This window comes from Diadema antillarum, unplaced genomic scaffold (assembly GCF_040938485.1).
Source record: "Diadema antillarum isolate AM-2024a unplaced genomic scaffold, OU_Dant_1.0 scf00000113, whole genome shotgun sequence".
In the NCBI taxonomy this organism is placed as follows: domain Eukaryota; kingdom Metazoa; phylum Echinodermata; class Echinoidea; order Diadematoida; family Diadematidae; genus Diadema; species Diadema antillarum.
In genome coordinates, this window is record NW_027271002.1 from 337,378 (window position 1) to 409,466 (window position 72,089).

General features: G+C 37.1%; 1 protein-coding gene across 1 annotated transcript; it reads right to left on the reverse strand.

Moving 5' to 3' along the window:
• Positions 1 to 10,361: 10,361 nt before the first annotated feature.
• LOC139719671 (SID1 transmembrane family member 1-like) lies at positions 10,362 to 49,334 on the reverse strand. Its single transcript, XM_071631071.1, has 17 exons — positions 49,088 to 49,334; positions 37,535 to 37,656; positions 36,587 to 36,748; positions 35,463 to 35,508; positions 34,556 to 34,654; positions 33,735 to 33,821; positions 32,678 to 32,780; positions 31,749 to 31,817; positions 30,269 to 30,362; positions 28,755 to 28,848; positions 21,650 to 21,727; positions 15,600 to 15,740; positions 14,561 to 14,634; positions 13,966 to 14,089; positions 13,318 to 13,435; positions 12,303 to 12,439; positions 10,362 to 10,466 (listed from the first exon to the last, which is right to left on the reverse strand). Exons 1-17 carry the CDS (start codon positions 49,241 to 49,243, stop codon positions 10,362 to 10,364), a joined length of 1,809 nt encoding a protein of 602 aa, XP_071487172.1. The 5' UTR covers positions 49,244 to 49,334.
• Positions 49,335 to 72,089: the final 22,755 nt, after the last annotated feature.

A 72,089-nucleotide genomic window follows, 5' to 3' on the forward strand; every position in this document is an offset into this window, starting at 1 on the left:
CTATCTCTTGTCCGGGGCTAAGGAGAAAACTGACCTTTTTACACTTGTATTTCTCAGCCCCGGACTTTCCAAACCACATGAATATTCATGATTACGCTGTGTACTGTACACGTACACGCACGCACCGGCAGCACTTGATTACCTCGTTTCTGATTGGTCAGTGAGGGTCGGACTTCGTCTCCGTCGCTTAGCCCAGGATTATTTTTTCGTTCTGTTTACACTCACTTGCTTGGCACCGCTATTGCGGTGCTAACCCTGCTATTTTGCAGGGCCAGATAGTACCGGACTATCGGTGGGGCTAGCCCACTTTGGCAAAAACGAGTGTAAACAGAAAGTGGGCTAAGGATAGTCCTGTACCAACGGTGGGGCTAAGGGGGGGGGGGGGGGCCTTAGCCCCACCGTTGGTACAGGACTATCCTTAGCCCACTTAGCCCCACCGTTGGTACGGGACTAAGTAAAAATTTCCAAGTGTAAAAAGCCCTTCTGTCTCAGACACTTAGTCTCCCTCAAGACACAAGTTTGTTTTATTTACAACAGTCAATATAATTACACAAACAACTGCATTGTATATGCAACAATGAATATGATACATATGATAAAATGTGGATGGGAAGAAAAAGAGACGAAACACATTGGGCAACTGGAAGCATAAATTTAAAAATAACCTAGCTGTCAACCAATCATTTTTCCACAACTTTTTCAGACTATTCACTGTATGGGTATGTGTCTGTGTTTATGCATGTGTGACTGATTACTGTATAAGTAAGACAAGTATCACATTACTTCCCTTTCTGCTTCAAAAAAAAAAGAAAAAAAGAATATTGCCATCTTTCTGACACTCACAGAAGTGGAAAAAAAAAAAAAAAAACCTACCCTCAGAGAGATCACTATGGGAAAACTTTTGATAGGGGTGGGAAGGAGTAAGAGGTGTCTGTATGACACAGAGACAACAAACAAGATACATGTATGCCATATTTTGGTATACTAAGAATCATAAAACCCTATTGTCTTCATAACAGAACAGGTACAATTGATCACGGATGACCAGGGCCCCATTTCATAAAAGTTGATATGATAGCAACTCTTGCTGGAATGGCAACTTCCCATAGCAACAGCCAACCAGGAAGCTGCTTTCTTGTCGTTACCATGGCAACTGCCATTCCAGCAAGAGTTGCTATCATATCAACTTTTTATGAAATGGGGCCCAGTTCACACACCTGACTATTGGCTGTGGTTTAATATGTACTGTACAAAATATTAAAGAACACACATGTAACACAAATTGATTCCAGTGTAATAGAAGACTGATTATGTCTAACAAATAAATAAAATGTTGAGTATGGGGTCAAGGCTAACAGGGTCAAACACACCCAGAGTATCTGTACCGGTACCTCACGTAGGGCTAGTCACAGCTGGTCGGTAGCCAGCAGTCCTGAGAATGTCAGGTGAACATTTATAGCTGTAATGAAACATAAACATACCGTTTCTGATGTTATCTTTTAATCAGTTAAATTGCACCCATCCTCAAATGACCTGACACCCCCATAGCTTGAATGGTATCTACCTGTCTCTGCCTGAAAATTCAATTCCATTAAAAATATCAAACTCCTTGCTAAGCTAACCCTTAGCATAAAAAACCAGGCATAGATGAGATGACTCACAAAAAGTCGCCATTATTATATACTTGAACATATTTGAAGTTTGATAAGGAAAATACACAGCCCAGGCTACTAATCACGTGATATGCTGTGAAAGGCTGACAAGAAATATCATCATATAACAGAACATCCTTCATTGGCAACAGGAATATATAAATCAAAAGAACAAGCATGTGTGCAGCTTTGCATACATTAACAGCTGAGGGAGATTGTTTGATCCTAAATCAGCACTATTTTTCTCTCAGTTATTATCTATACTTAAAGGTCCTGTTTACCTCTGGGAACAGTGACTAAAAAATGTTCAAGATATGACATTTCATGCGTATGTGTTGGTCTGTTGTACCACAGAACATCCTATCATATGAAATGTTCGCAATAAAGCCGAAAATATAAGGAGATATCTGTATTTTTCTCAATAAATCATAACTGTAGACGGTTTAGTCTGGAAACATTTTTATTATAACTATTGTTCACATTTTGTATATCTAACAATATCTAACATCGATTTTACGAATTCAAATTTTTACAGTGGTTATTTCTATCCCTAACTCACATTTTAGAACTATTTTAAAGCACTAATGCTAGGTCTTTGTTTCATCTGCAAATGGCAAATTATGCCTTAAAAATATACATTTGACAGCATACAAAATTAAAGATTCACAGCTCCTGTTTCTGAATTTGAAAGATGTAATGATCATTCCATCATTGGTGATAACATAATTGTGACATATTCTATTCTCACAGACCTCTCCTTTCTTACAAGGTGCATTGTATAATTTGTACGAACTTTTTGCTCATGCATTTTATATCAGGCACAAGATCACGTTCAGCCTCTAAGTCTATGATCCTAACTTTACCGTCTCTCGTTTCACACCTTCCATCCTGTGAAAGGAATCGATGGAGAGAACTTTGAGGAAGTTCACTGATCAGTGAGTGATTACAGCCTCAGGATTGCTCTACAAAATGTCTCCTACACCACTTCAGGCCGTCATCTTGCCTGGTTTTAATCGTGACTTTGTTTGAAAGTGGGTTTAAAGGCTTCATTAAGAGTGCAACAGGCAACCCCTTTACTATCAAAGCCATGGCATCATGCATGTCCTAATTCTTGCTTCTTTTGAATTATACCTACTCTCATTTCTCAAGCCAGTTCTTAATCCCCCCAAAACATAACAAATCCCGGGGGAGAAGATTTCAGTAGGGAGGAGGCTGAGGTATTAAAGGTCATATCATTGCTAGTGAATCATTCCAATGTTACCCTCTCAAGACTAAGTGGCCCTAAAGATGTGACTAACATTTCTTGCATAAAGGCTACAGTCTGACCTCAGTTACCCAGCCATAACTTTTCCGGGTTTCTCTATTATCCAGACATGGATTGAGACACGATTGTCTTTGCTTTTTCAGGGAAAAGCATTTTTTCCAGAAGGAACAAAGATCAAGCGGAAGGTGCATTTCCACTCACATTCCATTTCATTTCCAAACAATTTGAATTATGAAGAAGCAAATATCCTGTAATCATCATATTAAACTGCTACAGTAAATTGACCAGTTGAGGAAGGGCTGATTTTGCTACAACACGCATTTCCCATAGACACTTGGCCGAGTATGCTCGGGACTCGTCCTCAGTAAATCAACACTCCTTTATGCACATCCCTTACACAACTTGCTTGAACGTGTTGTGCTCGAGCATACAACATATGTATCTCACTTCTGTGGCCACATCACTTATCAAGATGGGTGCCAGTTCCACACATGGCCAGATAACTGAAGTTGGACTGTTCCCATGTGTACTACTTAAAACCTCACTTCAACATAATCTCCATAATTCTGTTCAAGTTGATTTATTTCACATCCAACGAACAAATAATTAGAAATACAAAGAAACGCTCATATACACAGACGTCATGAAATCAGTACCACAATGTGATGAACAGAATAACATGTATTTTGTAAAAGAGATACAGTTAAATTATCAACAGAGATACAAATAATTGTTACGTCACTGTGGTAAATGCATAAACAATATTGCTGGAAGTGGAGGGGACTGCTAAAAAGCAGAGCTTGTAGAATGCAGTCCCCTCATAGAGAAAAAAATATAATTGAAAAAAAACAACAACAACAACAAATTTCCCTAAGTGGTAGCAAAAAAAAAAAAAAGGACAGACAAAGTAATACACACATACATGCACACATACGGACGCACATTGACAAACACAATCAATGGCAGCTCTCTTGTAAGGAAAGATTTGTGAAAAGATAGAAAGATATAGTAGTGAAGAAGGTAGTAAGTCTGAGGGGGACAAGAGGGGTGGGGGAGAGGAGAGGGAAATGGTGGGTCATAACCAGGGCACTGGAGGCACAGAAGCACGGGCTCGCTGATGAACAAGAGTTGTGAGATTAATGAAGTAACAACAACTTTGAAAATCAAAAGTAAAACAAGAAGAATGAATTATTATGCTGCATACAAAGTTTTTAAATGATTGTTTAATTTTAAAGAAAATGTATAAAAACTTAAAGCTTCTTTTATATCATTATCCAGAGAATTCCAGAATTTTTGTCCAGAAAAGGAGAATAAAGATTTTGCAAGTACCCCAGGTTCTACAAGTACTCCAGGCCCTACAGAGTAACTTTGATCAAATATCATTGTATATCGTTTATCTGTAGTTTTCATGCTTTTGGGCGCTGAATTTATTTCCCAACTTTTACTTTTTTATTTACGTAATCCTTGCCCTCTCTTCTCCATCTTGCCATGCTCGATCTCACACATACAAATCTCATTTCCTGTTGTGCAATACTCTCACCTATCCCATTTTTTGATGCTCAGGTCTGATGTGTATTAATATCACATATTTAATATTCTTATGTAGGCTTATATTATCAGAGTGTAATTTTACTTTTATTTATGAGTCTGATGTAAAGCAACCGTATCAGCCTTTGAGCTGCTGGATTGTTATTTGCACAACAAACCATATTGAATTGAATTGAAAATACCACAAAAATCATAGTCATTCAGACAAATCCAAATGAAATCATATTTTCTGATAATTTTGTGCCAAAGTGAGAGAGAGAGGGGGTCCTAGACCAGACTCTTCACAGTCAGGTGATCGGGTCACTCTGCTATTTTGAGAGGCCCACAGGACGCTGCCTTAATCATTTACTGGCGCTGTAAGAACCATAGCAGTCTTATCATAAATCAGATCAGACTAAAACATCTCACTAATCTATCACTTGCATGTTACTGCTTTCATTCAAAACAATTTGGTCTCACTGTCAAAGTCACATTTAAGTCTAAAGTTCCACTGCTGTGTGAGTTTTCACACTCCTTGCTTTTGTGAAGGTAGTAATAAAGCTTTGACATCGCCAAATTGATCAATGTGCTGTGATTGGAGCAGTGTTCTCTGGTAAATCAAACAGCCTGGGTGAGCAAGAGAAGAGTTGGGGTAGAAGATCTGTGATTTCAATCAAGTTGTCAGTGTTATCTCTTCATGGTGAATCTTATACTAATGACCTAAAATGCCTCTACAGCTCCATGATTACCTGATACCCTTTTCTGTTCTATATCAACATGCTTTGATGGAAACACCTGTATTTCATTAAGTGTTAAATAAATGTTACTCATTATTATCATTATAATTTCCCTCTGAAGAGGCAATATTAGGATTGCATAGAGACAAACACTTGTAACACTGCAGGCATAGGGGTATGTTGAACATGTTGCAGTCACATACTACATCGGACACGGGCATTTCCTATCTCTACACTTCTTCTTCATACACAGAAGAAGGTTGAATCCCATTCTACTGCCCTAGGATCTCTACAGTCTGATAGAGTGAGCTAGAGACAGCTAAAGAGTGAGCGGCTGTCAGATTACTGGCTTGACCTCTCTCGAGCCTGGATTTCCACCGAATCCAGGCTCGTCTCCAGAAAGAAAGAAATTTTAAAGCCATTTTTCTCTCTCCATGAGACAATGTTCTTCACATCTGGCCAAGATTTCATAAAATCAGTGGTCCCTTCACATGGCATCTAACCATTGTTACCCCTTTTCCCTCTTACTTTCAGCATCTGTCTGCATACTTTACAGCCTTACTTCAGTCTCACAGACAAACAGCTGACACGCCTGTTGTTCCTCTTCTGTAACATACATTGTACAAATGTGTACATGGAAAGCGTCACAATTCTAACCAATCCCAAAGTCACCCAGTCAAACAGTCATCCAAACAATTGCCCCTTTGAATTCTCTCACATGATCAAACCAAACTCTCTTTTTTCATTACCTTGCACAGGTTTTCTTTTCCAACTAAGACACAAATCAGCATCGACTTCTACTTCACTATCAGAATCTTGATTACAGACAGTACTCCATCTTTTTCTGAGTAATCTGTTTTGGTTTTTGTATTTTACTCAGCTACTGAGAAGTACACAAGAGTTTGTGTGGTCCATGGGAGACAAAGAGAATAACAACCAGGAAATTTCCAAGGACTTCTACAAACCCAAGAAAAGAGGAAAAAGCAACAATTCAACAAAAGCACTGTGAGTTCAGTGAAAGTGTAATCACAGATTGAAATGTCTGATAATTTCAGGACTCCATAACACACATAATGAGGCATACACAATGGCATGAGTAATCCACTGAGTGCAATGTGTTTGTCTTAAAGCGCATAGAAATGTTCATACTCTCCTAAATCTACCATGACCTGAAAAAGAAAACAAAAAATGATAAAACAGGGCATGGGAGCATGTGAGGTTATGTTGACCTCAATTCTAGCGAGATAAAATCTTTTATTGCCGTCAACAATCCATGCTCTGTCTGGATCCGCCACCAAGTCTCTGGGCTGAAAATATCAAGAAATGACACGCATTTTGTCAGGCGACAGAGAGATTTCCACAGTGGCATTTGGGTGAGTAATGCACTGTGACTTGACATATTTTTTGAATGCACAACGATGAAGTGCAAGTTGATCAGTGGGGACGGATGTGAGTTCCTATGTCTGAAGTCAACTGAGGAAGAGTCTAGATTGATCCTAACTGATTAATTTTTTAGCGTAAACCATTACCAACATGCTCGTAATGTTCATTTAGTCATATGTGGAAAATAGCAACTACAGTTACTCCTTTAAATGAAAGAAAAAACAAACAAACAATCATAAGATGCTGATGCATGATGGGATAGGAAGCAAAGTTAGGTGGAATATACAGGGTCAAAAGACATCATCATAAAATCATCCAGCATTGAATGATAGAATCACCACAGCTAAATATCCTTTTAGCTGCATCTGAAACATATTCCAGGCAGTTGAATGACAAACCAAGCAAGAACTAAGTGTGTTTTCTTCTTGCTAGAACATCTAATGTTTTACTCAATTTGTCCTCTGGGGAGTTTGTTACACTTTACCTGTAATCACATATACAGAAACACACATACAGGCAGACACACACATACAATTGTACATGTAAATACAACATACAACCCAGAGAAATCTAGCAGGCAGGTATTTGTACATTATCACCTGATTACACAATACTGCAGACTAAACAGGATGTTTTTAGTGCAGAAGGAAATTCCTAATGGCTCTTACATGTGGCCTTGATGACTTGTGGAGACTAAGAACCAATCACGGATACACTGTAATCTTACATGTAATTCGGTCACACAGCTCTTTTGTGCATTTGTCTTGTTTGTTGAGTTTTTGTTTTAGATTTGGCAATCCTTCCATAGGTGATGGAATTCTCATTAATTCAACTTTCTCTGTGTATGTGATTTGGTCTGACATTCTGTTACACTTCATAATGAAATACAATTTGTTCAAATGTTCCCTGTCCATAAACAAATAGCAGAATTTTCAGTAGTCCTGGAAGAGAAGTAGCTCCCTATAAGTCAAGGCCTACAAACTGCTACGACATATAGTTCTAAGATAAGACGCTTCTGTATTTTCCTACAGCATTGGAATTAAATAAATACACCAGTTTTATATTCGATTAAGCTCAAGCACACCTGAACTCCCATCACTGCAAGTTGAGGAATGCTGTACATTGAAAGAAATAAACCAGTGAATAAATCACAGACAAGACTTGAAGCCAGTATAGGACTGTTTTCCATACAACATGATTTTCTCGCAGATTTTTCAAAGGGGCCTATCAAGTTGTGATGATATGTGTATTACTAAGTATTGTGATATGTATTGTACAAAGTCACGCCATGTATTGCTCATTTGCAAATGATATCAGATACCACATCCCAACAACAGCAACAACAACAACACACACACACACACACACACACACACACACACACACACAATATATATGTGACCCGCTACAACAAAATGGTCCTAAAGTCGCGCACGGTCGAAGCCGTGAAAATCGAGTTTGAAGTTAGAGCATCAAAATTGGTCAAAACTTACGATTTTCTGAATTTGACATATTATTAGAGTCTGACATGTCTTCTATCATCTGTCGAAATTTTGAAGCAAAATGATGAAAGGAAAGACCAAAAAAATAGCGTTTTTCTGGGCCATGTTTTTTTGGCGTTTCAACGAAGCAGAAACTGGTTCGAACATTTGGATTGAGCGCCACACATAGGCTCCGCCCCTAACAACAAACCAGAGTGATCTCATTGGTCAGTTTGCTGCTTGCCGCTAACCGAAGCGTGAAGCTCGCACACTGCCCAGTCGACTGGTGCGTGCGGGCGGGTTGCACTATGCCTAGCCGCTTCTCCTGACATCCTGGTCACTGATTGGTCGGTGAGCAGACCGCCGACGCTGTGTTTGAATGAGCATTTCGGGGGTTGCTAGGGCTTAACTTCTATTGTCCGGAGGTGAATACTGACTTGCGTGTCTCTTGATTGTGATTGCGTCGCAAGGAGAACTTTTAGGGCTCTTTTCTCGAAACATTGATTTCCCAGACGTCTTGACATGCTCTCTTTTAAACATCGATATCTCCGCAGCCGATTATTTTTATAAGACGTGTTATATATCAATTTAAAGCAGAAAGATTGGGGAATTGTGTCATGCAATTTTCAAATAATCGACCTCGCCCGACTTTAGGATCATTTTGTTGTAGCGGGTCACATATATATACACACATTCAAACTACCCTTAACACTGGCATGACTACATCAGTATCAGTCTTAACACACTTCCACAATATTGCTGTTTTAACTCCTTTCCTTGTGGGAATTCCCTGTGTAATACAATACTACATTGTACATTGTACCTTCACATTTCGAACCCTGGACATGGGAGGACTAAAGGGGAAAATCATTACCTGGTACAATGTATGTGCAATACATTCTTAAATTACACAGTAGCTACTTTACAGGCCCACTTCTAACATCTTGGCAGAAAAACAAACCAAGAAATAAAGCTGGTAACTAGTCATGAGTTGAAGGCCAGGGAGGTGATTCAGTCTTCTGAGACACAACAGATTCATTGTTCAAGGCTCAGTGAAAGCTACGTCATCATGTCATCCGCTCTCTTGATGAGCTAAAGACTCTCTCTCTCTCAAGGAGAACATTTTAAAGAGGTACCTTGTATAGGACAGTTCTAACCAAGGAATGTCAAGACTCCCATTTGAGGTTTCACAAAGTACAGGTACTCATCGAGGGAGTTGGTCTCGACAATAAACTTTGATGATTGACGGTAACCCCCTAAAAGTTCACCTCACCAAGGTGACTACATAGACACAGACTATTATTACCTGTCACTGTGTGTCATTTGGAACACGAGGGAGAAGCCTTAAATATGATGCAATATTCAACATATTTCTATAATTCCTGATAATATTTATATAATTCCTGATACCAATAAGTGAAGGACCCTTTGTTAAAATCCTCTAGCCATTCAGCACCATTCCTCAGAGCCAAATGACTAGATCCATTAAAAATACTCCAGCAATTGTTACATCATTCCTTGCAACTATGTATATGACCTGATCCATCGTTTACTGACAGTAACATACAGCACATTTACATGGCAAAGGGCAAGGTAGATACAAGGCAAGCACTGTCAGATTCACACATTCCATCATTTCTTGACACAAGATGATCATTTTACAGACATTTATTGCCTCTCCTTGAAAATATTGCATCCAATCATTCAAAAGTGCGTGCGATACATATTGAATTTATTTTCTTCTTTAATTCACAAATAAGAAAAAAAGGAAGAGAAAGAAGAGCAGTCTTACAGAAAAGTGACCTTTACAAACAAGTGGTCTCTCTATACAGGTATGTTGATTTCAGACTACTCTTACCCCATTGAGGACGAGTCCCGAGTATAGTCGGGCAGGTGTCTATGAGAAATGCGTGTTATAGCAAAATCAGGCCATCCTCAACAGGTTTAATAAGACAGCGAAATGAAGTGTAGTGATCTCAAACCATGAGACCACCGTAGATGGGTTTTGTATTTCTTATTTCTTGCTAGCAGAGGCACATTATGTATACTGTGTATGGACCAGTCAGTTACTGCATTTAGGTAGATAAGCAGACATGGAATCAGTAAGTGAGTCAATATCCTATGAAGACTACATGAAACTTTCACTTGAAAGTCATCTCAAAGTAACAAGTCTTCTTGACCGATTAAGTGGACGGTCAGCAAAGGGGGAGAGCTGGTGTTTATCATCCGGCCAGAAGTGTAGGAGAAGTACTTTACGACTCGTCAATTAGGCTAATTAGGCTGGCCAGGCAGGCTTTAGGATTACTGACAGATTTCCCTACAGGCTGTGAGGGTCTTTCCTGTTCATAGCACCCCATCCTGTCTTCAGGCCACACTCATCACTACTTACCTGGTACTCAACAGGTCTGCTAGATATGATATCCTAATTCACATTCAGGTTATACTCTGCATAAGGCAGACATTGGCCTAGCCAGAGGAAAGGGAGATGAATGTAACCATACTTCCTGTATCTCCTATCTCTATATATTCATGAATTCATCAGTGGGCCTACACTGGTATTCTATCCCTTTAGTCTCATTTGAAGACGGCTACTGGTGGAGTACATTAAAGACTGAAATAGGAATGAGGCTTAGGACGATCCAAACAAATCATCGTAATACTGCCATATTCAAAGTCCCATACAGCAGTTAGTATCAATGCAGAGTGTTTATACCAATATAACTATTGTATCTCTGATTGATATCCACATGCTAGTAGGGGAAATACAATAATATCATGGCTGTTAAAATGAAGGTCCATAGAGTAAAATTACTGTATGTGTGTAACAACATGTTTTTTCTTTGAAATCAATGAAAGTCAGTATTCAAATAAGAAATTCTAAATTCACAGTTTCCACAATTTGGCTGCGAATGAAAACATATTCCTTGTGATTTGGGAAATTATGAAGATACCGTGTAGGTAGAACAGATGAAAGAATATTGAGTGATATCCTTCATTTCTCAGTGGATTTTAGTAAAAGCATAATGTATCTCAACACAAAGCAGCCCTTACAGTGTTCCATAAGCCATGGCTCTGACAGGCTGATGGCGACACACCTTTTCATCATCCTTCACAAGTCTATTCATTGTATGTAGAATGCATCCTTTTAGAATTTTGTTTTAATTCAATCTTTGTCCAACTAATCATAAAATAGAGTTGTCACAGTTATTTCCTTTGTGTGGAGTGTAGCAACTTTCTTACCAAAGAAATGTTTTTGGTTATTAATTGTTCTACAGAATATATTTTATGAATAATCTGGGATTTTAAAAAAAGGATATAATAAGAATCAAATATGCAAGTAATCATAACTGATATGACAACAAGTATTGGGATGCACAGTGAAAACATTTGTGAAAGGAAATCACATCAGCAAGGTATAAACTACATGTAGTCTGTAGCAAATCCAGACTTATCCCAAGCAGCTGCTGTTAAAATCAAGAGAGGTGTGAAAGTCCCTAAAGGGTCTTGTGAGAACTTCAGCGTTAAACATGTACCACTGAAGAAGGACATGAAGTACTACGGAACAACCCAGACACCTGTGGCTTGATCTAATGAGGAACTTTCTGATTAACCACATTCTCTACGATATGTACCTCCATCTAGGAGAACAACAAGTCACGAGGGACTTTCCCCACTTGATCACCGGCTCTTAGGCCATAGTTTGTGCCATAGAGGGCACTATTCATGTTCTGTCCTTCAACTTATTGAGGCAGTCATGAATGAGGTAATTCTATTTAAAAATGACATTTAATGATAACAATGAAATTTAGAAAAGAACTTAAAGCAAAACCCTAAAGAAAGGAGAAGCTGGATAGAATTCTCTCTAAATGACTGTGTGTCAAAGTGAATGATAGATATTAGTGGCTGTCCAAATGTATGAAATTTTCGTGTGAATTCCATTCATTTGAATAGATAAGAAGTACCCACAGCATGCTATATGGATTAGAACCAGCAGTGGTTGTCCAGTGGAAGCTCAGCGGTATAGTGGAAAAGACACCTGTCCGGTGATCAAGAGGTCGTTGGTTCAAATCCAGTCTGAGTATGTCTGCCCATGATTTTATACCATGGCTACCACTTAAACACACTGATTGATTTGGTGCTTATATACGTCGATGTAGGGCAATTTGTCAATCAGCTGCAATATGAAGCTGTTAGTCTGACAATGTATGGAGTGTTGATAGACAATCATCAATCTTAGAAGAGAGCAGTAGATACTCACCAATCCTAGAAAGCCAATGAAAAGGATGAGAGCAAAGAGGGCGAAGGAGATGTAGGAATTAGCGTTGATGTCTGGATGTCTCTGTTGATACATCTTCAGCATCCCAAGACAAGCTATCATGTACATGTAGGCCGTATCTAGGTTGGAAACAACAAAACATCATCATATTAACATCTTTATGTGAACCTGGGGGATTACATTCTATTTGAAAAAAAGCAGCTGCACTTCACAAATACACATTATCAAATCTGAACAATCAGTCACGAATTATACAGGAACCTTGGTGAATAATCCTATTTTTTATCATTTTGCCACCATCAGAATTCTTGTACTTGTCAAGAGGATATTCATTATTTGTATGTGGAAGTGATCAGTCATGTCATACTTTGGAATACATTTGTAATCGTTTCATGGAAGTGAGTGATCATGTGATAAAACTGAGTGATCATGTGATAAAACTGAGTGATCATGTGATAAAACTGAGTGATCATGTGATAAAACTGAGTGATCATGTGATGGGAGTTTGCCATCATGTGAAAAGATCACTTCCACCTAGGCATCATATTTTCCACGGAAGAGAAGTCATAGACTTCAAACCTTGGAAGAATATCACAAATTATCTTAGTTTCATATCATCATCACTATTAGCTGCATTACCAGCATCACTGATTTTGACTATGATCCCAAGAAATTTTCACTGAGTCAACTTGTCTTTTTATTTTCTGGATAAGCTTTATGATTTAGAATATTTTCATCATACACAAGTTTATGTCTGATTGATGTCTAACCTGGTTATGACCTGTTAACCTGCAGTGTTTCACAATACCAACTCATACAACAGTAGCTGTATCACAATCTTTACTACAAACTACACACATTGTGGACGAGCTTATTGAGCTACATCACATGTTTCATGTAGAAACCTGCCAGAGTACACACAGGACTTGACCTCAAAGGGTTAACACAAAGAATCCAAGGATGAAGACGAGCTGAGCTGGTGACTCCCTGTACTCACCAAACTGGTAGTTAGCTCTGTTAGGACATACATGGTAACATCCACTCATTACACCTTCCATGACAAGGGCATAGCCAAGGGCATAGAGAAGACCATAGTGTTTGGGGATGCCATTCACCTGCAGATTACGATATACATGGTGTATCATTTAATTCTTTCATTTATGATATACATAGTGTACAACTGAATTCGGTCATTTGAGGTGCTATGGGGAAGTATGATGTACATAGTGTATCACTGATTCGATTCACGTCAGGTTTTAAAGGAAAATATAATTATGTGCATTGTATTACTGACTTCATTCAAGTTGTTACGGAATACGCAGAGTATAAATGAATTCATTAATTGTTTAAGGAATAAGATATTATGTCCAGCGAATCATCAAATTCATTTACACCATTTGAGATGTTAAAGCAAACTTGATACATTGACTCCTTTCTCATCACTTCAAGGTCTCAGAATCAAAGTATAAATGCGAAATCACCACAACATAATTCCACAATGCTTTAATCTTTTGCACAATTGTATTTACGACATTTGATATGCTTTAAAAAAAAGAATAGGCACAAATTCTACAAGAACATTGTATTTTCTGACATCCTAATGTAACCTCAATGAACTGTAAGTCTTGTAGGTTGATAAACTGACCGTCTCATTGATGTATCCCATCTCAACCCGCTTCTTATGGATGTAGTCTCGCCTCCAGACCAGTAGTAGAAAGAGAAATCCTAGAAACACATAGCCAGTGTTGCTAAACACATTGTTGAAGGCACTGTCAATGACAGAAATGGGATCAATTAAATATACAATTACGACATCCTCAAATTAGAATAGTGATGGAAAATCAATTCATATGTCAACAGAGATATTGTCCACTATATGACATGAGGCAAGACTCTGAAGAAGCTGTATAACTTGAAAGAAAAGTTGGCAATTATTGCAATATGAAATCTAAACTGCACAAACTTAGAGAGCATTCTACATAAGGGAGAGGCTTTCTGGCACTCCATTAAATGTATCTACTCAAAGATCTGCTTGAAGATACCCACATACAAAATGTATATTGTTCAGTGTGCAGTGTCTGATAATGTTCTTTTAAGAGTCTTGCTATTTTCCAAGTGAGTTTAATGGTTTGCTATGATAAAACTTGCATACAGTACAATAACAGTGGTATAACATCGATACATGTACTTCTATACATAGAATTCTCTCTATACCTACAACCATAGCCCCTTTTCATTACCTGAACCATCCATAAGGCTTTGCACACATGAAGTTATAATAGCAAGAATCTTGGTTCCCTGTAGTTTTGGTGACCTGGAGATGGATACACAATATATTAAACAAAGTGGATGTTATCACAAGCTAACTCTTTGTATTTTAGTCATTATAATGGCACCACTATGGTCATCATTATAGTTTAAGCAAAGATCAACAGCACACATTGTAACAAATAATGTAAAACCAAAAATGTTCATGTGCATTTTAATTTCACAAATTTTGCAAGAGCAATAATTGGCAAAATCAAAATGCATGCAAAAGTTCTTAATGATTATACACTACAGGCATTGAAAGCTAGTGGCAAGTCATGAAAATTTCAAGCTATGAAAAAGGCTGTCTGCTTCGTTGCAAAATTGTCATGCTGCAAAAGTATCTTGGTTTACAGTATGTGTATGGTTTGCGACCATTTTCCAAGCAATGCAAATGCCAGCATTAAATGAACATGTTCAAATCCCTGATAGTTCATCACATGGTACTTTACAAGCTCAGACTATCAAACTGTGACCTACTCACTGTGATCTTCAATCATGCAATTTTGGCTTCTTTTCACATAAATGCCTTTGAGGTGAGGTTATCTAAGAACCAGTAGATAAATTATGATTTCAAATCTATGTGTATGATGAATTTGAGCATAATAGAAAATTTATCTTTATCGTAGCCTCATTAGAATGACCATATGGATGGTGGCTACAGGCTGAGAGCAAAGCTTTGTAGAGAAAAGCTTTCACGTACATGTATCTTGCTAGGTTAGGTGAGGTTGGTGACTCAGTTTGGCTTTTGTCATACTGCAAGCTCTCTTGAAGCACATTCAAACATTAAATAACATGTTCAACTAAGCTCACAGTTTGCTAACAGATGAGTGATTTTTTGTTTCAATTTCCTCTTATAAAAGACAAGTTGAAATCTAAAAATACACTATTGCTCTTTCATCACACACTCATTCAACATGTCAGATTACCATTGACATCATTCTAAGTTAATTTAAGACTCTAAGTTCCTACCACTTGGTATGTGATGACAAGTTGGACAACAGGCAGAGCATAGAAGACTGAAACGGTGAAGAGGTTCCAGGCGTAGCGGTTGTATTTCTTCTCGAGAGAGTTGGGCTTCTTGCGAGAAAGGTCACTCACAAACAGTTCCATCTGACAAAGAGAATGATTCAACATTTACCTCGGTATTTTCTGAGAAACAGTCAAAATTTATTTTCATGATGTGGACATGGCATGATGTAACAGGCTAAGGAGGAAAAAAGATTTGCACTGTAAAAATCTGAAGACTCATGTTCTCCATACAAACCACATTCTGAGTCATGTTCTTTAGGCACCTTGAAAAAAAAAATCGCCAGACAGAAACCTTTCTAAAGAAAGGACTTTTAACATGCTACGACAAAACATTGTCAGGCTCTGAGAAAGAAAAACATTTGACATATATACTGGCTGTACATATGTAGAGTAGAGTGGTTCTTGTCTGTAGTCTATTTTGCTATAATCACTTTTATCTTTTTTTTTACATACATCTTTGATCAGATGTTCAGCCTCATAATTCATAGCAATGATGATGAAAAAAAACCTTCCATCTTTTTTGAGTCATCTACCTCAAATGCAATGTGACAGACACGTCAGAAGGTACGGAATAAGAAAGGCTAAATCTGTCCATGATTGACCTAAATATACCGTGGTGTGGTAGTATGGGATATTATGTTATCATTATTATTATTTATTCGGCTTTCAATCACAAATATCATAATACATTTTTTGAAATCAGAACATACACTGGAGTGGTAAGGGTGCACCAGGTTGGGCAGCCCGGGTCTGGAATGAGCCAACTAAATGACTTGGGCCCTCAAGTTTCTAGGAGTGATGTTATAACTTTGTTTCGGATCTGTGTCATTAAAAGAATCAGCTATTGACTTTATATCTATCCATCCATCCATCCATTCATCCATCCATCCATCCATCCATCCATCCATCCATCCATCCATCCATCCATCCATCCATCCATTCATTCATTCATTCATTCATTCATTCATTCATTCATTCATTCATTCATTCATTCATTCATTCATTCATTCATTCATTCATTCATTCATTCATTCATTCATTCATTCATTCATTCATTCATTCATTTGTTCATTCATCTATCCAAACAACCAACTTTTGTCAAATATTATGTTACTTCATTGGTTGAAAAACTACACAGTCCATAATGGATAAAGTCTTCTTCTACAATTACTCCATAAAATCATTCATGAGATCCTCATCATAAAGAAATAGTTCTCACATCTTTTAAATGTAAGTTATTTGAGTCTGCATGTAGCAAGAAATGCCCTGAGTATTTTTAGAAAACCTAATGAAAACCAATCATTTGCACCATAGTGCCCGATGATCACTTACTGTGACAGAACCATATTTTTCAGAATTACTACAGTCAGAGTAAAGTACATGTAGTATAATGACATAAAAGCATACTTAGTCTGACTGTTCAGACCTTTGTTCTGTAAACCTCCTTGGTAGACTCGATATCATCCAACATGTCAATGTCTTCATCCTCACTGTCCGTACTACCACCATCCTCCCCTCGTCTTCTCACTGAGCCTGGGGTCGTATCTATGGCAACCAATGGTCAGGAATTAGAAATAGCATAGTCTCCAATCAAGGCTTTGGGTAACGAAGCTGAAGTCAATAATAAATGTAGTTACAATGCTCACATTAATGCATGTAGTTTGATTCAAGGTGTGTACATCTGCATTCCCAAACTCTTTCCAACTACAAAAATACATGTACTTCCTACACAGTGAAAAAGTGTGAATCACTTAACATTACATACATACAGTTGTACACTTATCTTGGTCAAATAATAATACTTTGACAGCAAGCTAAGGCTTGTTTGGACAGGATAATGCCATAATTACAAAGAGCAAACTGTCTTTCAAGTATTAACTCTTGCAGTGTTTTTAATAGCAATCTACTGTACATGTGTAAGGTATCATAAAACAGCACAATACCCTCCCACTGGTGGACATTACATTAGAAAAATAAGTAAAGCATGCTAAAAATAGCAGTGTGCATTAAGCTCACTGAGTAACATCTATGTGAAGCTGTTAGACAATGTGTAGGGGCTTGATGAGAGAGAAAAAAATAAAAGATTCTTTAGAGTGACATAGCATCTTTACTTTTCTTTGGATTTTTTTTTTTTTTTTTTTTGGGGGGGGGGGGAGGGGGCAAAAATGGAATATGGTATCAATTCTTAGAGTAGCAGGAGTGAATATGAGATGGAACTAACCATAACATTGGAATGCAAGCAGATGCAAAGCAACAAGTACAGGATGTATTCCTTAACAATGGACTTCAGCATTGTTACATGAAATGGTGCTTGCACAGAATGGTGTTTGTGACATTCAGTTACATCATTCTGAGTTCTATCACTGGCAGAAGAGTAACAATCATTTGTTGATAGGACAATAAGATAGCTTTTTACCGAAATGTACACACAACATGCCATCATGATGAAATAAAAAAAGGAAAGGTGTTCACTCAAATCACTGAAAGATGAGATTGTAGTCACAGTCACACGGTCATCGCAGAATTTAAGTGACAGTTATAGTGTAATAGTCACATAATAGTAATGGTCACATGACAGCAATAGTCACATGACAGTGACAGTCACATGACAGTAATAGACACAAGACAGTGATAGTCACATGACAGTGATAGTCACATGACAGTGATAGCCACATGACAGTAATAGTCACATGGTACATAGCTTGCCTGTAGGGGGGCTGCTCCCATTGCTGACTATACTATCCAGCCGTCTACTGGGACCTGAAACAGTCAACACACAGCCAGGTTCCATCATTAAACCTCCGTATCTACTTTTTTGTATAATTTACAACCATACGATGTTCCATTTCAAGCATTTCTTCTGGCATGTGCAGAATGGTGCATTTAAAGAGAGTTTGATTTAGCCCTTCTTCCCAGTCCTATCAAGATTAAGAAAGGGTACACTGGTCAAAAACATGGGGCATATACAATGTAGTTTGAGAAAAGAGGTTTAGCATTATGTTCACAGCATATTGTCATTGTTCTACTAATTGAATCAAAATTCGCAAATCTAGACAGACTTCCAAGATCATTGATCAATTGAAGATACAGAATCTTCTTGAGGACATTTGTTTGGAAGATTTATCTTACAAAGATCACAATAGAATATCTTACTGAAAGAAGTAAAGCAGTACTCTCAAGGTCAGTCTCTGACTTAACAGAAAGTAAGTAAGTGCTATGTGCTCTGGGCCTGCTGCATGTATTCATTACTAATTAACCCCACTGACAGAAACATGTGCAGACTCAAAATAGATTTTCTGCTCATGTTGCACATAGTCCAAAATTTCTACATAACTTGGAAAGTTTCCTTTGTAAATTTATTCTCATGGAATGACTGGATAGGCTTTTCAAAGAACTACTTTGCCCATGTCCATTAACCCAATGAAGATGGACTGATTTTCCTACAACATGCATATCCCATTCACCCCAGCCTGAGAATACTCAGGACTACTCTTCAATGGGTTAAAAAAAAGACTAAATTTAAAGTAATTACAGCATGCAATGGTCCTACAATCAGTCAAACAAGCTGCTCAATACCACAACATGAATCAACCAATAGTTACGTTCAGACGGTGATCCCTAACCTCGAGGATAAGATCTATGGGGTGCAAAGTGTCACAGAGTCAATTTCGTTACGAAATGACCGATTTCGTCGACGATATGGCCATTTCATCACAAAATCAGCCAAATTCTTGATGAAATGACAGATTTCATAATGTAATTGACCATGCAACACTTGGCACCCCATAGGGCTGATCCTCAAAGTGAAGGATCACAGTCTAAATGTACTGTAAAACATGATATATTCGCGGAATGAAATTTTCGCGAATTACCACTGGCGTTCAATGCATATAGTGTAGACAAGAACTTTCGTGTGCATTTTAATTTCGTACATCTTGGTGCACGCGAAATTCGCAAAATTAAAATGCACATGAACATTCCTCGTTTTACAATAACTAGAATCTGAGTCAGTGTACTGGACACCACCAATTATTTTTCTTCCTGGAGCTTCAACCAATCCATGCATTACACCAACCTCCAGTCTACAGGGTAAACAAAATCTACACACCCCGTTTAACCTCTCAGATGAACTTCTAGAACCTTAACCCATTGAGGATGAGCTGATTCTGGTAAAACACATTGCCTATAGAGACCTGCCTGACTATACTAAGGAGTAGTCTTCAATGGGTTAACAATATTCATGTCATGCATTCCCTGCCATACGGTAATCCACATTTCATGTTCCATCACCATAGCAACACAACAGGTGGATGCAGTCACACATCATACCAGCTTGACAAAATGAAAAGGAGACTTATTGGCATTGCAAGTAGGCTCCTAAGTTATCTCCTTATATCAGAATGTGATATGTATGTATTTTGGGCACTAAACCATGAAGAAATGAAATTGATTGCACTGAATGTGACCTATGGACGATAAAAAATATTGTGGAAAGATTTGAGAACTTGCTGGCATGAAATAAATGATACTAAAGTAATACCGGTAATGAATTGAAGAGAACAGTCTCAATCATTTTCCAAGTGCCAATCTAAAACAAAAAGCACCACTTCACTTCAGTGAAATAAGCTTTGAGTAATTGAGAAAAAAATCCCTATCTCATACAAGATATAAAATGCATATCCCCACTCCACATTCAATCCAGCCTTCAACCCATAAGATGCTAGAGATAGACACCCAACACACCATGCATGATACCTAGCAAAGAAGCATCTACAGTATGTCCCAAAAACGAAAATTACAACCAGATTTGTGCATTGATAAACCCAATATGATTAAACCGTCTAAATGCTACTTCAAGGTCTTAAAATATAACATCTTAGCTCTATTTTGCAGAAAATCCCATTCAATTTGGGTAAGCGGTCACAGAGAAATGTGGATTGTTGCAAAGCATGTCGTGAGTCTGATTCTTCCAAGTTTAGCACTTCAATGCTCTTGAGTATGAAAACAATTTAGACAAAACTTGGACAGAAGAGATTCCTGACGTCCTCTACAAAATTCCTCCTTTCTCTTTGACCACTGAAGCAAATCTAATGGGGTTTTCTGTAAGATGTTTGCAATGAGTTATAGTTTCATACCCTGAATTTGTATTCAGATTGATTCACTATTTTCAAAGATATCATTGCGGAGCTTCCGTTGTAATATTTTTTGGGACAAACGGTAGATGGCTTCTGAAAGGGTTTAGAGTAGAGTGTTTTACCATACATAATTTCTTCAGAAGAGTCAGAATCTGTTAGAGCATGTTTAGTGAGGCAGAATGGATGGATGAGGTGAAGTAATCATTGAATGATGGTAAAGACAAGTCAGACAAGGTATGGTTTAACGACTACATCACTGCATATAAATCAAGCCAATAGATAAGAGTAGTAGTCTTACATCAAGGAGTTTATGATTCTATTTTCACTCCCTTTACTTTAATAGAAACTCAAACCTCTGTCAATTACACCAGCAAATTTCAAAAAGATATCTTTTTGTCCTAAAAGAGTTTGAGAACAAAATATCATGAATTTCTCTTCAATCTGAAGCTTAAAAAAAAGACACTTTGCCTTTAAATAATCAAAGAGATAACAGTCAAAATTTGAAGGTTGCATACATTTATCAGGGAAAGTCATCATCCTGTGTTTAACTACACTATGATGTCATCGATTACAAAATTGTTTTCACATAGAATAAGCTCAGGGTGAAATGGTTAGCATCAAATATGAAAGATTGATGTGCACAGCATATTTCACATCAAATCATTAGAGGAGAATAGATTCATGGTGGAATGGTTAGCGTAAAATGTGAAAGACTGATGTGCACAGCGTATTTCACATCAAATCATTAGAGTGGGGGAGAATAGATTCATGGTGCAATGGTTAGCGTAAAATGTGAAAGATTGATGTTTGACATTAAATTCATAGAGAAGAGAAGAAATGCAAAGTTTGTCTAACCTGCTGTCCCATAGCTGGACGTCCGACTTTCCCTTGAAGCAAAGGGGACTTCCCCTTGCTCATTGCCGCCATCTGCTTCTACAAAGGACATGAAAAAATGAAATGAAATGTAAATATCTTCCGCTGCTGATCAAACACATCCACACTGTGGAAAAAAAAATGCTAGACTTAATATTAGGTGCAGCCACAAGCAAAAACACTCCACGCTTACCCAGTGCATTTTGGGAAAAAAATCATATCCAGCAAATGTGGTGATGCATCCGTGAAATCAGCCATTATATGTTTTATAGAGTTTGAGATCACAAGGAGTATGTGATCTCAGCCAAGAGATTGATGTAGAAGTTTAATAACTACAAGTTGTACCCCTGAAAGCTTTCCCTCATATTCAGATTGGTATTAACCCATTGAGGATGGACTGATTTTGCCATAACATGCATTTCCCATAGACACTTGTCTGAGCATTCTCTTCAATGGGTTAAAGATAGAATTTTAACTTTTTGTCAGTTTCTTCCACCTAGAGGTACAGAGTTCCCAAACACCAACTTGACAGTGACCACAATGTGAGATATGAAATCCTTACCAACAATATCTTTGTCTCCTACCATTACAACACAAAATTTGTGATTTCTATTCAAAATACATTGTATCTAATTAATTTTATCACAAATCACCATAAATCTTACTTTGACATGCCAGATCAATGTTACAAACTGCAGGTCACTTTACAGCCTGGTAAGCAAACTATTATGCAGGAATCAAATCACTAGTTATTCACACATTCTAACTACCATCACATAACAGCAGAAACTACTTGAAATGATGCAAGATGATTTGTGATGATAAAATAAACTGTGACAGGCTTGTACGTCACTGAAGCCTTTCCTTTAGCAGATGGTTCCATCAGCCATCAGTTCTACTGACACACTTAAAGGGATAGTACAGTATTGGTGGAGGTGAGAATTGGGCTTTTAACTTTTTGCGAAATACCAAGAAAACACTTATGATATAGTACAGAGCATACCATTTTAAGAGGAATTCAAAGTTTACTTGATGGAAATCGGGTTTGGAATGACGGAAACATCCAAAAACAAGGTAAAACAAAGCGATCATGTGAAAGTGTAGGTCCCACACTTTATTAGAATTGCTCTTTTTGGATATCTCAGCTTTTTCAAAACCAATTTTCATCAAATAAATGTTGAATTCCTCATAAAATTACATGCTCTTTCATATTTCATAAGAGGTTTTTCATTATCTCACCAAAAAAATGTTAGAAATCTGAAGTTGGGTCTCAACCGAAACTGTACAATCCCTTTAATGTACATGGACCTTCACAAAAGTATAGAACTGATCCAGTAAGCTGAAGTATTGTGTATGCAGAGACTCCAACTCTCCCGTTTTCGACGGGAGATCTCCCGCCGAAAACCCATTTTTGCAAAATCTCCCGTTCTCCCGTTTGAGATTTAATTTCTCCCGCCCTGGCTCTGTGTCTCCCGTTGGAGAGGATTTCTTACCTATTGCTATTGTATGATGAAAAAATAAGCCTTAGATAACAGCAGAGAGCATCTAGAACCCTAGGAACTTCGCGCTTCGCACACATCAACTTGGAGTCTCCCGTTTGCTAGGGGTTTCAGGCGGGAGAATCTCCAGATCAAAAGGTGCTTTGGGTTGGAGTCTCTGTGTATGCTATAATGCAGCCTCTCAATTTCAGACTATGCTAAATCACAGTATGATAAATCAACATGTCCATACTTTATTTATTCAATCAATGACTCCACCTGAGTACAGGGTATGTGTGCCTGTGACTGTTATCATGGCTATTACTGGAACACTGAATAATTGGTGTTTATTTACATAAATGAATGGCAAGTTGTCAAGTAGTTTCAATATTAGTATCTGGTGACCAAACTCTTTAGGATGATAATGTTAGGGTCTGTTCAATTGCCTCTGTCAAGGTGAACACACAGTGTCATTGCCTTTGAATAATAAAAATATATAGATTAGAAATAAGGTAAAAGTTTTGAACCAGCCCTGATACTTCAAAGAAATTAAAGTTAAACGTTAGAACAATCAGTAGTGAGTTACTTATGAGTCCACTCTCTAATAATTTTGGATGCTACAGCCTCCCCCACCCCCTCCCCTTTTCATAGGATAATCACTGCTATCAATTTACTTGCTTGAGTTTTATTTGCACACCACTCGTGTCATAGTGCATATGGGGGTGACTCTGAAAGTTCTTGAAGAAAATGTATCATGACCGTTAACCTTTGGAAGATGAACTACTACTAGCCAATAACGGCACTGTTTAATGGATTTAATTTCTCCATCATTCTTTCAAGATTAGGACTGAGATAGCAGACACAAAGAGGTGATTTCGTGATTATTAATCACTTTTTGGGATCAATAGCTGAAGTCAACTCTAGGCAAATTATCAATACTCTAACTACCATCACAGGTCACTCACAATCAAACTTACTTCTTATGGTAACTGTTTGGGTCTAGATACCATACCAAACTCTTAGTTGTAATTGAGAAGTGGGTAAAAAACTATGGCAAAGTATATCTTTACAGCTTAATATTCAATGAAGCTAATCTGATTTTTTTTCATGAAAAAATTGTGCAAGCTACTGTAAAAAATATATATATATAAATAAACATACTGGATTATATATACATTACACAAGTAAATAATACATTGTGTGTGCTCCCTACATTGAACTTCTTACTAAATGGTGTGCCTTCTTGGTTAGAATGACTTCAAATTGTTTACTACAGCATCAAAACAAAATCATCAAATGAAAACAGAAAGCTAAATCATAACATGATTGGAGAATTGTTGACGCTTGTGAGTGATTTGATGTAACAATACCACACAGGTATACAGCAGGCAATGGCAGAGGAATGGACTGAACTTTGGCAAAAATTATACTGTGTGCGAAGCAATGGGAAGAAAAATTCTAGTTTGCAGACAAACAGAATGGACAGATATTGAAGAAAACAAACAAAAACAATTACAGAAAACGTGACTCTCTAAAGCTGAGGAAGGCTAAAAGAGTGATATATGAGGGAGAAAGAGAACTATGTGACTGATTTCTACCTGACTAGAGAACATGCTAGAAAAGATGTCAAAGATAAAAATTTAGGGTGCATTCTTCTCGTTCCTAACATGAACAGACACTCCAGAGAGTGATAGAATTAGGTACAATGTATAGATGATAGAACAAAGTTTGAAAAACAGGCTACCATGAGCATTAACCCGTTGACGACGGGCTGATTTTGCTACGGGATGCATTTCCCATAGACACCTGCCCGAGTATACTCAGGACTCGTCTTCAATGGGTTAACTGAACTGCAAGGACACTTAAAAGAGAAAAAAATATGATGCACAAAAGCACTGTTCCAGACTTCAGATAAACCTGACAAACTTGACAATTGTTATAACAACATAAAGCATAAAACTGACAAAACAGCAACTTTGTCTTAAAAAAAAAGGTCAGCAAAAGCACACAAAGCATGGCAAATAAAATACCCAAAAATAGATTAAATCACTATTAATATAAATGATTCAATGCAGTATTAGTAGACAGTATATAGATGATGACTGGCAGGGGAGGGAACATACCAAATGTTCCACCTGAAGGGTTTGAAATGCTCTTGAGGGCGGTTATAAGTCCTGAAATAGCTTATAGCCTCCCGAAATAGCATTTAAAAACCCTGAGGGTGGAACGTTTGGTACATGTTCCCAACAACAAAAGTCATAATCTGTTATATTATATGGGTTAGTCAAATACATCAAATATGTCAACGTCAACCATCAGCACAATGCACTCGATCGCTTGCTCGCCAGCTTGCGTGTTGCAGAGCCAAATTCACTTGTGCGCGTTCAGTCCTAGGCCTTCTGTCATTTGTTACGTGAAAATGTTTTCCCATGGGAGAACATTACAAAAATGTTCGCCCATGGGCGAACATAACGAATGTGCCTCCATCACGTGACTGTGTTTAGCCAGTCACTAACCAGTATTTGACTAACCCATTTAATATAATAAAATGTTAGTTTTCAAAATGAAAAGTGTATGGCATACTCATTGAATGGATGCTACACATACAGATAAAGAGCTCTCTAAACTCATCAAATAGTTGCATTTACCTGTGACAGTTCTGACAACAGCCTGTTATCTTTCTCAAATGATGGCTAATCGGCAACTGATGTTTTGGAGCCAATTAGCAATTACCCAGGTGTGACATCTGGATGATAGCAACACTGTACATTGTACATGTCAGACAGTTAAGATCCCCCCCCCCCCCATATCCCGGTCCATGTTGTGGGGGGGGGGGGGGGTCTCTTTATCAAGATGGCCTCTCTGATACATTTATTTAGGTCCTGGCTCTCCCACACTACCAACTGTCTGACATTTATGATGGCACTAACACTCAGATGTCACACCTGGGTAATTGCTAATTGGCTCCAAAACATCTCAGTTGCCGATTAGCCATCGTTTGAGAAAGATGACAGCCCGCTGTCAAAACTGTCACAGGTAAATACAACAATTGGATGTGTTTTAGAGAACTCTTTATCTATATTCATCAACCATCCTCATGAAAGTATTTTACGATGCTATACATTACCAAGAATGAGAACTGAGTGGTAGCAAGAAGCGATGCATTCCCAAACAGAGAGGGAGGAGAGTATCCAAGCAACCAATGATGATTGACAGGAAATGTATAAATTGTGGGAGTGGGGTACGATGAAAAATAACAAAATATTATCAACAAATCAAATCCATTTCAATGTCAACAAAATATAGGTATCAAACACAAGAACAATCCTTTTCATGTCCATGGAAACACTGACAGAAAATGTATAAAACAAATAGTTCATCCAAGAACATGATTACAATTGAGTAGTATGGAACAAATTACAGCATGCAATAGTGGAGATGTGTATTCTGAATGCCACCTTCACCTTCTGCAGAATGACAAATAATGATAAAAAGCATTGATGAAGCTTCAGATTTATTGTTTTTTGAGCAGGTTTTCAATTTCACATGGCTTTTGTTGAGACAAAAATTCTTATACTTCAGACACCTGACATAAAGCACAAAGAGAAGGTGGTTGAGTTGATTCAAAGAACTCTGATGAATAACAATCAAAGTCTGTAACCAAGGCTACTTGCAGCAGAAATGTACACTTCATGAAAGGCACAAATTTCATAAAAGGAAATGTTATGGCATTCATTAAACAAGTTTTTTGCAGGCATCATGATTACACACATTAACTTCAAAGTGTACAAAGGCACAGGAAAACATTTCTAAACATAACAGACAGGTTTGAGAACAATATGCACTTTCAGTTACATTATGAAATATCAATATATAAAATCTCTTCAATCACTGTGGTCAAAGCAGATGATAATGATGAAGATACAAACAAATACAATCCCAATATTTATCTGTTTCTGGAGCATTTGAGTGAAATTTGTGTGAAGCAAAATCAAGTGGCTTTATTACATGATGTATGCGATGAACTTATTGCACATAGGACCATTGTAGAACCCTATGTGCCACTCAATGTCCACATTATATGTTGATCTAGTGGAGATATTTCGATAAAATCATTTGTTACTTTATTAGAATGAATCAGAAAAAAAAAAAAAACATTGAAAACCCATATTGTCACTACTCCATTCAATTGCATTGTAGGATTTTTTGTTCATATGCACAACAGATTTTGCCTATCAGATATTTTCCCATTCAAAACTTGTATCTCTCACTGCCTCAATCCTTATTCTTGAAGTAAAAGTTTGTTGAAATATAGGTAGAAAAAGAAAACTAAGATGCAATGCCACAATGCATGCTGGAATTTGATCAGCCGTGCTGTCACATGTTATTTTGTCTCTGCACAGAAAACAACTCGGTTTAGTTTCATCCACTTCTCACGTTTTATTATCGAGCCTGACAAACAATCTTCATGGCTTCTTGAAATTCATCTCATATCTTTACTGCCGATAACTGAAGACACTTCACAAAATGGAAGGAATACATTTCAGTGCATGCCATTGATCACATCAAACAACGGACTCACAGACATACAAACATACAAACATAGAGCTGATGGAAGAGTGTGTAAACCTGTCTCACACATACCATGACACACTGTTCTGCCATCACTCTCCTGTGAGTTTCCCACACTGTACAGTGACACTGAAATAGTCACAACAATCTCACTTTACTACCAACTTTTGACTTCATTTTAATAGCACAGAAAGAAATATGTCAGAGATAGGGTAGACAAGTCAGGCATACATACATTGTACATTGTGTCATACGTGTGCACACGTGTCTGTGTGTATACATGCATCTTTTTTTGCATGAGTGTGTGTACATTTTTCCTCTGTTAAAGGACAAGTTCACCTTCATAGACATGTGGGTTGAGTGAATTCAGCAATATCAGTAGAACACATCAGTGAGAGTTTGAGCAAAATCGGACAATCCGTTAAAAAGTTATGAATTTTTGAAGTTTCAGCTCAGTCACGGCTGGATGAAAAGACTCCTATAGCTTGTGATGTCACATGAGTACAACGATATAAAGAAAGAATAAAGAAAATCCAACATATTTCCATTTTTCTCGCATAACAAAAGAACACTCGACTTCTCTCTTTCAGAAGGCAGGGGGAATAATATTACCCTTAACATACGTCAGTAGCAAGTCGAAGAACTGTGCACTTTATTAAAATAGTAAAGTTTTGTGAAATTCTCTTTTTATTTTCCATATATAGTTGTACGCATGTGACATCATACACTGTAGTAGTCTTCTCTTCCAGCAGTGACTGCGCAGATACTTAAAATATTCGTAACTTTTGAACGGATTGTCCAATTTTCCTCAAACTTTCACTGATGTGTTCTACGAATATTGCTGCATTCTCTTAATCTTTATGTATATGAAGGTGGACTTGTCCTTTAATATGTATTTGTGCTAGTACAAATGGACATAGGTGTATGTGTATCTAAGTGTGCATTTTACCACATAGTCTTAGTCCCAGACTGTACTTTAAAATCACATGATGCCACAAAAGAAGACCCCATGTCACCGCAGCATGAATATAGACTACTGTAAAAGACAATTTAGAGCTATCATGATTATTTTCAAAACACACCATACCTCGTTCTTCTGCAGTACCAAGTGCCCTGCCAAGTCTCTTTTGCCTGAAAACAAAATGCCAATAAAATCAATCAACTAAACATGTAATGACATCCACTAATTATGAACCAGGTACATGGTAACATCGGACTGAGTATAATTGTTCCTTTTTGTTAGTGAAGATTTCAGTTGAGAAGGGAGCTTGCTCCAAAGTTTTGAAACACTAGAGAAAGCTGCATCACCAGCTAGTTTGTTGTTCTATGGTTGCATGAAAATCACTGACATTAATAGACAAGTGTATCTCGAATGAGAAATGCTGCACAAGACACAAATCATTGTAGTATAATGCTCTGTAGCTGAGCACTTGAAGACCAGTAGGAGTTTGAATGAGATTCTAACACATGTATTACCATCATCGGCATAATGTAATTTGTCACACAGCTCTCTAAACTTTCACACAGGATAGGTTTAGCACTTGAGACGATGAATGAAGTAAACTCTGTCATACATAGATTTGAAGTTGTGAGTAGAAGAAAGCTGGCAAGCTGCCAACAAAACAAGCCATCACATCAGCTGATACACTGTTAAGTCCACCATGATTGCGGCAGTTTGGAACATGTGACAACTTCAATGTACAGTGCACTCCCGTCATAACGAAATGCTCGGTACCGGCAGTTTTCTTTCGTTATAACGAAATTTCGTTATAACCGAACAAATACAATATATAACGAAAACAAGGAAGCCACGCATATATGATATTCTGTTTGTTGAATACTCATCATAAAAGCTAAACAAATAGTTATTCAATTTCAGATAATTGTATTACATAGAGAAACGCAAGTTCCCCTCGGAAACTGTGCATGACACACCAAGCAAACACACAGTTCGCCCGTGCAGAGACGTTATAAATGCTTGTTCCGCTACGTATTTTCATGAAAGATCCTGAATTCGTTATAACGGAGCACATTTCTTTTGTTTTTCTTTGTCAGTGGCGCTCGCAAAAGACTTCTTTATAACGAAATTTCGCTATAACTGTGTTCGTTATAAGCGAATTTTGTACCATAGACTTTAATGGCGATAATTTTGGGACCAGAAGTTTTACTTCGTTATAACGAAATTTCGTTATAACCGTGTTCGTTGTAACGGGAGTGCACTGTATTCGCTTATATTGAAAGCCTCAACACATTACACTCTTGGGTGAAACATATGATCCTTTCAATTACACAAACTGAAAATAAAAGTAACGAGTTGAAGTATTTTACACAAAGTCAAATGAATGTGAAATACACATTGTTTGCTTACAGATGTGTCTGAGATGAGTCTTTCTCTGATGTACATTAAACAGAGCAGAGGAAGGATCTAAAACGGTATAGATCCTGTAAATTCATTTGTAATACTTAAGTGTATATGAAGTAAGCTTTACACCTGTCATCATAGCAATCAAAAACACATCCCTAGATGCTTTGGTGTTGGTAATAAACTTGCCTGATATTGTAGCCAGCCAGAATGAATCCAGTCAAAATGTAGATAGCCAGAATGACAGCAAACGTCACCACAATGGGTTTCCAGTAGTCACCAACTGAACAGAGACACATAAATAAATTAATACAATCCAAATGTTTGATATCTTGAGTCTAATGGTTGACGATATACACAATGCAATCTATTTCTGTCTGACCTAACTCCATGTCATCAAAACTGTATTACTTTGATTCTTTCTTTCCTGCATCCTTGCTTGTCTGTCGATGGAACTGTCTGCCTATATTCTCGGTTTTTCTTGAGGTTTTATTGAACAAAAGTTCACTCCAAAGAGAAATAGCTTTGCATGAAACAAATTACTAAATGAAAATGTGACGATGAGCAGACTAACGTCAGATGAACTCTCTACCTAGACCTCTCCCTCCTAACACTCTTCCCCTTTTGACACCTCCCTCACTAAACTCCTCCCTCACTAAACTCCTCCCTCTCTAGCATCCTCCTTCCCAAGAATCATCCATTCATCCTTCCCTAAACTTGTCAATCCCAATATTCCCCTCCCTAAAAACCTCCCTCTCTAAATATCTCCTCCAGAAAATTCCTCCTTTCCTAAACTTCTTGCTCTTGAAACTCCACCCTCCATACATTCCTCTCTCCCTAAACTCCTCCATCTCTAAATCTCCCTTACTAAACTCTTCTCTTTCAAAATTTCTCCTCCCATAACACCTTGCTCCTGCGACTTCACTCTTCCTGAACTCCATCTCATCTAAATTTCCCCTTCCAAAAGTCCCCATCCCAAAACTCCTCCCTCACTAAACTCCTGCCTCCCTAACATACTCCCTCCTTAAATTCCTCCTCTGTACACTCCTCCCTCCATAAACTCCTCCCTAAACTCCTCCCTCCCTAAATTCCTCCCTCCCAAAATTCCTCCCTCCCAACCTCATTCCTCCTTAAACTCCTCATTCCCTAAACTCATTCCCTAAACTCCTCATTCCCTAAACTCCTCCTTCCCTGAACTCCTCCCTCTCTAAACTCCTCCCTCTCTAAATTTTCCCTCCAGAAAATTCCTTCTCTCCTAAACTCCTCCCTCCCTATAATCCTCCTTCACAAAACTCCTCCCTCCTTTTAGTCTTCCTTCTCTAAACTCCTCCCAACATATGAAGAGTTTGTTCGCAGAAACCGATAAGTCCATTTTTGAAGATTTTGAAGTACGGTTTCTGTCATAAAGTACAAAATAATACCTTTCAAATGATATATTGGTCACTACATATAAAGGTACATTTTTGAAGTTATGGTCAAAAGAAGCAAGAATTTTCTTATTATTCTCTTTATTTTTCTTGACCTTTAATCGCAAATATCTCCATTTGACAATATGGACTTATCGGTTTTTGCAAACAAACTCTTCATATCTTCATATATCCTTAAAAAGTTCCCTTCCCTAAACTCCTCCCTCCCTGCACTCCTCCCTCTCTAAACTCCTCCTACTTACTCTCCAGAGTCCTCTCCACCCTGATAGTCACTGTCTTGGTCCTAGACGACTCAGTCTGATGGTGATTAGCTTCAAGAAAACACAAACAAACAAACAAAACAAAGATTATTCTCACATGACAGGGCCTTCAAATCAGCATACCATTTGGATTGTCTATTTGTGTCTCAAAGTCTTTGTACCCGAGTAATTATCTAATCAGGTTGAATTTCCTAGGAATATCATTTAGTGTTTTATTCTATAATGATGGCAAAAAGAATTGTGAAAAATCGTTATACACTAAAGCTCACTTCCTTGCAAATGTTCTGGTGAGCTGAAATATACCATTCAAAGCCAAAATGTACATTTTGATAAGCCTCACTGTGAAGATGCATAGTGTGTTGTTACATTCATCTATTTAAAAGCAACTTACAACTGCACCTACTGCATTTGTACATGCTTTTCTACAATGACATTTAAGTGAGTTCAGCAAGAGGTATATGAAGAAGAAGGGAAAAGAAGACATTTGAGGGGATTCAGAAAAAGGTAAGGTTTCATACTGACCTTTGAGTGGCTTTACTACAAGGTGAATTGGTATAATACTAACCTTTGTGGGCTTAATGCAGGATAAATTGGTTTCGCACTGATTTTGAGTGGGTGCAATGACAGGTAAACTGGTTTCACATTAACTTTTGAGTATGTTTAATGCAAGGTGGTTTCATACTGACCTTTGAGTATGTATAATGCAAGGTAAACTGGTTTCATACTAACCATTGAGTATGCTTAATGCAAGGCATGTAAACTGGTTTCATATTAACTTTTGAGTATGTTTAATCCACGGTAAACTGGTTTCATACTAACTTTTGAGTACAGGGATGTTTAATGCAAGGTAAACTGGTTTCATACTAACCTTTGAGTATGTTTAATGCAAGGTAAACTGGTTTCATACTAACCTTTGAGTGGGTTCAATGGCTTGTAGTTATTATCACACATCTCATCGTCAGGGTGAACGACAAGGATCACAACAAACTTGGCTGAGTCATGGAATCTGTCTCTCTATCAGACAAACACACAAGAGAGGAAAAACAGTGAAAAAAAATGTTATAAAATTGGTGTCATTATTTGAATCTATGACGAAACCTTGAATACAGTTAGAGATCTGCTCTGAACTAACAATAAATCCACAGTAAGAACATTTAAAAAAAATCACATGCAGTGAAAGATTGATGTGAAGTGGATTGAAGTTGTTTGTTTTTTATTTTGGTTAAACGTAATCTTAAGAAAGATTATTACACTGTATTAATCTAACAAAAATATCAAAGAGGAACTGCTGAACTCTTGTCACAGATATCAACATAGTCTTACTGTAAAAGCTATTATTTTAATAAGGGTTTAATTTTTTCCAATTTTCAAAGTCACTATTAGTTCACAAATTCAACAACACGCCAAAATATTGCCACATGGTAGGGAATCAGTGCATTTACGAAAGCCTCGGCATCAAATCACAAAGCAACATTATGCAAAATTTTCTGTGACCTCCTCATTTGCAAAAAATATCTGTATGCAAAAATACGTCAGCTTTTACAGAATTACATCATGGGATTCAACAATGTACAATACTGAGCAAGAAATATTTATATGAAGAGGTTTTAACAGGTTCCTTTGTTTTTAATCAGGGTTCGAAATTGGCGATGGTCCGCTGGCCATTGGCCACCCAAAAATCATGTCGGACTAGCCAAAAATCATAAAATTCTGAAGTTACTAGTCCGTCTGGCTAGCCAAAATATTGCTTCAGTGTCAAAATTGATTCTAAGTAGTCCGCCTGGCTAGTTCAAAGAAAAGTTAAGTGCGACCCCTGTTAATACATATAAACATAAAGGAGCTTTTGTGTCTGTGTTTGTTACGTCTCCACCACACACACACACACAAAAAGATTTCATCATAAAAACACACAATATGCGACAGTAATCATGGAATGTTTAAAAAAACAAATTGTGTGTGTGAATTTACCGTGACAGTGATAGCTGCCTGTGTGTCCATAGTCTGAAAGATTCCCTCGTTGTAGCGGACTGTGGACACTGAGTCATAAACAGGACACTGGAAGCAAGGAGAAATATACTCTTATCAACAATATTGAATCCCAGACTACAGCCAGTCTTAGCCTGACTGGATATGTCTCACAATACTTGATATACACATGAAGCAATTCAAAGCATCTTATATCACTCCTATAACACTTAATTTCTCCTACCCTCCCCCCCCCCCCCCCCCCCCGAAAAAAAAAAAAAAGTTATACTGGATAAAAAAAACTGATATAAAAGGCAATCACATACAATTGCAATGAATGTTGAAATACAGAATTTGATTCACAATCATCAAAATGCACAAGATATAGACTGCTTCTCTTTCCACAAAAGAATTCATGTCTAATAGCAAAAAAAAAAAAAATCAATGAATTCAGTGAGGCAAATGGAGCAAATCTACTGGAGCAAAGTATAAAAAATAAAGTACAGTAAATGTGTTTAGTGAATTAGAACATATTGAACACTAGACACTGAGATTTCTCATGACATCCGATTAGAATACTAGTTCCATAGTCAACAAAATTTATCACATAAATCAAATGTACAAACCAAAGAAAACCTTCTGAAAATTGCTGAATGTGGCAAATTTCACATTATATGTTCATGAAACAATCTGATAAATTACTAACTAGTTGCTGGAGAAAGGGGACAAAAAACACACAGATCTACATTACTGCACCCTGTCATAATCAAACTTCATCTATGATGATATCATCTTGTGGGAGTTTGGACAATGAACAAACTCACCTTTGAATGCTGCACAGAGAAGTAGGCACAGATATCATCATCTGATTTAGCTGTCACTAGCACCATGTCTACTCCCTCTGGGAATTCATACTCATAATACTGATCAATGGAAAGATAAGGACAAACAAAATGTCACTTACGTGTAGTCAGCTCATAAGTCAAATACTGAAAAAACTTTCCACAAACCAGAAAAGTGATAATTCTTGTCTTGGTAAGATATACACTGTATCAGTCCAGAACATGAAAGCTTCTCTATCGATGTTTAATACAACAAAGGTTGTAACTGTTTGTGAGATACTGTACACCTTGTTACATGAGGGTTTGTATCTAATCTTCATAAAATGGGTAAAAAAGTATATAGTATGCACCCTTGTATAGAAAGTGACACACATCATTTACTGTCAACCAAAACTGTGTTACCTGAACTGCAGGAATATCTACATGTTGTCAGTTAAGAATGGCATGAGAACTACTGTAAAAGTGAATATTTTCACGCAACTAATTATTCACACTCGGCTGGGTAAGATGAGTTTTGTGTGATTTTAATTCCGCAGAATCATGGCATCAACTACTGGAACATAAGGCAAGCAAAAATATAAGCGTGCTTTTATTTTCACGCTAGCTTATAGTCACGTGAAATGCGCAAATATTTCAACACCATTGAAAATTTCCACTTTTACAGTAGGTCCTACACGATACGTTCATGTAAAATCTCGATCTTACAATACACAGGTCTGTAACAGCAGACTATGCAACATACAACACCACTGGTTCCTTCCTAGTTCTCACTAGGAACTCATCAAGAATCCACTTACCGGTATGTTGTTGTATTTCATTGGAAGGAAGAAATAAAAATATGTTATTCTAAAGTTTCCTTTTTTTCTATCTGAAGTTATATGACACAAACCTGAGGAGTGGCTGGGTCACTGTGAAATGTCACACTCTGGTTTAATCTGGAAGATAGGGATACATGATGAAAAAATGGCATGATTTGATTAATATATCATCATCCCTCATACCAAAGGAGAGATTGAAAGAAAATGTGGACAATTATTGATGCTCATCACATCAACAATTGGTATGAAAGCCTTATGTAATGTGTGTGTGTGTATGCATTAAAAACACTGATAAAGGATACATCACAGAATATATTGATTATCACAATTTGTATAACACATTATCACCAAACTTAAATCTAAGTCTGGCATTGGATCCACATAATACTAAATCCACTTGTGAGAAACATTTGGGAAAACTATTTATTGTGACATGATTCAACAAAGTACAGTTTAAGTCATCTCACTCACAAATTTGCAGGATTTTTAGAGTGTACCTTCACAGATTTTGACACTTACAGGCAACATTTGTTTTCACTCTGTTGCAAAAATATAGACCCCGTACATGTACAGATACACAATATACACAAAGTTACTGCTGTGATATTTTGAATAGTGTTTATCTAGCAGAATATTTGAGATTGATAATTGAGTATATGAATATAAGAACGACCCAAGTCCAATTTTTGGCCAAATTCAGTTTTTCATGGGAAATTGTAGCTTATGCATGGACTCATCTTGTGTGTAAATGATAAATCCTAATTACCCCCGGAAGTGCCTGAAATGAATGAGTTAAATCTTATATTAATGTAAGAATGAAGGACTTGGGTCATTCTTATATTCATATAATAGCGCCCTCTCTCATCCTTCTCCCATCTCTATAGCAGAATATCATGTATATGAATCAAAGAACGACCCAAGTCCATATGAATCAAAGAACGACCCAAGTCCATATGAATCAAAGAACGACCCAAGTCCACCACACAAAATGGCCTCTCCACAATTAATGTAAATGTTAATTGTCATAATAACATATGTTCTAATTTGTTTATACAATGTTGCCTTCCCATAACATTTAAATAGAATATTATTGGACAAATAGAAAAGATATGAAGTTTTTTTTTAGTTTACTCGAAATGATCCTCCATGGACTTGGGTCGTTCTTATATTCATATACTCAATTGTATCAGCTTACTTGAGGTCGTATCCACTGACGAAGCTGGCGTTGAGGCTGAAGTTGAGGTTGGCGATAGAAGACGTACTGATGACAACATTAATTTCTTCCACATCAGCCAAAGTTCCGTTGGTTACAAAGTCATCTTGGCATAACGTGTGGCTGACATAGTGATATGTGTCTCTGAGTTCAGGAGAGAATCAAGAATAGAGCCATGATCGAATGAGGGTACCAGCCAATAAAGACACCATTTTCAATTCTCAGATTTCTACATTTTTCAGTACACAAATCCATGACAACTACTCATGACAAGTCACACTACACAAGACAGGGACCTTTTCATGACAAGTGAAGTTTAAAGGTTGTCAATAGTATTATTCATTGAACCTCAAACATTCTGAAGACAGAGGAAATATCACAATAAAGTAAACACAACCAGTACCACACTCTCTCCACAAAATATCATAACTTGATAGCCTCGTCAATACGTTGGCACGAAAGCCACTTTCATATCTTGGCATGGATTGTTGAAGATTACAGTGTAGTCCCGAGTATACTTGGGCAGGTGCACAAGGGAAATGCATGCTATAGCAAAATCAGGGGGGTGTTTCATCAACGTTTGTCAGTGCTGACAACTGTCAGTGCTGACAATTTCAGCAAAATCCTTGGTTTTGATTGGCTGAGATGCTCTGGTCACTGACTGTTACTATGGTGATTCAAGTTGTCAGCGCTGACAAACATTGATGAAACACCCCCCAGCTCATCCTCAACAGGTTAAAACAGACTGAGGAGAGCTGTCTTGAAAAAATTTGGTAAATTTGTGTCCAAAGGCTGTACTATCTTCGTAGCTTGAACATTCTGAAAGAATCTAAGCTTACAGTGTTTGAAATAAGTTTACTTTTAATATCCATGTGATTCAGGACTCACTGATTTATATGTAAGGCACTGTCCATGTGTTTCATGACTTACTGATTTGGTGCTATGTAAGGCACTGTCCATGACAGGACACTCCGAGGGCGCTTCACAACTAGCAGGATTGGAAAATCAGTCTCGGCATTAGGACTGTAGAAGTGTATTCTCACAGCTTCAGCCTGCGGAAGGAATCAGCAACAGTTAAACGAATTGAATACTACATAATAATGTAAAAATTAGAGATGAATTTCACCATCGTATGAACTGGAGATCACAGCAATTAAACTGAGTGTTACACTGATAGATAACAATATCCTACAGGGTTGGAGTACACTCTTCATTGAAAATAAAATTATGTACAAAGTGTAATACTATTCTCTTATCACATTCTTTAAAGTGAACCTTGCATTTTTTTGTGAATATAAATCATGCTATAAGGCAAAGCTCCACAATAATTTCTTTTGGTGGCCTGATCGGGCATTCAACACTCGTATCTTTCCTTAAAAAATGGTGACCCAGGATATATTTTCGCTGGACCTGGACCACCGAGCCACTGGGCCACTGGGCCACCAAGCCACCATGCCACCACGCCACCATGCCACTGAGCCACTGCCAATGTTGAGCCCTGCTACAGTATTAGGCATCAGGTGAAGGCATGACATTTGGCCTATGATAAGATTTTGAGTCAAACAAACTTGACAGATATAATTCTACATCAATATTGTAATTGAGTTTGTCTAGTTTTTATTGGTTATCTGGTTTTGTTGTTTATTTCATACAAACAATTGAACAGTTAATGTCAATGACTGTATGTTCAGCCAAGAAGAAACAGTTACACAAAAAATCACAAATGTACTAGTTTATGTTTCATAGCAAAAGATTCTCTACATGCACAACAATTTTGCTTGTGAAATGAGCATTGTATCTGTGGAGGTACACTGCCAGAAAGGAAACATTCCAGGTATGCTTTTCTTCAGCAATCTGCTATGTAGATATGAAAAGGTCACTGGTTCAATTCAGATCTAGGACTGTCCATGTGAAGACCCTTCTGAAGAAATTTTGATCTGTTATGCAAGGACCTAAATTGTCAATTCCTATGGAGTAATAATTTCCTTGAAACTTCATAGAATGTGTTCAATGAAGCAACTAATTCTTCTCTTTAATACTGGCATCAGAGAATTTTATAAAATCCTTCCAGTCATGACAAATATGTTTTTTCCATAATGTTAAATTCCTGACATTCCGGAAAGACAAGGTATTTACAACAAACACCAACAGACAAACAAAGTTCTTGACACACAACTAATAACTGGATGCCAAGTATGATCCTTGCATATCATTACATTTATGGATCTAAATCTGTCTTTGGATAAATTCTCTTAAATTGTAATAGGCACTGATTCACATGAATGCACAAAGTTGTGACTTGACACAGAATAAGATCAGAATAGGACCATGCTAAAACCATGAGATAACCTTCACCTAAATAAGAACTGTTTGCAACATTCATATCAGGATAATTACCCCTCCTGCCCCTAGCTAAATACCTGTTAGTGACAGAGTAAGATTAAGGCTATGGTTACAGGTTAAGGGTTGGGTTAGGGTTAGGATTAGGATAAAGTTCAGGATTAGGACTACAGTCAGGGAAAGGGTCAGGGGTATTTGTCCTACAACCACATTTAGCATTAACATCAGATCTAAAAATGATTCTCTCTCATATAAAATATGAAACCTGAGTCAATTTCTCACTCATTAGTGCAAGACTTTGTACACTAGTCTGATGTTTAAACCATCTTCCAGTCAACAGCTTTAGGCTTTATTTGAAATGCTCTCATCATGCTACTAACATGACTTGAATCATTAGAAATGATGACATCACAATGCAGGTGATACTATGAAGTTATCAGTCAAGACGTGTGGAACCCTCCTGGAGAGAGCAGGCTGGCTTTGTGTCATGGCTCAGTAGTGCCTACCAAAGTACAGACAACTCAAGATATCTCTGATCTATTCAGGATATTACATCTATTACTAAAATATAATAGTAAAATAAATATTTTGCCCACATGTAGACTACTGGTAGAAAATATCTCAAACACTAGCAGAAATCACACAACAGCAAATATTTTAATCATCTCTCGATTGGCTGAAGTCCAATGTGAGGATTGGGATTAAACAGGGTATGCAAGGAGAGGCCTCATGGTCCAGTGATTTGCACACTTGACTGGTCTACCAAGGCGTGGCTTTAAAGGAAGATATTCTCCTATACAAGGTCCCTGATTATAATGACTCGCTGTTCAGTCTACCTGAAGGAGCTGGTTTATGAAAGTCAAGTTAGGGTTAGTAATAGTATGCCTTAGACTGGTTTCCATGGACCATTATCCCTGAGATGAAAATAGCAAACTTAGAGGTAAACAAAGCTAGATTGCTTTCATGCTGCATAAGAAACACGTTTCCTTTGTGTCTGTATTCATTCAAAAACATAATTTCATAATAAAAGAGACTTTTTATATTGCCAAACTGCAGGGTGTAATCCATTGTTTGGCACTGAAGTAAAGGACCAGGAAGGGTAAAATGCTCCAATGTGAGATGCTAGAATTATTTTCAAAAGCCAATTTGTACCATGTATGGTCAAAGGAGTTTCTCCTCCTTTTTGTATTCTTTATTTTCTACCTTTTCCTCTTTCTTTTTTGGTCAACTGCCAGCCCAAAAAGATTACATTTAAACTGTAATGTCCCTTCTCATTTGCAGCAATACAGTATTAGCATCAACGCTTCTTTTTTAATTTCTTTGTAAAATTAAAGGTATTGTTTACCTTTGGGAGCAGTGATTTAAAAGCTGTTCGAGATATCACATTTTATGCATTATGTGTAGTTCAGTTGTATCACAAAACATCCTACCATGTAAACATTTCGTAATAGAGCTTTAAATATAAGGAGATATCACTATTTTTCTCACTAAACCATAACTGTAGATGGTTTAGTCCAGAAATATTTCTATTATAATTTTTGTTCACATTTTGTATACTTATCAATACTTAACATTAATTACTGATTCAAATTTTAACATTGGTTGTCATTTTTTTAATCCCTAACTCTTTTTTAAAACTTTTTGAAGAACTAAAGCTTACTTTTTGTTTCATCTGCAAATGGTAAATTGTGCCTTTAACCTGTAAGAATCAGACCTTTACATAAACTACAAGTGTAAAATGCAAATAAAAGATTTGTATAGTATGAATGCCATCTTGTATGCCATCCAAATTGGGTAAATGTATCCACTGCCGTTCTTGATAGAGAGAAACTAAAAGTCCGTGAGATAAAGCACAAGCTTCATTAGTGACTTGGCTCCCTTTGTTCAGCACTCATCTAGATCATTTGTGATTTCCTAAATCACTTAGTAGATGTATCCACCTGCAGACTTACTTACACCAGTCTCGGTTAGAACCTGAATACCATCTACATAGCAGTCTGGCCCCACCCTAACACACAAACCACACACACATACTAGACTTGAGCTGTGTGTAGCCTGAAATGCATGGTTGTAATGTGGCTGAGGAGAGAATGGATACCCAGCTAAAAATGATTTCATCATTGATCTTCCACAAAGACCCTATGGGAAGGATCTCACAGAGGATGGTATTAAGAGATCTAATCAGCTAGGCAATGGAGAACCATACAGGCAGAGGGATTATCGTGAAGTTCAAATTCCCCAGGAAGCAATGCACTTATTAAACACTCAAGAAATGTCACAAGCAAGAACAAGTCAACCATAGAAGATTGCAGATTGAAACCCATCAAATTTATTTTGTATGCCTCATAAAAGTGTGATTATCAGGTCAGTGTGGTGCCTTGATGGGAAAAGGCAAAGTACACAAACTGTGATCACATCTAAAGAGGCTATAGAGAATTTGTTACTTTTTTTTCTGGTGGTTTCATGGTTGGCCTGTTTCATCTCATTAGACTCAGAGACTCTTCAAATATTACTGTTACTTTTTTTTACATGTGTGCTTTTTAATATCTTCTTAATAATTCTATGTGTACTTATAGTCTTGGAACACAGCTTTGAAGACACCTAAAAAAATAACAATCTGTTGGAGCAAAAGAGGCTAGACTTTTTTTTACACTGAAACAGATGACTGATGAACCAAAAATATCAGTAACTGCACCATTGTATTAAAACAGTACAGCAATTCATTTATTAATCAATACTTTGAAAGAATAATGAAATAAAGTATAAAGCCAGTCAATACATCAATACAAAATGGGGTATAACCCTAAACTACAGCCTTATTTGAGTCTGGTTTGAAGACTACCATGTAGCACTGTAAATAATATTGGACAGGTGAGCTCTGTAAAGCGGTGCATGGAGGTGGATCCACCTCCCTGGGTGGTGGAAAGCCTCTTTTCTCACTCACTCCCTAGCAGAGAAGACTTCACTGACTGTTATCCCTGTCTGTGCCAGTGACTTTGTACAGTGTGCACAGCATTATGGGGTTTTCTGATACGCCAATGAGCACTCATAGCACGTAAAGGGTTAAAAATTGTAACAATCCAGAACCTGATTATTTTCTAATTAACATGCTGGCCTTCAGTCTCCATTCATTCAAAAACAGGGCATTATGATATGTTTTTGTCTTGTAAGTGTGTCTCAAACATTTTCCGGGAAAATTAGCAGAAAGAGATGACCCCAAGTAACTGATGGGTAGTATGTTGAAACTGAGAGCATATTGAAGCTCATATCAAGTCATCTATCAGTGTGTCCTGCTAGAAGTCTGGAAGACCAGTCTGGGTCAATGAGCCAAGATGTCACACACTGTGTAGCCAGATTGTCTGACTCACTTGGCTTGATGAAGTGTCATCATTCATGCACAGAATCCTCCTGACGGAGCTTTTCTCTCCCCTCAAAACTCCTCATACAAACCCAAAATGCATATTAGTTTGTGTGTGTGTGTGTGTGTGTGTGTGTCTGTGTGTGTGTGTGTCTGTGTGTGTGTGTGTGTGTGTGTGTGTGTGTGTGTGTGTGTGTGTGTGTGTGTGTGGTAACTGAAGGGGTAAAAGGGGATTTGCTCATCCTTTTCCTTCTTTTACTGCCCCTTCTCCTCCTTTTCTCTCTCTCCCTCTCCTCCTCTTACTTCTTCTTCTCCTTCTTCTTCTTCTTCTTCTTCTTCTTCTTCTTCTTCTTCTTCTTCTTCTTCTTCTTCTTCTTCTTCTTCTTCTTCTTCTCCTCCTCCTTCCTGTATTGTGCAGAACCTCCTGAGGATAATCACATCTATCTCAACTGGGAGTAGACCGTTTTGAGTCATGTGATCAACACAGCTACTACAACTTACAAGATGCTCAAAAAAACATCATTTTTATGAGTTTCCAGGTGCATCAAAGAGGTCAAACTTCCATATCACCTGTCTAAATGTCTCACTAATCTGTTCTATTAATACAGCTGTATCTCTGCTGTAATTCCAAACAACTTGTAGGTTTTGCAATAAATTCATCTGAAAATAAAAGAATACTAATAAGTATCCTGGTCAAGCATCAAACAGGAAAGAGGTTTGAACAAGACTCATGGTATAGATTGCCACCATTGTTTCCTGTCACTGCTGCAAACTGTAATATGTACCACATACACATTGCCACACAAGCTAGTGACATTGTAAGCCATTAGGAGGCTGTTTGTGTGATATGACAGAGAGCATTACAGTGTCTGTGGAAATGAGAATTGGGCTTTTAACTTTTTGCGAGATATGAAAAAAAAAAATCTTGTGAAATAGTACATAGCATACCATTCAAAGAGGAATTCAAAGTTTTTTTGCGTAAAATCACTTTTGGATTGGCTGAAATATCCAAAAACAAAGTAAAACAAAGCAACCATAATGAAAGACGGGTTCCACCTTTTATTAGAATCGCTCTGCTTGGGATATCTAAGCCATTTCAAAACCAATTTTCATTGATCAAATAAACATTGAATTCTTCGTGGAATTATGTATGCTCTTTCATATTTCATAAGAGGTTTCTCATTATCTCACCAAAAATGTTAGAAACGTGAAGTTAGGTCTCAACCAAATACATACAATTCCTTTAATGGAGAATACAGACTGTTTAAATGAGACAAGTCACACCAAATCTGATCACTTGTTTTCCTCGACCTGTCAGCTGAGTGGAAGACAGCATTGGGTCTCCTAACTGGAGTCATTAGAGAGAGCTCCCCCAGTATAGTCCTGTTCAGAGGCGGATCTAGGAATTCTGTAAAAAGGAGGTGCCTTTACAAAATTTAAAGGGGGCACAAGAACTCCCCTCCCCCCTCCATTTTTTCTTTTAATTTCTTTTGTTTTCACAAAAGATAAAGAGGGGGAGAGCACCGTGCACCCCCCCCCCCCCGATCCGCCACTGCTGTCTCTACATAAAGTGTCCTTCGTTGATGATCAGTGTACGCCTGACTAGCACTCTCTACACATGGTCACTCTCAGCATAATTAGACTTTGATGAGAATATGTCTGTCTGCTGCATAGAGTCTTATGAGGAAGACTTTAGCTCCTTTCACTTCCAGCCCTGATTAGTCAAGATGCCATGCCTAAATCTCATCCTTACAGGAAAACTCATTCTCCTTTCCTGTACATCAATAGGGACAGTGCCTAATGGAAATGATAAATGTACCTCGGAAGTAGAGAGATACAAAAAACAATAAGTGAAAGCTGGATTGAAAACAGTTTAAGTTTACTTGTTTATCTAATTACAAGAATTCCCACATCCAACAATGCACTTGATTTCATAAATGCTTGAAACTGACACTTCTTTTTTTTTCGCTTAATATGTCATTGAAGTTTAGAGCATGTTGAGAGATGTGTTTACAGTCTGCACTCAAGAGATCTCTAGGTTTATTGGTTTCATATAATCCATTGGATATAAGTACCGTATCAGTCAATTAGTGGATACACTACATGTGTATGTGTAGCAATACATGGTTACTAGAATCCTAGGCTAAGGACAGCTAATATAGTTTCATACATTCCAATAAATCATACTGTTGAGTAACTCAAGTTCACTTTCGCAATTTCAGAATTTCCTTGCAAGTATAAAGTGACCCTGAACGCCTATTGACTATTCCCTTGATAAAAATCATGCTTTGATTTACCGGTACTAGATTTTCTATACAAAGTTGTGTCAAGTCACTAGAACCTATAATTGCATATCATGTCCAGCTACTGCTAAGTGCTAAGAGTAAAAGACCCAAACTTGTATGCAGGCCAAGTACTCGGTACTTGTATTCATTAAGTTAGACAGAAAACACTGACATGCCTTTGTTTTCATTATTCACACACAGCTTGGAGGAGTATATGAGTCATGGAAACCATGGAAAATTCACTTTTAATCAAGAGAAAGTTATCTTCCTATGAGCATTGGTCGCTTTGGTTTGTTTCGTTTTGTATTGTTTTCTAAGATGGGACCATTCTCTAGATAAACCCATCACACACCTAGATCATTCTGTTTGTGATTTAACACACATTTCATCTCTTCCACCCTTACTCTGAGTTAGGCTATAATCAAACTTGTCACATTCAATCCCACCTCTAGTCATGCCTAAGATACACTACAATGTATGTTTGCCTCAATTCAATTAAGTTTCATTGGAATAGGCCCTAAAAACTCTGGCAACATGGTCTTCAGCAAAATATGTACACACTTGTAATGTAAAAATCAACAAATGAATCATAGCACATGATTCTTTTCATCGCTGACCTTTGAACTTTGATTGGTAAAATACCTCAGTTTCTTTTATACTGCAATGTGGTGAGAAATGGATTCTTGATCTGTACACATGGTCTGTACACACAGCCAGTCGAATAGATATTGAGCTGTTGAGTTAACAGCTGCAGTATAGTATGACAGCTGCTCTTGAACTCTGGGAATGAGGATTCTATTCAAATTATTCCACACACCATACAGGTGGTTTGTTTAATCGCCTGAACACTAAATGTACAACATATTTCTAATTAGTAATGATTGCATTATTATAGTGGAATTAATCTAATTATTGTGGTGAATGCAATTAATGTAGCATTCCTCCCATGAATGTTCTCAAATTTCCATCATACTTCATGCTAAAACAATTAATTCAGACTAAATTCAATGATGGTCATTAATTAAATAAGCTGTCTCCTAACACTGCAATTTAAGTTTAATTTTGGGATGCAAGCAGCATTTTTATCTTAATTGCATTTCAGTCCGCCAAGTTTTCTCATTTTTTTTTCAGAAATGATTTTAGTATAAAAAGATTTTCTGTGCAAGAGGTGGCATTGCATTCCGTGTAAAACATTTCATTCACTATCAGTAGATTTAATGTCAGTATGTTTGGAGGCTTGTTAATCCTTTATGTACTCTAAGTGCATTTACATTGACACAGAAAACCCAATACTTAGTGTGGTATACACTGTCCAAAGTCCCTGGCATTGAAAGGGTTCACACATTGTTCACCTGCCCTTCAGAAGTATCAGATCTGTAAATATGTCACTGATCTAAATCTTGTGAGATTCCTTGTTGGTATGCAAGTGAGTTGTGACACACCTCCTTGGTAATACTATACCATACACCAGCCTCCTAAGTTTGTATAACTCCAACTGGTTTCTACATGAAATATGATCACCACAAGGTACGAGTACAAGTACTATCTCATGATCACCACGCACAAGGTACTATCATACATACCACGTGGATGACCAGGTAAGAAAAAGGAAAGAAGTTGTCTGTATATACTCGGTAAGTTCACTGCCTATTGTAGCTAAAACCACTTCCTGTAGTTTCCCATCTCAACCATTTCCTTTTCAAAAATGAAAGTAAGTACCAGTATGCACTAAACTTCATTCATTTGGTTCTCTCTAACAATTTGAAACAGAAACTAAAGAAGAAGTAAAATTGGTGTATTTTCACTTTCCAGTGAGAAGAAAATAGAGCTAACTTTCAAATCATAATAAAAACAGGAGAAAACATACCAACTCGTATACCGACTAATGTTCGATTCAACTGCCTTGAATCACATCACCCTTTAAATGTTTGGGGTTTTTTTAGTTTGTTTTTTTTTTTCAAAAATGGGATGTCTGAATTCGTTCAGTGTGTGTGGTGATCATCCCAATCAATAGAGGTCTAGTGAGTATGTGCCTTAAAGTGTGCCAAGTATATGGTGTGATTGCCCTATTAGTCCCACACATAGCAGTTCTAGTTTGTTTGATGTGATGAAACCAACTTTCGGTTTAGTTCACATGGTCTGAAGTAATTCTAGTGGACTTCAGGAGGCAAACCCAGCAGCAAACACAAACAAACAAACATTTGGGGGGCAAGAAAGCAACAGTGCCATAATGAATTCCTGCCATTTTAGAACACAAGGTTAGAGTCAAACATACACTTAACCTGAACATTGAGGACGAGTCCCGAGTACACTCGGGAAGGTGTCTATGGGAAATGCGTGTTGTAGCAAAATCAAACCGTTCTCAACGGGTTAATACCTTAACAATATTAACATGAACTTAACAGAAATCACATTAAAATTGTTATTTTATGCACAACACAAAGTACAAAGCAGGCAGCTCTATAGGGTAAAGCCTGTAATTACATGTTCGTGGTGACCATTGCACGGTCCCTGGAATTCCCTGGCAAAGAATACTCGTAATCAAGAACCTGTGAACACCGTGACCACTTCAATATGAAATGTGACCGGCCAGAAACAACAGATTTCTAGGTGGCGTGCACAATGACCGCCAGTGACCTAGCAGTGCACCACAGCAAGGCTTGGCTTTAGCTTTAACAGCCTACAAGTTGCACCACACATGCCACTAAAACTTGTAGGTTGTCCATGCATGGCTACAGTGAATTGTGATTGTTTGGCAGGCAGAACTATCATAACAAAAGCCAATTCTATAATCCACCTTGAAAACATCTGTGAAGAGGCCCCCCATCACTGAAATATTTAATTGCTGACAAAATGTACATTTCTCAGTTAATTCTCACTGATGTCACTCTTCTGCTCATGCCATGATGCACAAAAATTGGGACCCTGGTCTCTGAATGCAGTACTTAGTCACAACCAAGATGTGCGCAAAATTCATTTTGCCCAGACTCAATCAGGTAAACATGTTTGTCCAAAGTTTAATATGTTTGCATCAATGTCCCATTCTATATCATTTTTTAATGGTAAATCAAACCATAAATCCTTTTTGTATTGTGGCACCTAGATTCTGTAGACACTTCACCCATTTATAAGAATCTGATAGACAGCGTGTATTGACCTTCTGAGTCGGAAAAAAAAAAGATCTAGACACAATTTCTATGTAGAGATTATTAAATTGTACTGGACAGTTAACATTTCCCATCCATGTACTTTTATAATACTTTCTATGTGGTATTCAGGTGCTTTGTATTCATACAGGACATAAAGTCATATGAAAGTGATCACAATGGTAAATATTTTATAAACCTGTCTATTGAGAACACCTGCCTACCATTGTCAATTCTGTGTTTGGTTATAAACTCATCATTAAATGACCACTTTTCTCCCTTTTTGGTCTGTCTTTGACTTGAAAACAGGTTTGCCTGTATTTGAAATTACTAGCGTAGGTTCTAATTTTCATATAACGTTTGTCTTGAAGCTTGACCAATCTTAGTCTTAAGATTGGTCTGTATCTTGTCTCAGGGATAATGTTCCGCAGAGCCTACTCATAATATGTCTGACTTAACGGAATCTCTTCCTATTAAAATGGGCTATTAAGTATTATGAAGGGTTGTAAAAGTCAAATAAGGATTTTAAAAAAAAACTCTTCCAGACAGACAGATTTTTCTGTCTACATGTATCTGGCCTTGCTTGAGGCTTGCTACTGTTTCGGAGGATGCTACTTGATGGGGATGTCTAAAGATGGGATCCAGTCCTCCATTGCAATTGTCTTGATCATGAAGAAAGAGTTCTCATTATCATGATTCGTATTATAAAAGAAAACTCTGAACAACGAAGCACTTTAAAATGGTTCTTAATTCTTGACTTAGATATCTACGTAGTACCACTCAGAATATCAGATTGGGGCGCCGACCAGGCAAAATACCCTAGTTTTGGGTAAACTTGGCAAAAGCGGGTAAACTCAGCCCCCAGCGCGCATGTTACAACTATCTATAATACGCGTGCTGGGGGCCGAGTTTACCCGCTATGCCGAGTTTACCCATAACTACGGTACCTTGTCCTAAGTTGCCTCCAACACAATAAACCCAGTTAGATAAAACAGAACAAAAACCACCATCACCACAAACAACAACAACAATTTAAAAACAAAACAAAAAATGCATCATTGACAAGGAACTTTGTTTCAGTTCGGTTACTAGCCTGCCACAGACAGAAGATGTCATTTACTCATACTACAACAAGCCACTTTAGCTTTTGTAGCTGACATCTCTGACTGATGGCAGTGATGCATGACAGCTTGATATAGACTGATTTAAACAGAGAAGTTATACAGAACCAGAGAACCGAGCCGAGTCGGGCTACTGCAGTTGCAGTGGCTGCCTATAGCAGCTGTTATGTGCCGTGCTGGTGAAGGCATAGCTAGGCAGCTAGTGGCAGGCGTGTCATGTGACAAGATCCTACCTTTGAGACATTGTGTGTAAACGTGTACTCCATGGTCGCAGCAGACGAAACGGTCCCGTTATAGATCACGTTGAAATCTGCGTTGATAGCTGAAGAAAACTGAACACCGAACTGCAGCAGTACCCCGATACACACTACAAGCTGAATCGGTCCCATTTTGACTAAAAGTCGGTTTTGAAAGGGGAGTTTGCAACGATGTTGTATGAAACAAAACACGAGCTTCAGAAAACATACGTTCACTATTGTATTGTTGTGCATATCTACGTAGTATACGTGTGTGTGCGTATGGTGCCCCGCAAGTGGCGGACAACAACAGTCAGCGAGCGAGAGCACAAGACGTTTACGTGTTTACTGTATGCTGCCCTCTAGTGGGGATCGCGCGAAAACGTTGATGAAGAAGGGGGAAATCCCCGTTACGTTTCTTTCTCCGTTTATGATACGGCCTGGGGCCCGGCGACATGGTAGCATTCAAACCGATTCCACGAAACCCTATATCAAAGCCTATACATGACATCATATGTAGTACATATGCAGTACAAGTATACTCTACTAAGAGGGTTAATGGGAGAGGAAAATTAAGAAAAGAAGAAGAAGAAGAAGAAGAGGAAGAAGAAAATCGAGTCGTGGTTCCAAATCATATTTTGGTAACTTTTTGCATGGCTTCATGAAGTCACAGTGCAGCCGCTCCATTTTAGTTCATTGTGAGAAAATGTAGAGAGTAATATATACCAAACAAAACAGTAGAAGTTAAACCGACTACAAAGATGGAAATAAGATTTCAAAGTTTCTAATGCTTTCACCAAATGCATGCATGTAGACACGATGAGTTAATAATGCAATGGCTTCACAGACTTCCTTTTGGCCTGAAAGCACACAAATCTTAAGAGTTTCCTTTCTTACTACGAAGAGAAAAAAGTAACAATGTCATCCATGAATATCATAAAACGATTGTATAATTGCGAAGAAACAGTATAAGGGGAGATGTAGCTGTAGCTGCACAAAATCATTCAACAAATTTATGATTTAATATTGCCTTTATGCAAGAGTCAAAGCGGGGACGGGGGCAGATGTGAAGCAACGACTTCTTCACTTCATGCATGTGTCATTTAACACTCAAACGTGATTATAACCAATATCAGTCTAAAATTCCTAATCTGTCTTATTTTGGTCTGATATGAATAGAAGTTCTATTCATCTATTTGAATGATTTTAACAGTTATTGAAGTACATTGAAAAAAAAGTGTGTTATTTCTCTTTTAGCGACATTTTGCCCGTGCTGTCGTTCAAAGCCAGAAAGGACAGATCGATGGGGCTCCCTCTTGCCTCCATGGTACCATGGATACCACTCAATTCACTTCGCATTTCGATCTTTGCAGGTGGAGCATACTGGCTGCCTAAAGTTATGACAAGGTACTTATGGGAAGAGTTTTTTATAATCTTGTCACTCCAGGACTGATAATCGCCACTGGTTATGGTGAAGAAAACATAACTGATACTTATTATAAACGATGGTTATGGTCCGCATTCCTCAGGTGATGGCTTGCAGTGCATTGTCTTGATCGACAACCAATCAAACCGAGAAAATTAAGAAATGGTTGTCTCAGAACTTGAATTTGTGAGAATTATGAAAGAGTAAACTGTGTTCTATGGTGGCCTAGTTGATGGAGGATAATGGCTTGGGTTGATGAGACTAGGATTCGATTGTCACTCGTTGCCAGTGTCTACTGATATCATCTATTCTTCTGTCTGTCCACTCTCCATGGTCCAATATCGTCATTTATCATCGATTCATATATGCTTCACTATCCTCTATGGCGAAGTTTGTTCCTTTCTTCGCTTTTCTCTAATCTCTGTTTAGATCTGTCCTTTCCATTCAATGCATAAGTTCAGACTACATCCACTCTCTCGGTCTCATTTCACCTTTTCCCACTCCTCATCAATATTCGTCCACTCTTAGAACTACTCCCACCCTCATCCCTCACATCATCCTCTCTCAGGCTCATTTGAAGTTCATTAATTTGAAAGGTTATTACTCCATAAAGCGAAATAAGGTTCGTTGATCTTTGGGGTCGTAATTCAGAAACACACATATTTCGTACAATGTATATACATAGATGTTTGTCAATTCGAAAAATTACAGGGTTTGTTTATTCGAACGTTTCAGGCATTATTCCGTGGGTTCGATATGCCATGGTTTCTTTAGTCCAAAAATGAAATAAGGTTCGTTATTCCCAAGGTTCGTTAGTCTAAAAATTAAGTAGGTTGTTTATTCCGAAGGTTAATTAATTCGAAAATGAAATAAGGTTCGTCAGCATGAAAATAGAGTGAGAAAAAAAGAAATGTGCGTACTAACAAACCTTCGAAAATATAATATTAATTGTTTCGTTTTTGGATGAACGAACCTTCGGAATAACGTATGCTCGTGTGTATGTTTATGAAACCGAAAATAAAACTCATGTGTAATTACATCCCTTAACATGTGACATTACTCGCAACTACATCATTTAATTTATTCAATAACTTTGTTATCTGATGTCTCATTAGATACAATTTGTACAGTCCTGTTACCTGACATTACTCTGTTTGTCACATGAAAGTTTGACATGGTGCTGAATTCAAAATCTGACGAGGAATACCCCCCCCCCCTCCTCTTTCTCTCCTCCCTCTCTCTCCCTCTCACTCTCCTTCTCTCCTTCTCTGAGACCGACTTGGAATCGGAAGTCTCAGGCTGAAGAAAGTGTAGAGCTGTGGTGTGATTAGAAATCCTCTCTGCTTTGCTCCTTATTCTTATTAAGTTATAAGATACAAATTGAAAGACACGTGGATGAAGTCAATCAAGTTTAGCAAGCTGAAGATTGAACAATTTACTCATGTACACAGTGATTGGCTTGTTTGTTTTATATGGTTTAACGACCCCAAATTTTAAACATGCAAAGTTTTTCTCAGCAGTTACTGTAAAGCTCACAATTTTAATCCACTTAGTATGAATCATTAATGTTTAAGAATGATATGCAGCATATCACAGACAAGATTCTCGTACAGAAGAATAGAAATAAACATCGCAAAACTGTGTCGACGTATCCTCACAAAGGATGAATTTACACCTTAACTTCAAAGCAGAAATAAGCAGCAATACATGCTTATTTGACTCAACTTTTGAAAAAGTTCCTACACATCAGAATTTGATGATAATGCAAAATCATTTTCTGTAAAAGTCAACAAGGTACGGTCATATATTCATAATTCATGAGGAAGATACTCATGTGATATTTCACTGACTTCTCTTCTCACGAAAGAAAAAAAAGTTTGTACGTTTGTAGGTCATGGTTCACATGCAGTGAGTAATCCGTGTGTGCTTCCAGAGAAAAAGAGTAATCTAGGATTTTTCTCTCTTCCCTTTCAAAATACGGCCTTCCAAAGCTTGACAGGAACTTGGCACTGGTAGGGCCTATACATTAATGACGACTGTACTTTGCACGTTCCGCATCCACTAGACTTTATCAAGCTGACTGTTGAAAAATGTTCTTTTATAAAAGCAATTTCATCTGTTTCATTGACGTACTCAGATTTATGACTATTTTGATTAGAACTAATGATTTCATTTGTACACTAAGATACAATGATTTCATTAATTTACATTGAGATACATAAAGCAATACTGTAACTGACAAAACAATGAAACTGAATGAATTGCGCTGGACATTTTTACTCGGACACCTGTCGGAGTGTGTTCGAACTACTGACTGCTATACGTAAAACTTAGCCACTATTAGATTTTGACAACTTTGTGAAATTATTCAATCTCCATGCGGAAAAGTAACACATGCTTCAATGATTAAACAACTAATTTCAATAAAACAACCAAGCAAACAAACAAACCAATACGAAATCACAATATTGTGTTGCACAGCAACGTAAAGCTAGAGTCAATGAATCGTCGTGAATTTAAAATTACCATCACAATTTGAGCCAGTGAAGTCAGACAATAATCAGATATTAAGTGCCCGACAAAATGTTATGATGTCATGTCAAGGTTTTAGGCCCTACTGGTATTAGGCCCTGCTTTGTATTCTAGATCTAGTGTTGATCGGTTGAGTATCCCTTTCTTCGATCATTCTATTATATGCTGTAGCAAGTACACGCATATTGTTCTGGGGCGGGGGCTGAGCATGTTATACTTTTTTAGGCATGGAGAACAATTTCCTTTTTTAGATACAAGTCACTCCCAATGTCCCAGAGCTATTTTGATAAAGTCTGTAGAAACCAGTGAAATCCTATTTATTAAGTTTGCAGTCAATCCAGAAATAGAACTAAACTGGTATGCTGCCAAAATAACGGCATCTTTGAACACAATTTATAGATATGAGAACGTGTGATTAAAAGTCATATTAACATGCTCTGTTATAAGCAAATGACCGCTGGGTGAACGACGTGCTAAAAAGACGGGAAAATAATCAAATCATTGCAGTGAAATCACGGATGGAACTCAAGAGGGCGGGCTAGGGGATTAACTGAGGTTGACGAAACAGAACAGCTGCTTTTAAAATATTAAGAGTTCGAACAATTTAGTTTGGCGGAATGCAGTCTCCTCGACACATCGTCGACATCCGCGTCGGCGTCGTGCCCGTCATCGCGGTGGTCGTGGTCTCTGTAGTCTCATCCCTGGTTGTTGCAACAGTGGTGGCTGCTGTGGTTGTAACGACAGCAGTGGTTTCTATGGTAGTCGAGATGGTGTTCGAAATGGTGGTCGAGCTTGATGTCGATGCTGGCTCGTGTTCCTCTGAGGAACTACTTTCGCTGACACTCTTTACGTCATCTCCGTAGTCATCTCCGTAGTCATCTCCGTAGTTGTCTTCGATCTGGCGTTGATGACGTCCAGTGGGTACACCTTATGGAAACAAAAAATGTTTTGTTTTAATTCAAGTGGTTCTTATATGATGAAATGACACATAACACTTATATACTTGTATTTATAATTATCAGACTCTTCGATGTTTATTGTCATTTTTATACAACTAAGCTGATGGGATTATTTGATAAAAGTATTCAGATTTCTGGTAGTTTTTATCATGATATATCTACCTCTTCCCTCCCTCAGCAAAGTTTTTTTTTAAATGCATCCTTCCATATGAATAATCAAGCTAAGTGAATACATGTATTGCTCTTTTCATTACGTTCTTTTCATAATGGCCTAGTATGGAAATAGACCGTACATTCCCTTAAAAGGAACGCAAACCCACTCATACGTCATAACCTCTAGTAGTCTCCTCATCCACCGGTTCCAACACCAAAATTTTAAAAATTATCAATTTTGCATCGATTGTCCGATGTGGTCTACTAATATTAATGCTTTTACTCAATCCACATTGCTCTTTGGGTTTGAGTTCCCTTTAATGGTATAGAACATCAGGATTGAGTGTTAATGGAGTGTATCAGCTCAAAATAGATCGCGTGATCTTTTTTTTTTTTTGTATTATTATTCTTTTACTTCATGAGTACATTACTATTCTACGAACATTATCCAGACAGGTTTTGACATTTTTTCAGGAAAAAAATAAACAAGGATAATTATGAAGCTGATAAATTTCCTTTGAAAGAGGAGTGTAACTGAGTACTCCTTGCTATATGCAATTTGACACTGCAAAACCATATAGCTTTTCACAATACACTTACACTAAATCAAAATCTAGACTGTACTGTTGAAGCCACAAAGTATTTTAAGAAAGGCCCTTGCCTCAGAGTTAAATCATCATACATCGATGGAAACCTATGATATTGATATTTCAGAACAATCGAATATATCGTGGCCAAAATTAAACTAGCAAAGTACTAGTAACTGTAGAATCATCGACAGTTTCTTTTACGATAGACAATTCACCTTGTGTTAATCCAAGTAATAGAATCCAGAGAAAGAGCAGCGGGCAGCAGAGTTTCATCTGAAATTCAAACAAACAATGTGACAGAAAATGTTAATATAAATTATGATATTTGGCGTACTACTTGTGACTAATCAATCACTATTTCACAATGGTCTGTGTCACGTTAATTCCAATAATAGTGCGCGATCCAAACATGGAAATACGTCATTAGATTCTTATGTCTGAACTGTGCGCACGACATCATTTAACCAATTGCTCAAAACAGTGTGATCACTGGTGATGATGAATATTACAGGAAATATTGTCAAACACACTCAGCCTTTTCCGCTAGGTGGATCAAAAACTCTATATCTTTCATTGATATATGCCCTCAGACATGTTAGATGGAAACTTTTAAATAGACTGTTGCTATAGCAACCACAGTAATAACTCTTTAGAGCATATCAGAGGCAAAATAATGTCAGTTATGGGAGAGTAGTGCCAGAGAAATAGAATTCAGAATAATACCCCTTCACATGTAATAATTATCAGTAAAAATCAATAAAACAAACACACAAACAAATCTATGTATTTGTGTTCGAGTGTGATTTCAGATTGTGAGGACCTGTTTCGAGTTTGCTATAGCAGAGGTTGCTGCCTTAATATGCAAGGCACTTTGAACTCACTCGCAAGGCCTTTTGATTTAAAAAATTTTCAAGATATCATTTTTCATGCAAAAACGGTGTAATTCAGTTTTATCACAAAACATCCTACCATGAAAGAAAAATTGCAATAAAGCCTAAAATATAAGGAGATACCTTTGTTTTCTCAATAAACCATTTCTGTAGACGGTTTAGTCTGGAAACATTTTTATTGTAACTATCGTTCACATTTTATATATTTAACAATACTAAACATCGATTATACTGGTTCAAATTCTTACATTGGTTGTTTATATCCCTAACTTAATTTTATAACTATCAATTTAGAAGCACTAATGCTGGGTTTTTGTTTCACCTGCACCTGCCTTTATTAATGACATTTTCACACGTCACAATACAAAATGTCACTAGTCGCAGCTTTCTGCTGATATCGATTGTTTTATTCTGACGAAAGTTGGCTCTCAGGGACGTCATTCTGAAAATGCTATATTCACGATTTCTTTTTTTCCATTTTCCTTCGTTATTGCGCTAGAATCGAAGCAAATTGAAGTCATGTTTATGTGTGCTTTAATTTGTCATTACATGATTAAAAAAAAATGACAAGAAATTAATAATCGACTGAATGAGATAGGCTTTCAAATCATACAGTGTCAATACTGTGTAATAATCATTCTGCTGTAACTATTCAAATACTTTCACTTAACCTTTTCCCTTAATCACATTATATACAAAGCAAAGTTAATATCAATGTCTGAAATATCCCAGTATCTTCTGTATATAGTTCTCATTACAATACTCGGCAGCATTCCATAAAATTTCCGAATTGTAATACAGTGCGATATTAGATAGTACACAGGCACAATAGTACAGGGTGAAAGCCCATATTGCAAGCTAGAATTATCAGGGTTTTTTTTTTTTTTTTTTTGATGAACGATTACCGTAAACGTACTTACAGAATAGTGCACACGAATCATATAATATCACTTTTATGTTTTAGGTTGTAGAATGTAAGATATTTTCTCAAAATTTCTCCCAGAAAAGTAGCCGCGGATTAGGAATGACCATGTGATGAAGTGGTTCGAGTATACGTGGCTGTTTTTCTTTCGGAATGAAATGCCATCACATAGAAAACAATGTTTGCATAATTCGTAAAACACTTACGGTTTGGCGTTCAGGTTTCTCCAATAATCCTGTCATACGCAGTGCACCATTCTGGTGGAATCTCTTTAATTAAGCAGACTCAGATGAAGTTCAATGGATTTAGCCTTTCTCAGAAACATTTCACTCCAAACAACCAACAGTGAACATTCATGTATCACTTTATGCTGAAAATCACGGTTTTACTGTGATTATTAAAGTCGAGTAGTGACATTATTTGGATCCAATCACTACGCACTGAGTAGATCCACTGGAGGCCACTGGAGTAATCATGACTATGTCCGTTTTATGGTCGTGGTCGTACACTGAATACGCGTTTTTGGTGAGTTTGTCCCCCCCCCCCCCCTTCCTCCCCCTCTCTCGTGTTGGGAGGGAGAGAGAGAGGATTACCTTCCCTGCCAATAGCTTGGCAAGGATCGTTAGTTCCCATAGCAACAACAAAAACAATGGAATCTGTTGAAAAATATGATTGCTTCATTTTTCTAAATCAGCTGTGAAAAGTCATCATGTCGTTTAATGATTTTCTTTTGTTGTTGTTTTTTCTTGTCAAGCCGCTATTCAAGGCCACTTGGCATGTCTGCCTCATAATGACAGATCCTTGGATTCTGTCGGTTGCCATTAAGACGATAGTCACTCGCGGTCAGGTTTAGATATTTCTATGTGATGTTAAACCGTTATTGCCTTATATATACCGTTTGGAAATTATTACTGGATAGGGTTACACTGGGTCATGTTTTGTTATTCGTTGACAGATTAAAATGCCAAATAACTCTCATACTTGACCTATAAAACTCTAAAATCATTAATTTGGTCACCACAGCCTAGCAACTGTGAATTCCCCTTTAGTAATGAGACTCATCTTTACGGAATCATTGCAACCCTAAACTCACGTACGAAAAAGGACACAGTTATTTTCTTCAATGCAGGGTAGAATGTCCATTTTACGTTGCCTTGTTTACATTCGTTTCTGTTACAAAAGAAAATTAAATATATGTTTCGGTAGGAAAATGAAAATGAATTTGATTTGAATTGAACTGAATTGAACGAATCCGACATGAGACGTTTCATAATGTATACATGACATTGTACTGTATGAGACATTTCCCGTAGAGATATAAAATTTTATGTGCATTATGAGACAGCCAAGAGCGAGCTATTGAAGATCTTGCTGCACCAAGGCGCTAAATCCAAAGAAATATGATGGATTTAGCGCCTTTTGGAAGCAAGGTCTCTCTTTCTCTCTCTCTCTGTACATATATATATATATATATATATATATATATATATGAAGAGCTTGCTTCCAAAAGGCGCTAAATCCATCATTTTTCAATGGATTTAGCGCCTTTTGGTTGCAAGCTCTTCATATATATATAGAGAGAGAGAGAGGGAGAGAGAGTAGAGAGAGAGAGAGAGAGCGATATATGATATTATACATTTCCTGCTATGAGTGCACGTCATTGAAGTAATAGGTCATGCCATAGGCATTCAGCTAACCTCAATATTGGCATTGGCTCTCACCATTTAGTCTCGTCTGGTTGCGTGGGAAACCTAAACATTTAAATTTGGACTTCCTTCGTCTAGGGCCACTACAAATGCGACTGAACTTTCTGAAGGTTGATGTTCCTACAGAACAAGAGGATAATATACAAATGATGCACAGGACAGAGTGGACGGGTGAGGATTGGATGCGCGAGTTTAACCCTGTTTAGCCCAAGCTATTTTAATGTAATAATAATAATGATGATAATAATACATGTAATAATAATAATAATATTATTATTAATAATAATAATAATACATGTAATGATAATAATAATAATATTATTGTTATTATTATCATTAACATTATTATAATTATCATTATTATTATTATAATTATCATTATTATTATTATCATTGTTATTAATATTATTATTATCATTATTATCTTACCTTTCCATGAAGCACTCGATACTTATTTCGATGTTGTCTATTCACCTCATTCAGTGGTACCAAAGACAGCATTCTTTGTTGAATTATTGTACAACTTAACAACACTAGTTCCTTTAGTAATATTTTCGCACTTAAGAAAATACAAATTAACAAAGGTCATGGTTGATACATACGCTTTATTTTTCATGCTAACAAACAGAATGAAAATAGCACAGCAAATTCACAATGAATGGATGTTTCTGAAACTAACGCATCCACCCCCAGCAACTTCCCTATAGCCGCCCTTATACCCGACACCCTATATTCATAACGACAAAAGTCATCAATGCTCACAGTCATGTCCCCTTCCCCACCTCCTAAATCCAATCCGTTACCATGCAGACAATACTTTACGGCTTACACACACACACACACACACACACACACACACACACACAAACACACACAAACACCAGTCGCTTTATACCAATTTATTTCCCTCTATTTATATCCTACAGGTGATACGCGACATTACACTCATAAGACGATTGATGTGGATTCAAGTACCCAAATTTTGAGATGGGAGATCGATTGTAGACGAGATACTGCCTCGGGAATCTTCTAATGTCTCACATGACGTTATCAAATCATAACTATTTTGAAACGAACCACGTCAGAGCAAGTGAAGTATCAACGCTAAATAACCCCGCTGGTCTGGGTATCGGTTGTTAATTCAAACTTAATGTGTTGGTTTAGCATGCTTGTTTGTATGTTGGTAGAAAAATCAATTCGGAGAAGACGACCCGACAGAACGTGAACGGCACACTGTAAAGTTTAATCATATTATGACGTCAGTTCACTGCTAAAAAAAAGGATCAGACTGTTGATCGACACGAACAGACCTATTTCTCTTTCGTCTCCCAGCTGACACAACAGACAAAATACAAAAACAGAAACAAAGGCAATAGATCAGCAATTTTCGTGTTATTACATCGGTCATGATTTTATACAGTAGTCTAGGCGTGCATGCAGGCGTATACAACTTTCGCCAAAATAGTCTTATCATTCTTTCAATATCTTTTTTTTTTTTTAAGAAGAAAAAAGGATGAAGTGTATTTTATGACCAGAATGTGGACAAACCGCAGCACTGATGTCAATTGTATTCCTTCATACTCCTTAATTTTCGCGCTAAATACACTGAATAAGTTTCAAGGCCAAATTCAGTACTGGCAAGTTCAAATACAACCACTATATAACGGGCGCTGCTGAGATTTTAAAAAATACACTCACAGCTGACCTGCCCACCACGACACACGAAGTTGCCAGCATTGGCTAGCGTGGTCTGTGGAGTGGTACCCTCTGTGGTCAGTTCTTGCGTGGTAGCTGTTGTAGGATTGGTGGTGGTTGCCGTTGTAGGTTCCGTGGTGGTAGCTGTTGTAGGATTGGTGGTGGTTGCCGTTGTAGATTCCATGGTAGTGGCTGTTGTAGGATTGGTGGTGGTTGCCGTTGTAGGTTCCGTGGTGGTAGCTGTTGTAGGATTGGTGGTGGTTGCCGTTGTAGGTTCCGTGGTGGTAGCTGTTGTAGGATTGGTGGTGGTTGCCGTGGTAGATTCCATGGTAGTGGCTGTTGTAGGATTGGTGGTGGTTGCCGTGGTAGATTCCATGGTAGTGGCTGTTGTAGGATTGGTGGTGGTTGCCGTTGTAGGTTCCGTGGTGGTATCTGTTGTAGGATTAGTGGTGATGTCTGTTGAAGGTCCCATGGTGGTAGCTGTTGTAGGATTAGTGGTGGTAGTAACTCTGGATGTGGTGGCTGTGGTCTGACGAGCTGTTGTTGCAGTGGTACGGGGTGGTACAGGCCGTGTTTCCTCGGACGAGCTGCTATCCGAGCTACTCTCATCCCAGTTACTTCGCCTCTCCCTAAGGAGCCAGAAATTGTCACCAAGTTTACTTCTCCTTCCTGTCCCGCGCATATACAGAATTTAAGAATAGAACAATTGTAGGCCTTTTATATCATAATATATAGGAGCTTAGTAGTTCATATTTGCACAGAATAAGACAGATCAGAATGAAATAGTTAAATTCATTTTTGTCGCAATAAAATTACACCTTAAATCTTATGGTTATCTTTAAAATATCATGCAGATTCCATACTTGAAACAGAATTTTCTTCCCGTATTGCCTCCTTGCCGAAATCATTCTTGATTTCCCGTTCCCAGGCGATCGTCTGCTCACCTCGATCATGTTTCCACAAAGAGAATATCATAATATGCACTCTGCATACAGACGTGACAGCGAGACACAAAATACAACGCCAAGGGCATTGAAATTTGTGACAACTAAATAGCATGGAAGATGTCAGATGATTAGGACAGTTAAATATGACTGATGTAAAATTACTTAAGTCTGCAAATAAAGTTGACAAAGACTTACCCTCAACCATCGTTACGGCGTGGAGGACACAAAGACCCAGGAGGACAAGAAATGACATGACGGACAGCTTCATCTGAAGCAAGGAACATTAACACCAAAATCCCACTCATTTAATGTAGGTAAAACATTAAGATATTCAATTCAATTCAATTCGTTTATTCATCTCATTTTCGGATAAAACAATATAACCAATCATTTACATATAACAGTGAAAATGAAAAAAGAGAACTTGAGAAAAGCCAAAAAGGCCTTGTGAAGTAAGTTCCCTTACGATTATGCACAGAATAATTGATTTTTAAGGTACAAAGTGTAGACATGGACGGAAAACCAACAAATACAACAAAACATAACATAACAAAACAAAACAAAAACATAAGACAAATGATATGATAAATTGACTATGACTATGTGTGATTTGCTAGAAGGTATATTTTCAAAAATTTCTTAAAAGAGGACAGGCTATTGCGTGAACAAATATCTCTAGGAATCGAATACCAGATTAACGGAAATTGGTGACGTACAGAGTTTGAAACCAGATTTGTTTTTACTACCCACCTATGAAATCTATTGCAATTTCGTGTATTGTATTTATGAATTTCATTATTAGTTGAAAACATACATGAAATATTATGAGGTAACATATCTTTGAAATAATAAAATCCCAAAACAGCGGTATTATAAGTATACAAATCAAATATATTCAAAGTATTAAATTTACGAAAAAGAGGAGCCGAATGAGCAAAATAATGACTACCAGAGCATATTCGTAATGCTTTTTTCTGCAATTTATGTAAAACTTCTATCTTGGTTTTATTATATTTGCCCCATACAGATACACAATAATTAAGATACGGAAGCATAAATGTATTATACAGCAAAAAAAAGTGCAAACTCTGGAAGAATATTTTTCAATCTATATAATATACCTACACATTTAGATACCTTATGTGCTACATTCGTTATATGTACATCCCAATGCATATTACTCTGAATATAAACACCAAGAAAATTTACCGAATCAACTTTCTTTAGAGGAACAGAATCAATAGAACATAACACATCATCAAAAATATATTTATCATCACAAACATTACGGTGAAATATAACATAATTTGTCTTAACAAAGTTAACAATTAATTTATTAACTTTAAACCAATTACTAACTTTATCTAACTCCTGATTAACTTTAATCTCAATATCAATCAAACTTGGATGAGTATAAAACAAAGTAGTATCATCAGCATACATCACATACTTAAACATAGTAGAACTTTGAACAATATCATTAATATAAATCAAAAACAATAAAGGACCTAAAATAGAACCTTGCGGAACACCACGGGTTATTAATGAATAATTTGAGGAACAATTCTTAAATGATGTATATTGAAATCTATCAGACAAATAATTTTTAAACCAGAGTAAAGGTGTCCCACGTACCCCATAATGTTCTAACTTATATAAAAGAATATTATGATCAACAACATCAAAAGCTTTTGACAAATCCATAAATATTCCAATAGCATATTTGTTAAGGGTTAAAGCAGAAATAATCTTATCTTGTAAATCTATAACAGCATGAGTGGTTGAATGATTTCGTCTGAAGCCATATTGACAATTAGAAAGTATATCAAATTTTATTAGAAAAGAATACAGACGGGTATATATACACTTTTCAAGTAGTTTTGATATGACAGGGAGAACTGATATAGGTCTATAGTTTTGTAATAAATGCGGGTCATCTTTCTTGTATATTGGAATAATTTTTGCAATTTTCAATTTTGTTGGGACATCACCATAACTTAAAGACAAATTAAATATATAAACAAGAGGTTTAACAATGGAAAATATTATCTGTTTCAAAATATTACAACTTAGATTATCAAAACCACAAGAATACGTTGTTTTTAAAGCATTACAAATTTCCAAAAGTTCACTCTCTGTGGTAGGGTTAAGAAATAAAGAATGGAAAAAATCACTTTGGAGATAATCTTTAAAATGCATATCAGAACTAGGTTTTGATAAAGATGATAATGTTTCATTACAAATATTTGTGAAATATGAATTAAAATTGTTTGCAATCATTTGAGAACCTGTTATTTTTTCTTCATTTCTTATAAAAAATGTAGGCATTTCATTTGGTGATTTATTAAGCAGTGAATTTATAACAGACCAAGTTTTATTCACATTATTTCTATTTTCATTTAATTTATTACAATAAAATTTTTTCTTGGCGTGTCGTAATATATTATTAACTTTATTCCTATAGTCTTTATATTTCTTTTCATTTGTTAAAGACCTATCACATAAAAATTTCTTATATAATTTATGCTTCTTATTTATACACCGAAGATGAAAAGGAGTTATCCACGGTTTGCGAATCTTTTTCTTTTTTACTTTCATTAAGGGAAATATATCATCGTATAAAAGATTCAATTTCGCAATGAATATATCATATGCTGCAGTTGCATTGGAAGTATCATATACTGCTGACCAATCTGCACTAATCAGTTTCTCATTCAATAAACAAATTCCTTCATCTGTTATTTTACGGGAATAATTCTGATTAATGTTTTTGTTTTTCCTTATCTTATTCAACATTAGAAATATAGGTAAATGGTCTGTAATATCATTACTAAATGTACCAAAACATAATTGACAATTCATAACATTTGTGAAAAAATTATCCAAAAGAGTTGCACTGTTTAAAGTAACGCGAGTTGCACTCTTTATAAGGGGTTCAAACCCAAATGAAAAATTAACAATTAAGAACTTATAAGCATCTTGATTTTCTAAATACTTAAGGAGATCTACGTTAAAATCACCTGTTATAAATATATTTCTATGTTCCTTCGTTACAGTACAGAGGGCTTCAGAATAAAATTCTATGAAATCGTCAACATTTGAGTCCGGTTTTCTATAAATGACACCAACAGTGTACTTGGAGTTATCATGTACAAAATCAATAAACAAATACTCACAAATACCTTTATCAATTTCACTTGAAAACAAAATATCCGATCGAATTTGAAAAAAAATATCATTCTTTATAAAGAGACCAACACCTCCTCCACGACCAAAAACTCTATCTGAATGAATGAAAGTATAACCGGGTAAATTAAATGGAATCACAGGGTCTTTACATATCCATGTTTCTGATATTGCGATTATACTAAAAGAGTGCTTCAGTGAGGACAAAAATATGGATATATCTTCAAAATTCTTCGGGAGACTACGGGCATTAAAATGAATCATACTAAGTTCTGAGATATATTTGCAATGCACATTAAATTCATCGGAGGTAAAACAATTAAATGAACTGTGGGTATTAAACAAGTGAAAATCAGGATCGATGCTAGTGAATGGATTATTCATGTCGGAAAAGATTGAGTTGGTATATCTCCAATGAGCGGAAATAAACATACGAAAGCATTGTTCTGGCAATAAACTGAAAAAGCATAGTATTGATACACTCTACGTTATATACCGATTCAAGAATCATAACACAAACAACACATCTACCATCCTCAACGTGAACAAACATGGAAGAAAACACACACATAAAAAAGGAAATCATACAAAAGAAATCTTACAGAAAAAAAATAGGAGAGCGAGTGAAACGTGCAACGAGAGATGTTGGAGTCAGTACACATTTTGAAATTATTAACTCTGTAATCCATATCCAATTAAATTTTCAAAAGTAATACCTATATGCTATTATAAAAGAGCTTTTATCTTGTGTAGGTATACATCATGTGTGTTCAGTTTCAACAGGCTGACTGGTCTTCAGTTCAAGAGACAGGTAAGTATAGCAGGTAAGTTATAGGTAGCTTAAGTCTTCAGTGCAGTTGATGATTTTCTTCCTTGTTTTCTGGCCATTCCCATGCAGTATGACGAAGATGCGTCCATCCACAGACCATGCAGCCTGAACCTTCACATGTTGCTGTGCCGCTTTCAGGAGTTTGCTGTTGTACTCGGTGAGGTCTTCCTGTATTCCCATGCCGGTATTCTTCAACGACTTCCTTTTTGTGATCAGCATCTGACGATACCTGTAGCTCGTGAGCTTCACAATGACAGGCCGTGGAGGAGCGGGTCCACCCGAATCCTTGGGATTCCTCTGCTTTCCGATCCGGTGGCTGCGATCTATGTGATGTGGTTGGAGATCAACATTGAGTTTTTCCCTCGCCATCTGACACACTAGGGAGTCAGTATCTTCGTGCGGGCTCTCCTTGATTCCATAGACCCTCACGCAGTTCCGACGGGAGTACTGCTCCTGCTTGTTGAGATCAAAGGAGAGTTTCCTGGTGTTGTTAGCGCTGGACTGCAGTTGAGTCTCAAGCTTTTTCACCTGCTGTTGGGCAGCATCGAGCTTGCACTGGATGTCATGAATGACGCCTTCTTGTTTTTCAATGTTTGACCTCAATTCAGCCAGTTTGGTATCAATAGCACTTGACACCAAGCCAGCAACAGCATTCAGGAACTCGTCATCCTCAAGTAGTTCCCTAATCAGCTTTTTGTTCCTGGCAGTCATGTTCAGTGGTCTCTGTCAGCAGTCCAGAAAAGTCTATTTTGTTTGGAGTTTAGCAACCTAGCCCAGCTCCAGGCTAAAACTCAGGGTGAATGGGGATTACCTGTTTAGCGACAAACTGCAAACAATGGGCTACTTAGGCCATTGACCCGATGTCGTGTGCAGGCTAGCAATGACCAATGTATTACACGTAGGCAAAGCAACCAGTTTCACAGTCAAGTCCAGAGGTACACAGAAAAAGGTGTTTGGGACTGAGCTATCCTCGGGCTACCAGAGATATACTCACAGTTCAGATTTCAGCATCCCAAATTCAGGTACTATAAACACACAAACTGGTGTACATGACTCCCAAGTAGATCCTTGTTGTGTTATTCCATGATAACTGTAGTCAAGTATTCACAAGAGACAGTAAATGTCAGCAAATTGGAGTCAAATTACACAATTTATACCACCTTCGTGTTGCTCTCTCTCTCAAGCATGTCCAAATGTCCAAGATAGTTAACTACATCGTATTCATTTGAATCGTTTGACAAGACAAAACAAGACTACTGGAGTTTGAGTCCGTGCTACATTGCTTTTCCCAAAGTTTCTTGAAGACGTTACTATTATGTGTAAGTAAAGAACAGCTTTCAGTCTTACTTTTGGTATAAAAAATAATGAATGTTATCAATAAGAAACAGCTTGTTGTTGTTGTTCACAGCAGACTCAAGGAGCAGAGATGAGAAAATAAAGTGTTACCTAGCAACGCTTGCCCTTTGATGATGTGTCATGCTACTTACGATTATCTTTAAAAAAATGAATTTCTCAAGTATCTGTGCAATCAATATTAATTAATGACTCAATTATTAAATGAGCCACGGAAGGATGCATGCTATTTCACAAGGTTTATAACAATCGCTCTTCCAAAATCTCACTAACAAATTCTAACATTTTAAATATCACTCTTTATTAGAATAAAATCCTTACATACCTTCGTTAAGTAGATAGCTGTCTCGACTATGAGTCGACGGCTTGGTGATTTCTGAGCTGTGATATTTCACAAAGTGATTCGATCGGAAGGATTATGGCAATTTATGTACGCTGAAAACAAATGGAACAATGCAACTCAATTTCATCTTTATCCCATTGAATTTTCGACAATGCGGTGAGTTACAGACGAAACTTTTAATTCAGGAGTTATGTGGCATGTGGTGAGCTACCGTATAAAGCCCTCCACACCATTCACGATAGAGTATCGTTGCCTGGTATAGGGGAAAAATCCTTTGTGGTAACTATGACAGGTTTTTTTTTTTTTGTGTGTGTGTTTTTTTTTTCACTTTTTTAATAGCCTATGATAATGGATTTCACGTAATTCTTGATTCCGCATATAATTAATTCTTATTCTATGTCAATGTCAATGTCAATATGACTTTCCCTTCTACAGAAAACGGAACCAAGCGGGTTTCAGGAATTCCATCGTATCGAAAGCACACAGTCCTGAAAGACCCCGCCCAGAGAAAGCCCGCTTCACTACCTTCATTTTCTACCCGAGGTCTCAAAACGCCATTCGTGCTTCTAACAATACGAGTGACAGAAAAAAAGAAATCATCGTGCTCCATAATATACATACTATTTTCAAAAACAATAATTTGTTAAGTTTTGTGATCAAATCTCGATATTATCCAAATCAGACGTCACGGTCAATTTCCCCGCCTTCCGTCATCGCAGAGCGCTGCACATCAGCATCGCATCACATTGCCCAGGTTATCATACTGGCATCATTCCGTGTGGAGGATTTAGGGGACACAAACCTATTTAGGCGCTATAAGTCTATTTCAACTCTTCCATACAGCACCTTGTGCTATCATTAAACATGCCATAGTGTACTCTGACTAAAATAAAGACACTTTTAAGCTCAAACTTCAAATGCACTCATTATAACTTGCATAATTTTGTTCGGAGTTCGCGCGGAGAAAAAAAAATCGTTTAATTCGTGTTTCAATAAAAACTGACAGTTGTCCTAACGTTATTATTCACGTTATAAGACATATAAAAATAATTGTTTCATTGTGGTATAGCCGGTCGAATAGTTCTTCTGACTGAGGTTTGTGAAGATTGGAGTATGGAGATCGATGCTATAAAATCTTGGGGTTGTTATGCCTAATGTACTCCAGCTTTGATCCTAACACATCGCTGTGCATTGTCTCTTTCTGTTTCTCAGAAAACACTAGTCAATTCAATTCAATATTTTATTTCATTTTCGACAAGAACATATAAACATCACTTCTTTTTTGGTAACAGAAAATCAGGTGCGTAAAACTATGTAGGATGAAAAGAATATACAATAATTGTAGCACCTTGCAATAATTACACATTATCATATAACACAAGTGATTGAAGTAAGTAAACATTGTGGATAATTCGAAAAATGGAGGGACCCATTATCTGGGATTGCTTTTAATTATACACATACGGGATCCACTCAGTCTTAATTTGAGACATAATGGCTGTTGATGGAGATTTGCCTTCAGTATGAACAAGGACGATTTTACTTCTGATCAAAGAATAATTATTATTGATACATGCATATCCGTTTTATTTCAACAGGGTAGCTTTTTCGGTTTTGTTTTGTTTTGTTTTGTTTTTCCAGCGAGATCTATGCCAACGTATGCCACGTGTTTTGTTAGTCACTTTCATCAAAACTCCTAGGAATTTACATCATTAATGTCATTTACGTTGAAATGTTACATTATACAAGATTAACATTGTCTTTGTAAAAGTAAGGTTATTAATTTCTTTATTGAAATCTTATGCCACAAAGCACTAATTCTGCCAACGGTAAACACGTACTAAACTCTCTGTGTGAAATATTTAGTTCTGTCCTGGGTGCCACAACCAGTGTTCTATGTGTGAAAACGTATTTATTGTTAAATAGAAATCCAGGCTAGTAGAAAGTTAGTCTGAAAAGAAAGAGTAAAATTTTCTAAGGAAACCAATGAAAATTTGATGGATTGAAATAAAGGAAGTTATTGAATTATGAGGTTTCATTAATTTTCACGAAAGAGTTCTTGAACAGTCGATATGAACATGCAAATAGTGAATTGATGATGCCATCCCCTCATAACTTGCCATAGAGTTTGTACGTACAATTTGAAAATTCCATTTTTTTTCAAATGCCATTATCTCAAAATCTTGATATATTTGAAAAATAATTATTCTGAAGTTGTTCAATCATGAATAACATTACATATTTACACTCTCATAGCAGAAAAAATGAATTTTCGATATATGTGAGATGACATCATCAGCTCACTCATTTACATATTCATATATCAAAAAGTGTTCAAAAACTGTTTTGCAAAAATAAGTGAATCCTTTCAATTTCATTACTTCCTAATTCTTAATCCGATTTTGACCAACTTTTCATTGTTGTCCTTGTAAAATTTTACTCTTTGTTTCAGACTTACTTTCATCTGGACCGGAATTCCCCTTTAAGAATATGCTATTTTTGTTGAAAGTTAAAAGATTCAACATTAAACAAACCAAAGTTGATTCTATGTTTATGTTTGCCAGAAGTCTGTGGCTACACTACAGTATGTCCCACAAAAAATTACAATCAGATTTTCGCATTGATAACACCCAATATGATTAAATTGTCTAAATGCTACTTCAGGGTCTTAAACATATCATCTTAGCTCTATTTCGCGGAAAACCCCATTCAATATGGTTAAGCGGTCACAGAGAAATGTGGATTGTTGTAAAGCATGTCATGAGTCTGATTCTTCCAAGTTTAGCACTAGTGTTGGATGCTCTTGTGTGTGAACACAATAGAGAGAACTTGGAGGGAAGAGATTCCTGACATGCTCTATAAAATCCCTTATTTCTCTTTGACCACTAAAGAAAATCGAATGGGGTTTTCTGTAAGATGTGGGCAAGGAGTTTCATACCCTGGAATTGTATCTGGATTGATTCACTATTTTTAAACTTATCATAGCGGAGGGTTCCGTTGTAATTTTGGGGGGACACACGGTATAACTACAATTCGTGATAACGATGTTTTGAAAGCTGTATCGCACCAGCATCTGTCTCTTTCTTTCTCCCCCTCTCTCTCTCTCTTTCTATTTCTCTCTTTTCCCCATTTTTTCTCTAGAATGAAATGAGAGGATAGAATGATTTTTCCCATAGAGACTCAAAAATGCTGAGTGTTTTATGAGACAGCCACTAGTGAGCTGCGTTACATAAAAAATACGCGGGTTTCCGCCCATGTGTGCTCTTCACTAAAATAATAGATCATATGATTGGTATTTAGCTAATCTCAATACAATGTATTGGTAGTGGTTCTTACCACTTTGTCTCGTTTCGTCGCGTAGGAAAACCTAAACATTTTAGATTTGGATTTCCTTGGTCTAGGGCCTTGATGAAGGCGATTGAACTTTCTGATGGTTCATGTTCCTTTGTAACAAACATGAATAAAATAACTTCTAACAAATGCTAAAGAAAGGAGAATCGGGCAGGCTATGTGTGAATTTCATTTGTACGTTTTGATGTGAGCAAAACGGAATTTCAATATCATGATACCAAGATGTTTGTGTGAATTCGTTTAATTTGCCGACTTTGCCAGATTATCACGTTTGTTTCATAATAATCGGTATTTATGATCTGGTGATTAAGTAACAAAGACGGATTTGCCATGACACATCTTCACATCATCCTGCTAACAAGGACATCATAGCTTTTAAACTTTTCCTGAAGTACTCGATACGACAAGAATTTGTGGCACACACACACACCTGTCAATATATTATATCAATTTATTTCCTGATACCCATCTCCTTTAGATAATACGCGATGTATATGTAGAGTTTATTGCAAAATGAGCTAAGCGCCATTTTTAAACATTTCAAAGTAAGTCCATCATCAGATAGAGCAAAATTTAACCTTTCCAGTAATACCTCACTTGTGACAAAACAAAGAGTATTATGGAAGATATGATTGAAAATGTCCTGTATTTTCTTATTATTTTCTCTTTTTAGCAGCTATATTCACAAACATCTCAACTCAACAAGAATGGAGTTAGCTCATTTTGCTCTAAATCTCTTCATATCAATAAGACGATTTTGGAGTCAAGAAGGCCTACATGTACCACATTTATGAAATAGTAGATTGTTGGTGGACGATATTGCCTCGGGCATTCTTCTTACGTCCGTTCTTATGTCATCAAATCATAAATATCTTGAAACAAATCAGCACAAAGTAAATGATGAATCAGCGCTAAAGAACACTGCTGTCTGGGTATTGGTTGTCAATTTAAACTCAATTTGTTAATTTAGCATGTTTGTTTGTTTGTTTGTTTTTTGTTTGTTTGTTTTTTGTTTGTTTGTTAATAGAAAAATCAATAAACAGAAGAAGACGACCTGACAGAATGTGAACAGCACACAGTAAAGTATTATGACACCGTCCAATTCACTGCTAAAAGTGTCAGACAGTCTGTTGATTGAGAACAAACGGAGCAATTTCGCTTTCGTCTCCCAGCTCACATAACTGTCAAATATAGAAAAACGTAAACAAAGGCAATGCATAAGAAAATTGTGTTTTATTACATCGTTCATTATACAGTCTAGGCGTTCTGACTCATTCAATTTTCGCCAAAGTGCTCTAACCATCTTTTCAATATATCTTTGATAAAGAATGGAATAAGTTTATTTCGTGACTAGCATTTGGACAAGCTTCAAGATTTATGCTCTTATGTCAAATCACCTCCAGCTAAATTGTACACTATTCAGCTACAGTATTACTCATATCAGTGACAGTGTTATCTGATGTATAGTTTTCGAACTATTAAGGATCAAAAGTGGGAAATGTTTTTTGTAACACCTAGTATAAGCCAGTTCACGGTTCCAATCTGTGCATGTGCGGATAAAGATCATTTGGGACTTTCCCTTGAAGTGGATTTGCAACTGAGGTATTCAAATCCTAGATAAGGTTCCATGACAACTGTATTATAAATAAACCAGTTGCAGACTGGTATTTACAGGTGAATTTGCATTCTTTTCAGCAACATTAACACTAAATGCCATTCATGCAGTACTTATATATTATAATTGCCACTTCCTGCATGGCTGTTTTCAACTGCTCTTCTTGGAGACCAAGTTTTACAAAGTCTGTGGTTGGAGAGATCATATTGAGACGCGTGCTAACTCTGAACTCCGTAATTCGGGCTAAATAGTTAGACCGGGGTCATCCCACAAGACCGACACCCATAATTCATACAGCATACGAGTCCTACAGCCCACGAGTTCGACACTAGGCAAATAAAGCCCATGAGACCGACACCAGATAAATACAGCTCTCGAGTTCTACAGATACAACACGAGGTTTAATGTGTACGTCTCGTGGGCTTCGTTTGCTTAGTGTCGAACTCATGGGCTCTATGACTCGTGGGCTGATAACTCGTAGGCTGTACGACTCATGGGTGTC

What these genes read in the sequence shown, in the direction of transcription:
- LOC139719671 (XM_071631071.1), bottom strand. Translation starts at nt 49,243, where the DNA reads ATGGGACCGATTCAGCTTGTAGTGTGTATCGGGGTACTGCTGCAGTTC. An exon ending in GGTGGAGAGGACTCTGGAGA is followed by an intron (nt 30,363 to 31,748) that starts GTAAGTAGGAGG and finishes GTCTCTGTTCAG; the next exon opens with TTGGTGACTACTGGAAACCC. An exon ending in CTGGCTGGCTACAATATCAG is followed by an intron (nt 28,849 to 30,268) that starts GCAAGTTTATTA and finishes TTTTGTTTTCAG; the next exon opens with GCAAAAGAGACTTGGCAGGG.